This window comes from Anoplopoma fimbria, chromosome 24 (assembly GCF_027596085.1).
Source record: "Anoplopoma fimbria isolate UVic2021 breed Golden Eagle Sablefish chromosome 24, Afim_UVic_2022, whole genome shotgun sequence".
Lineage (NCBI taxonomy): Eukaryota > Metazoa > Chordata > Actinopteri > Perciformes > Anoplopomatidae > Anoplopoma > Anoplopoma fimbria.
In genome coordinates this window covers 694,401-765,944 of record NC_072472.1, presented here as the reverse complement: position 1 = coordinate 765,944, position 71,544 = coordinate 694,401, and the positions used below count along the sequence as shown (strand labels likewise).

The window sequence follows — 71,544 nt, the reverse complement described above, 5'->3', positions numbered from 1 at the left end:
CTTTTTTTCAGGTGAAATATATTTGACAAACACTTGTGTATTTCTTGGGACTGCAGCCCGTAGATAACAGGGTTGAGGCTGCCGGGAACAACGTTAAAGAGAATGGCTGAAATCTTCCTGTACTCTGTGTACTGGGGGAAGCGGTGGAGGGTGATGAGGATCAGCCCACTGACAAGCATGATCAGATACAGGCACAGATGAGTGCTGCAGGTCTTCAAGGCTTTACTGTTTAAAGACTTGCTCTTACTAGTCAGACAGGCTGCTGTGATTTTAGAATAGGTGATGATTATACTGCCGATAGAGGACGAGAGCAGGACTACAGTGAAAGTGAGGCCATAGACATTATTAATAATCACACTCTCACAGGAGAGTTTGAAAAGTGAGGCATTGTCACAGTAAGGATTTGTGATCAAAGTCCTACATCTGTTCAGTCGTACGGTCAGACCGAGCAGAATCCCCACCAAAACAAAGGCCACTCCCCAGGCAGACACTGTCAGCTTCAACACCATTTTGCTGTTCATTATCGTATTATACCGCAATGGATTACTAATGGCAACATATCTGTCATAAGCCATAATCATGAGCACAGTGTGTGCGTTGGTGCTGAACATGTGTGTGGTGAAAGCTTGCATCACACACTCGTAGTAGTGAATAAGGCGCTCAGAGGGGGGCACCAGGAGGTCCGCCAGCAAACGGGGAACCAGGAGAGAGTTTCCCATGACATCATTTATGGACAGGCTGCAGAAGAGGAGATACATCGGCTGGTGGAGGCTTCTCTCCGTCCATATCAAGATCACGATGCCCACGTTGGTAATTAAGATGAACACGTAGGCAAAGAGCAGGAATACAAAGACAGGGTACTTGCTAGTCTTTGTGACCCTCAACCCCTCGATCTGAAGAGTGAGGCTGTTGTACGTATAGTTTTCCATCTGAGCTATGCAGAAATAAAACAAGAGAGAGATGAAGACAACAATTAATGACAGACCTACTACAATGAAACTGAACATGATAGAAATGACAATTTAACAACAAAAGAAAAAGATACATGAGGACAATATTCATGAAAGATATGAAGGTGCTTTTTAACCTTTAAGTCTCAACAGTAGATGGACAAAGTACGCTTTACATAGGTGGAAGTAGTGACCCTGCAATGTAAAAAACGCTATTACATTGATGCATCGACAGAAATAATGCTTAAAGGAAAACTCAACCACATGAGCAACTCTTAAGCTCCACAACACGACAGATTTCATTTCTCTAATCATTGCAACCTTTACATTTAGCTGCACTAGAATCCAGTTGGCACCAGTTGAACACCATAACAAACAGGTTGATAAAGAGAATTCTAAGTTTGATCTCCCATCATGATTTACATTAGTTTATCACTCAAGACATTTGAGAGTGTGTGCTGTTAAAATGTTAACCTTCAAACAATATCTGAATTTACACGTCTATGTTGCCTTGCAGACATAAAATCTTGAATGTAAACTTTTCCCTGAAAACAAAGTTCCTTTCTAAACAGTCTGCCCTGTTACAATTTCTGTACTCTGTTACCAGCTACACTGAGTTGCATAAAGAAATCCATTGAGGTAAACCTTAAGTCTCGGAAGAAACAATTAGAATGTTTCCTCTCTGCACATCAGTCTTCAGGCCTTCCTTTCCAGGCCTTCTAAACAATCTACTCACATCAGTCTGTTTTATGGGCATTCATTCCTCTGGGAAAACCTTAATCATTACTGAAGAAAACATTATGTAATGTTCATGGGATTACTGGAAGCTGTCAACAAGCTTGGTGGAAACTCATCATGAACACAGTTTTTACCATCTTCTAATCATGTTGTAGCACATAGACTGATTACATTTTTGCTAACTCTGGGTGATGTCTTGCATCTTTCCCTTTTGTAAACATTCCTAAAATATCAATGACTAGTTATAGTCTATACTGTGGTTAAAAAGTAGAAGTACAAACTATACCATCCAATAACAATGGCAGGGTTTGAACTACCTCAAATATACACCCATCCAAATCATTATGAGACTGTCAAAGCTACTTCTATGGTATAAAGAGCAGAAAGTCTTTGTACGGCGGATGGGAGAGAAGGTTGGTTGGGTCAAACAAACACAGGACTTTTACCCAGGAGACGGCTGTTTGTGTTCTGTGCGAAACAAAGTCAACGTTGACTTATTTTACCAAAGTCTTGTTGCGTAACTTCCAGACTTTACTAACGCCAACTACATATCAAACGTAGTTATTTAAACCCAGACCTTGATCTTTTCCTAAGCCTTTCTTAGTAAATTTGTTGCCTTAACCTAATCTAAAAAGCATTCCACAGACATGGTTGTTATTTAGAAAACAAAATTCAAACAGTTTCAAACAACAATGAATATGCTTTGCATATAGTTCTGGACTTAACATAAGCTTATAATTGCAAATTATCATCACAAAGTTATTACATTATGGCTGCAATGAGCTGCTTTAAGAATGACTCTGAAATTCTATCATCAGTGTAAAAATTTGTAAATTTAAATGGATGGGCCTCTCATATGGCGCAAGTTACTTGTGGTGTCCCACAGGGCTCCCGTTTTGGACATCTTTTGTTCCCAACCTACATTAATGACTTGGTCGCTGCATCTTCATATTTGTTTCTGTTACTTTTGCTGATGATTCTGGCTTCTTCTTTTCACATAAAACTTTTTAATTATTTGCCATATCGTCCTTGTTCTCCAGATGTGGTGGAAATGCAAAAATACATGTGCAAACAGGACTTTTAAGTTCCTAGTTAAACTCCTCTAGTTCCATAGTTCCTGGTACTTTGGTCAAAAAGGGCTTTTGTTGCAACCCATATTGTTGTATTTTAATTGGAAAAAAGTTTATAGTCCCATCTACAAGATTTATTAATGTTTCACTTCATAAAAATTTGAGTTTGAAAAATAGTTTTGTTGGCAGTAAGAGTACAAAATATATATAGGTTATCAATAACATGTACAGTTCAGTACAGTTTACCCATACCCATACATATTGCAACTTTGTTTTGGCTGCAACTTCTTCAACCAACCTCTTCCTTTTATTAATATAAATAGTGAGATTGAACACTCAGTCCTGCTTCTCTGTGTTATCAAAATTCTCTATCTAGTCTATTTTCTTCTACATATATAACAATTATTTGTGTAGTTTGCATTTGCCTAGATTAAGAAGAACTATCTGTCAACTGTCTAGTGGGATGTCTTTATGAGCTCATTTGTAGATTCAAGATGCCGTGAATGGCAGCCTCGAAGTCAGGTGGTCCTAACTCAGATCCTATTAAAACTAATCTGCAAACCATTTTGTTCAACGCTTCTGGTGGGTGTTTACATCCTCAGGCCTGTGTTAGTGATGCATTACAGGCTGACAAGATCACCAACGTGGAGCACAAACATCCAGACACATAATTATCCAGTCCATGTACATCCATTTGTTTTGTTTGTAACATACACAACACTTGACTCATATATTATATTTTATTGTTGGCCAAGTGAGCTCCAGCCCCGTGAACCTGGAAAAGAAACACAAGTGTAGATAATGGCTGGGTGCATTATGCCTAAGAGAATTTAATTTCATCATTTTTGTAAACATATATATCAAACTTCAAACACAAAACATATTTAATATATATTTGAAATACAACAAGGGAGTTTAGTTTACATTTTATATTTTTTTCTCATTCTGTAAATGCTTTGTCTTCAAGTTTAAACACTAACTTTACAGTTCTCAACTCAGAATAATGGAATAACTGGTTTGGATCGGAATAATTTTGACAAGGATTTGCAGATTTCTGCGGACTGCACACCATAAATAATAGGGTTGAGGCTGCCAGGGATGATATGAAACAGAATGGCAGAGAGCTTCCTGTAGTCTGAGTACTGAGGGAAGCGATGCAGAATAATGACAATAAACCCAGTGATCAGCATGATCAGATACACGACCAGGTGAGTGCTGCAGGTCTTCAAGGCTTTACTGTTCAAAGACTTGCTATTACTGGTGAGACAGACTACTGTAATCTTAGTATAAGTGATAACCATGCTGCCTATGGAACCTGTGAGCAGGACTACAGTGAAAGTGAGGCCATAGACATTATTAATAATCACACTCTCACAGGAGAGTTTAAACAGTGAGGCATTGTCACAATAAGGATTTGTGATCAGAGTCCTACATCTGTTCAGTCGTATGGTCAGACCGAGTAGAATCGCGACCAAAACGAAGGCCACTCCCCAGGCAGACACTGTCAGCTTGATGATCATTTTGTTGGTCATTATGGCAGCATAGCGCAGAGGACTACAGATGGCCACATATCTGTCAAAAGCCATAATCATGAGCACAGTGTGAGCAGTGGTGCCAAACATGTGTGTGGTGAAAGCTTGGACCACACATTCATAATAACTGATGAAGAGCTCAGAGCGAGGTCTCAAGATGTCTAAAAGCAAACGGGGTAACAGGATAGAATTTCCAAGGATGTCATTTAACGGCAGGTTGCAGAAAAGGAGATACATGGGCTGGTGGAGGCTTTTGTCAATGAAAACAAGACATGCAATGCCTATGTTCATAAGCATTATAAAAATGTAGGAGAAAAAGAGGAAGAGAAAGACAGGGTAGAGAGAGTCCTTGGAGACATTCAGCCCCTCCAGCTGGAGTGTGAAGCTGTTGAATGTGTAGTTTTCCATCAACCTGCAATAACAAATATCCTGGGTCACTGAAATGCTCTATGACAGTTACACTTTAACAACAGCCAAAAGCGATATAAACTTTTTTTTCAAAGAAAATGCAGTTCAACAAAAGATTAGAAGCAACAAAAAGAAAAAAAGTAAAAGATAATTGCATATACTTTTGATCAAAAATAGTAATTGTTCATATTAGAGAAAGGCTGGCCTGTTTGTTGTTCAGTGATACCTGCTGGGAGTCTTCTGGTTCATCTGTCTTCAGTTCTTTCTCGTGTCTCTATTGGTATCACCCAGACATTCTCGTCCTCGGTTGCATTTTAATATAGTCACAGTTTGATTCTCAGGGGACCTTTTGTTATCAAGTGAGGATTCACAAGCAACGCTCTCTTGCTCATTTGAGAGAACGTGCCAGTAAATAAACATGTTTTTGACTTTTCAAGTTACTGAGAAGCACTGCAATGCAACATTAGTTTGGATATCTGAAAGGTTCACCATATCATGCGGAGAGGAGGCTCAGGTTCAGCCTGGCCTGCCTTTGTAGCAGGCGGCAACCTCCAGTTCTGAAAAATGAAGCAAATGTTGATGTTTCTTTAACCTGCATATACTTTCTATAGTCTATGTCTAAAGTCTATGAGAAAATGACTCTACTTCTCTCTTGATTTATTTCCTCAGTAAACAAGTCTTCTTCGATACAGCATGATGTTTTTTTAAGTAAATGTTGGTCCATTTACGGTAACCAAATGGTGACAACCAAATACCAAGATGGTGATGGCAAAAACCAACATGGCAACCGCAAAAAGCAAGATGGTGACAGCAAAAAACACAGATGTGACAATATTAAATTAAATACAATATAACAAGTAAAAGACGCTTTAACTGTAAGCTGCGTACATTGGCCATCACAAGCAGGTCTCTAATTTGAAATTTTTCACCACCAACCCAAACGGCGCCTAAATATAATTTAAACCGTCTAGAATGCTGGCCATATTTATTATAAAGAGACTGCTTTTGAAATCACAAACGTTTGCATTGTTTGTGGTTGTTCTTGTTCATAAGAAAATGTTCAGGTGCAGGTGAAGGGCTCAACGTCATTTTCTTTCTTCATTAAACCTACTTCTCCCACCAGTTATTTACTCCATACTGCTGACGTTGTTTTTACATTTTTTAGTAGCATGTCGTGCGCCTGAAAAACCACATGTGCAGCTCCTGTTCATGTATTTTTCAGCCTATCCATTGGGGTATCCAGAGTTACTATTTGTGAAAAGGTTAGGCATTGAATAAAGTGAAAATAAGATGTGACTGTTGCCTTTAGTGCCACAAACCAGATGCCATCCAGTTCCACATTACTGAGGTGTGAGTGATGTCTCAGCGGCAGATATCTACTAGATCTACCACTACAGTACGGGTATGTGAGGAAGTAGTTTTTATATTCTGCCATTTACACTTAAGCAGGGGTCGGCAACCTTTTTGATATGAACAATGACACCACATCAAAAGTTAAATCTCCTACAGATCTGTAATTCTATTTCATGCATATAGGCAATATCAAACTATGTAAAAAACAGGCAGCACAACTGCCAATCACTGTGAAAGTTTCATGCAGATGGGAGGGCACTTAAACATTTCCCCAAAACTCTCCTGCTCACTTATTGTTAATGCAGCAAATGGTTGAGCAACACAATTACATGGGATTTGCGTAGCTCAATAATGTTGCTGCCAAATCTATGCCTGGATAATGTTATTTTGTGTGTTATGTTAGCATAGCCTAGCATTGATTGATCAGAACTCCATTCAGAAAACAGGTAGTTATTTTACAGTGAAATATGTTTCTTTTGGGTTCATTCCGCTGTAGTAAACCAGCCCATGTTTGGCTTGCTATATACAGTGAACACAGCTCGGGGAAATTCACCAAGTACCTTTGGATGATGTTATGAATCCAGACTCAATGGCATTTTGTTTTCCGACGTATCTTGGACTTCAACAACAAGCTATTTCGGCAATGGTTGATGACATGTTGGTATCTGAAGCCCCTCCTTCTTACCGGCGCGTCTAGCACAAGTGATGCAAGTAAACTCAAAGGATTCTGCAGTCAAACTGGCCCGAGTTGTTTTGAACGCAGCATTAAAGCCAAAATTACACTTAGCAAATGCTTATTGCATCTTCGGTAAATTGTGCACTTGCAAAGACACTGCAAAGACTAGAGCCAACAGATGTGACGTTAGACGTCTGCAGCTAATGTAAGGGACACTTGTTTCATTTTACCCTTGATTAGTTATGGTTATTGTTAGTCGATGGTACTGGCACTGTATAATTATTCTTAACGTTAGGCCTGCAATGTCCAAAATTAGCAGTTAATGTTACTTATTTGTATAAAGTAGGTTAATTATACAGACAAAGTTAAATAGGTAGTTCCAAGCAAATACTGATGTTTATTTTACGATCCTCGCATTTGTTTTGTGATGGTCAAAGTTAGCAGCTAATGTTACTTACATTGTATAATATAGCTAAATGTTCGCATTGTGAAATCAAAGTTAGCAGCTAATGTTACTGACGTATAATATAACTGAATGTTAGCATTTTTATGTGAAAGTGAGCAGCTAATAATAATAATTCCATTGGATAATGTAGCTAGTGATGAGCAATGTCTTCAACTGATTTTACTTTCATTATCATTTTACTTTCATACTACAGACATAAACCTTGTGGTCACACGGTTGTCATCATGTTAGCCTTTTTATCATAACTTGTTCCTAGGAAACCCAACTGGCCCTGGGAGGACCCTGAAGCATCCGCCCGACTACTAGGCTTCATAAGAAGAAATGTATTATTCATTATAACACCCATGCCAGGCTGTTCCAGAGCCTGTCCTGTCAGCTCCTGTCCTGCTTCTTAGCCTGCTAATATCCAGCCTGCTAGCTTCTGGCAGCTGGCAGCAGCTGATAATAAATAACTTGTAACTCTGAGTCAATAAAGAGTAAAGTTTGTGTTACTCGTTCTATCCTAAAATCCACTATCACTTGTTTTTTTAATTTTTATCTTCAGTTTATTTTGTTGTTAAATAACCACAAAGTGGTATTTAGTTTCCTCTTGTCCACGCAAAACAATGCTTAAAATCAACAGCAATTCATAAGTACCCATTATGACTTATGTGAGAAAAGACATCGGGGCTTATGAAATGGTAAGCAATACATTTTTTTTTATGTATGTTACTGTTTTACAACATGACATAAAACATATTTCATGTTGATCAAATGATAGAATCTGTTTAATTACAGAGTGAAAACAGATCTCTACAAATGTATTTAAATAAATAACAATCTGGAAGGTCCAGCTTTTGTCAGTAACATGAAAAAAGCCTATAACATGAAGAAAAAGGAACACTCAGCAGTTCTGCAAAAAGGTGCTTGAAATGCACAAAAGTCACAGAACATCCCTTGTAGTCGAGATAAGTCATTGATTTAGAAGTGGGAATTTGAAAAGTATGACACAGCGATGAATCTGTCTGGAGTAGATAGGTTGTCCTCCACAACTGACCACGCATGGACATAGAGGTCACCAGGAGATTACATTACATTACATTACATTACAGTCATTTAGCAGACGCTTTTATCCAAAGCGACTTACAGGAAGTGTATTCAACATAGGTATTCAAGAGAACTACTAGTCACCAGAAGTCATAAGTGCATCTCCTTTCTTAAACAAGCATCTTAAAGCATAAGCCAGAGCAAAAGTATAGTGCAGAGGCAAATTACTACGAAAACAATAATTGCAACAGACTAATACGAATATAATAAGTGCTACAAACTACTACGAATAGGATAAGTGCAGTAAACAAATACGAATTCAATAAGTGCAGCGAACTGATACGAATACAGTAAGTGCAACAACTAATACAAATGCAATAAGTGCTACGAGAAAGGCTCAGGGTAGTACTTCTTGAAGAGGTGAGTTTTCAACCTGCGCCTAAAGATGGGCAGCGACTCTGCTGTCCTGACGTCGGTGGGGAGTTCATTCCACCACTGAGGGGTCAGGACAGAAAAAAGCTGTGACCGGGTGGATCGGCCGCAGGGACCTCTGAGCGACGGGGCAACCAAACACCCCGAGGCAGCAGAGCGAAGTGGTCGGGCGGGGGTGTAGGGCTTGACCAAGGCCTGGAGATAGGAAGGAGCTGTTCCTCTCACTGCCCTGTAGGCACCAGAGTCTTAAACTGGATGCTCCTATAGGGAGCCAGTGTAGAGAACGGAGAAGGGAAGTTGTGTGAGAGAACTTGGGACGATTGAACACCAGACGTGCTGCAGCTTTCTGGACGAGCTCCAGAGGTCTGATGGCCGACGCCGGGGCTCCGTCAAGTAGTGAGTTGCAGTAGTCCAGGCGGGAGATGACCAGAGCGTGCCTCCACTTGGGTGTCACCGGGAGGAAATGACAAGACCAGCTGGGTGTCATCGGCATAACAATGGTAAGAGAAGTCATGCCAGCGAATAACAGAACCCAGAGATGTTGTGTAGAGCGAGAAGAGAAGGGGGCCCAGAACTGAACCTTGTGGAATCCCCGTAGTCAGCATGCGTGGTTCCGACACGGCCCCCCTCCATGTCACCTGGTAGGATCGGCCTGTCAGGTAGGATGCAAACAGGGAGAGTGCAGAGCCTGAGACGCCCATCCCCTCGAGGGTGGAGAGGAGGATCTGGTGGTTCACCGTGTCAAACGCCGCTGACAGGTCCAGGAGAATCAGGACAGAGGAGAGAGAGTTCGCTCTCGCGGCGTGAAGCAACTCTGTCACCGCAAGGAGGGCCGTCTCTGACGAGTGACCCACAGCAGAGCGAAGTGGTCGGGCGGGGGTGTAGGGCTTGACCAAGGCCTGGAGATAGGAAGGAGCTGTTCCTCTCACTGCCCTGTAGGCTAGCACCAGAGTCTTAAACTGGATGCGAGCTCTTACAGGGAGCCAGTGTAGAGAACGGAGAAGGGAAGTTGTGTGAGAGAACTTAGGGCGATTGAACACCAGACGTGCTGCAGCTTTCTGGACAAGCTCCAGTGGTCTGATGGCCGACGCCGGGGCTCCAGTAGTGAGTTGCAGTAGTCCAGGCGGGAGATGACCAGAGCCTGTAGAGCACCTGCACCGTCTCCTCAGTGAGGAAGGGGCGAATCCTCCTGATGTTGTAGAGGAGGAATCTGCAGGAGCGTGTGACCGATGCAATGTTTGCTGAGAACGACAGTTGGTCGTCCAGGGTCACACCCAGATTCCTCACAGTCCGAGTTGGCGTCACCACGGCATCATCAATGGTGATGGACAGGTCTCGGTGCGGGCAGCCCTTCTCCGGGAGGAAGAGTAGCTCGGTTTGAGATCATTGGCTACCTTCAGATTGTAGGGCAAAGTTTCCCAAATCATTTTTTTTGTGCATACGTGACTCAGATCTTTTTTTTCATAAAAGTATGAATCGCACGTCTGAATATTGGCAACCTTTTTTTGTTTTAAATGAGTCCACTTTCCAGCATGAACATTTGAATAGCTCTTATTTAAATCATTAGCCCCCAAAATTTGTAAAACTAACTAATATCAGACTCCAGATTTATGTTCCTTCATCCATTCATGTTAATGAGCTTTAGACTTTTTCCCATAGATTGAAGGAAAGTCCAACTCATGAAAGTCACGTTATTTCTGTTTCATGCGCCACTGAGCAACTTTCTTAGTAATGAATGATTCACCACCTCTAACTCTGTATCCAGTTGTCTTTATCTGTCCATGGTGACATGTGAGTTGTAATTAGTACTTTTCCGGGTCAGTTCAGGGCCGTGAACACTAAGGATTGCAGTGGGAACGTAGCCTATGACAAAGCATGTAAGTGAAGAAGACATAAAGCTTACAATTTGCCACGACTGCAAGTCCAAATGAAACCCAGGAGTAACAACCATGAACACATTTGTATTAACCAACTTATTCAGACACTCATTATGTCTCAGAGTCCCCAGCACAAGGTCTCTCCCTAGCATGGTCATGATTACTAAGGTGCTAACAGCTAATGTTAATGGAGGTTGCATTGACTTGCATCATGATGCATTCAAGCTGTATTCACTTAAATTGAGTTTTTGGGCAAAGGTTAATTACAACGCTGTCATGACTTGTTCAAATGTATTCTTGTCAAATAGTATTTTTGGCTAGATGACCTGTTTCACTTTCTAACAATAACGTTAGCTCTCAGCAGCAATACATACTTGAAACAACTAATGCCAAGGTTTTTGTTTTTTATCAAAGTTAATGTTTAGAAAATAAAATAATTTATTTCCTTATCATTTGAATTGTGTGCTTTTATGCAAATAACCACTATAGATAATAATAAAATAAAAACAAACGTTTTGAATTTTTGGGTCTTCAAGGCGGTTGAATCTATTTTTTGGGACGTTTTAGAACGGTGGTGAAGAAAAGTAAATTTGGAGCCTTGCTGTCAATTAATGTTCATAGAAAGAAAATCAGAAACGGCAGGTCACACTTTTAATGATTCAGAAATTGGAATTGGTACATCTGCTTTCTATATGTTAAAAGTTAATGAGGATTTCACCTCCTATGATTTATCTGAGTTCCAAAATTGAAAATTCACTTCCTCGCTTTTCAGTGTTTGGATGCCAGTTCACATAAATTTCTCTCATAAGCCCATCTGATCTCTGATGGTTCCCATGTGTAAAGTAGAGTCAATACAGCGTCAGATTGATTTATCACAGAAAGATCAGCATTGGTGTAGTGTCGGTATGGCCCTGTCTCTGTGTGAGGTACATTAGTCTTCATGATGTGAGTTCTTCTTTCAGTGATATAATTATTTATCTTGTCTGTTTTGGTGGTCTGTAAGTCAAGGACTTTATTGTTATGTCCCTGACAGAGTCTGATATGATGCTTATTAGAATGATGTTAGTAAGTGAACGACATCAGTACATAACAGTAAATGGACCTCACAACTTAGTCTAACATATCCATCTCTGAATCCTAATAGGTGGACAAGAATTTCTGATTTGTGTTTTTACACACAAAGAATCAATGTGGGGCCCCATGTGCTTAAAAACTCCTGTGGGCTTGGTATATCGTCTTTGTTATGATGGCAAAACCTTCTTTGACTCAAACAACTTACACAAGAATTTACACATTTCTTTGGACTGCAAGCCATAAACAATAGGGTTGAGGCTGCCAGGGATGATATGATACAAAATAGCAGCGAGTTTTCTGTAGTCTGAGTACTGAGGGAAGCGATGCAGAATAATGATAGACATTCCACTCAACAACATAATGAGATACACGACCAGGTGAGTGCTGCAGGTCTTTAAGGCTTTACTGTTCAAAGACTTGCTTTTACTGGTGAGACAGACTACTGTAATCTTAGTATAAGTGATAACCATGCTGCCTATGGAACCTGTGAACAGGACTACAGTGAAAGTGAGGCCATAGACATTATTAATAAACACACTCTCACAGGAGAGTTTAAACAGTGCAGCATTGTCACAGTAAGGGCTTCTTATCAGAGTCCTACATCTGTTCAGCCGGAGGGTAAGACCAAGCAGAATTCCAACCAAAACAAGGGCCACTCCCCAGGCAGACACTGTCAGCTTCATCAGCATTTTGTTGGTCATTATGGTTGTGTAACGCAAAGGATAACAGATGGCCACATATCTGTCAAAAGCCATAATCATGAGCACAGTGTGAGTGGTGGTACCAAACATGTGTGTGGTGAAAGCTTGGACCACACATTCATAATAACTAATAAAGAGCTCAGAGGGAGGCTTCAACATGTCCATAAGCAAACGGGGCATCAAGATAGAATTTCCAAGGATGTCATTGACTGAAAGGTTCCAAAAAAGGAGATACATGGGCTGGTGAAGGTTTTTGTCCACGAAAACCAGAACAGCAATGCTTACATTTGCAAAAATTACAAACAAGTAGGAGAAAAAGAGGAAAAGAAACACCGGGTACGTAGATTCCTTTGAGACATTTAAGCCCTCCAGCTGTAATGTGAAGCTGTTGTAAGTGTAGTTTTCCATCAACCTGAAAGAACAAAACAGTTCTGTAAATGTCACAAGTAATGTCCTGGCAAGTTATATAAGGGATCATGTGGAGGCAAAGTATACAAGTAACCACAACAGACGCATGCAGCTTTTCCCAGATATTGGTATTACTCTATATATCCATGTATAAATAATTGTGTTTGGTTTTGTTTAAAATTCTGAACTTCATGACAGAAAAGTTCATGTTTGAGTTCAGGAAGTTCATCCTGAAAGTAGGCACAATCTAGAAATAAGTAGAAAAGTATGACAATTGTGAGGAAAGATCAGGGTTACCTACTTTGGGTGTTTCTGCTTCACGTATCTGAGCTTCTCTTTCTTCTTTCTCATTGCTGGTGATATCAAACAGATCTCCTCTTTTGCAATGCTTTATAGAAATGATTTTTATCCTAAGGGAGTCAATTACCATTATGTTACGTGAGATAATGTGTGATGCAAGAATAAGAACTTCACTTCACTCATGTCCAGTCTGGTGAACACCCCCTGGAGGACGACATCAAAAGGCAGAACTCCTCTGCAGGCCTTGATATGTTGTATATACATATATATTATATTTTTTATCTGCTGGCACTATAATATTGGGCTATAGCAGAGGACAGGCTGCTGGATCAGATTGAAGGAGTTCAGGACTGCTTAGGCAACTGGAGCTCAGGACTAGACTCTGGCAGCTGGAGCTCGGCCAGGAGGGGCTACACTGGCAAATCCAAACTGGAAGACAGTAATGGAGATGGGATCACACTGGAACATGGCCACAGAGACTTGAGGCTAGTGAGGGCATCCAGCAAATTATGACCTGGATGTGGGTAGGACCAGTGGAGCGAAAGAAGAAACCTCAGGAAGAGCAACTGAGGAGGGATCCCAGGATGGGCAGAAGTGCACTTGAATGGACAACATATAATAATATGACTTAGTCAATCTGTAATGCAGAAATGATCCATATAATGAGAGTAGTAATGGCATTAGTAGCACTTATAAAAGCAGAAGCAGCTTCCCCACTTGAAAGAGATTAATGCATCTACCCTTTTTTTAAAAAAGATTTTTACCTGGATTCCACTCAATGACTAATAAAATGCATATACAGCTAATACCCACTGCTGCCATAACTCTTGGCTTTAGGCCATATTTTGAGCAGATTTATTAAAATATTTAAAGATTTTTCATAACTAAATTATAAATCATAAACTTGTTGTAATTTTAATTTATTAAATAATTACGGTCTAAATTTCATTATATGACTCAAATGTATTTGTTCTATCCATCCATCCATCCATTTCGTTCCGCTTATCCGGGGCCGGGTCGCGGGGGCAGCAAGGAGGGTCCTCCAGACGTCCTTCTCCCCAGCAACACTTTCCAGCTCATCCTGGGGAACCCCATTACATTACATTACATTACATTACAGTCATTTAGCAGACGCTTTTATCCAAAGCGACTTACAGGAAGTGTATTCAACATAGGTATTCAAGAGAACTACTAGTCACCAGAAGTCATCAGTGCATCTCCTTTCTTAAACAAGCATCTTAAAGCATAAGCCAGAGCAAAAGTATAGTGCAGAGGCAAATTACTACGAAAACAATAATTGCAACAGACTAATACGAATATAATAAGTGCTACAAACTACTACGAATAGGATAAGTGCAGTAAACAAATACGAATTCAATAAGTGCAGCGAACTGATACGAATACAGTAAGTGCAACAACTAATACAAATGCAATAAGTGCTACGAGAAAGGCTCAGGGTAGTACTTCTTGAAGAGGTGAGTTTTCAACCTGCGCCTAAAGATGGGCAGCGACTCTGCTGTCCTGACGTCGGTGGGGAGTTCATTCCACCACTGAGGGGTCAGGACAGAAAAAGCTGTGACCGGGTGGATCGGCCGCAGGGACCTCTGAGCGACGGGGCAACCAAACGCCCCGAGGCAGCAGAGCGAAGTGGTCGGGCGGGGGTGTAGGGCTTGACCAAGGCCTGGAGATAGGAAGGAGCTGTTCCTCTCACTGCCCTGTAGGCACACAGAGTCTTAAACTGGATGCTCCTACAGGGAGCCAGTGTAGAGAACGGAGAAGGGAAGTTGTGTGAGAGAACTTGGGGCGATTGAACACCAGACGTGCTGCAGCTTTCTGGACGAGCTCCAGAGGTCTGATGGCCGACGCCGGGGCTCCGTCAAGTAGTGAGTTGCAGTAGTCCAGGCGGGAGATGACCAGAGCGTGCCTCCACTTGGGTGTCACCGGGAGGAAATGACAAGACCAGCTGGGTGTCATCGGCATAACAATGGTAAGAGAAGTCATGCCAGCGAATAACAGAACCCAGAGATGTTGTGTAGAGCGAGAAGAGAAGGGGGCCCAGAACTGAACCTTGTGGAACCCCGTAGTCAGCATGCGTGGTTCCGACACGGCCCCCCTCCATGTCACCTGGTAGGATCGGCCTGTCAGGTAGGATGCAAACAGGGAGAGTGCAGAGCCTGAGACGCCCATCCCCTCGAGGGTGGAGAGGAGGATCTGGTGGTTCACCGTGTCAAACGCCGCTGACAGGTCCAGGAGAATCAGGACAGAGGAGAGAGAGTTCGCTCTCGCGGCGTGAAGCAACTCTGTCACCGCAAGGAGGGCCGTCTCTGACGAGTGACCCACCTTGAACCCGGACTGGTGGGGGTCCAAGAGGTTGTTCTGGTGGAGGTAGGAAGACAGTTGTTTAGAGACAGCGCGTTCAAGTGTTTTGGATAGAAAGGGTAGAAGAGAAACCGGTCTGAAGTTCTTGACATCAGAGGGGTCAAGTGATGGTTTTTTCAGAAGGGGGGTGACTCTGGCAGTCTTCAAAGCCAAGGGAAAGCATCCCGAGACGAGAGATGTGTTGATGAGGTGGGTGAGGAAAGGAAGGAGTTCAGTGGCAATAGACTGAAGAAGAGGGGAGGGGATCGGGTCAAGGGAGCACGTGGTGGGGCGGTTAGATGTAACAAGGTCGAGGACCTCGTTAGGGGAGAGGGGAGCAAGATAGGGTAAGATGGGGTGTGGAGAGGGAAAGGGGAGCTGAGGGGGAAGAGCTGGAGAGGGTAGAGAGGGAGAGCGTGGACAGGGAGGGGGGGCTGAGAGAAGGAGGATCTGATATCGTTTACCTTCTTGTCAAAGAAGTTGGCGAAATCATCAGGGAGAAGGGAGGAAGTAGGAGGAGGGGGTGGGGGTTGCAGGAGCGAAGAGAAAGTTTCAAAGAGTTTTTTAGGATTGGAAGCAGAGGTTAGGATTTTAGAGCGGAAAAAAGCCGCTTTAGCAGTAGCTAGAGAGGAGGAAAAAGTGGAAAGGAGAGATTGGAAGTTAAGAAGGTCCTCCGGGAGTTTGCCTGTTCTCCATTTACGCTCAGGCGCTCTTAGGCTCCGTCTGTCAGTACGCACTGAGTCCGACAGCCATGGGGCAGGAGGAGTTGGGCGTGCAGGCCTGGAGGTGAAGGGACAGAGGTTGTCCAAAGAGGAGGAAAGGGTGGAGAGGAGAAGATCAGTAGCAGTATCGGGGGATAGGAGAGTGAAGGATTCAGGGTCAGGGAGGGCAGAGGTAACGGAAGAGGAAAGATCAGCGGGGGAGAGGGAGCGGAGGTGACTACGGGTAGAAACCATGTGGGTAGGTGGAGGAAGTAAGGGGGGAGAGGAGAGGGAGAGGGAGTAGGACATGAAGTAGTGGTCCGAGAGCTGGAGGGGAGTGACAGAGAGGTTAGCAGTAGAACAGTGTCTAGTGAAGATAAGATCCAGCTGGTTGCCGGCCTTGTGGGTAGGAGGAGAAGAAGAGCGATAGAGGTCAAAGGAGGAGAGGAAGGAAAGCAGTGGTTCTAACTTATCAGTCTGGATGTTGAAGTCGCCGAGCATGATGAGTGCGGAGCCATCGTCATGGAAGTGCGAGACTAGTGTGTCAAGCTCCTCCAGGAACTCACCAAGAGGGCCTGGTGGGCGGTACACAACAGCAATGGTGAGCTTGACTGGATAAGTGACAGTAACAGCATGAAATTCAAAAGAGGAAGGGGAGAACTGTGGAACAGAGACAAGAGAGTATTTCCATTTTGGGGAAATTAGCAGGCCAGTGCCACCACCTCGCCTCGCAGCTCTGGGAGTGTGAGAGAAGGAGTACACATCTGAGAGAGCTGCGGGTGTGGTGGTGTTTTCTGGTGTGATCCAGGTCTCAGTTAGAGCAAGAAAGTTGAGGGAGAGCAAGGATGCGTAGCCTGAGATGAACTCAGCTTTAGGCACTGCCGACTGGCAGTTCCAAAGCCCCCCCGACACCACTTGTTCACCATGGGCTGAGAGAGTGGGATAGATGAGATTAGTGGGGTCACGGCACCTGGGAGTGACCCACTGTCTACGTGACCACCGGACAGAGGAACAGACAGAAATAGGATGCAGACACATGGTAGTCAATATAAATAAATTACTGACCCGTACAAGTACACGCTCGAGAACTCATTGCTTGAAGAAGTCTGGCTTGAAAAAGTCGCCCTGTTGCCTTTGTTCGCCCTAGCCTTCATTTGCCAGACGCTTGAAAGCTGACGCTTCCAGCCACCAGCAGTAGTTAAGGATCTACCTACTGATTGCTCATTGTCTGACAGGAGTGTAAGCCACTCCCCCTAGCAGTTAAGAGGACAATTGACCTATTGAAACTAAAGCACACCTCTCAAAGCAGTTCCTGATTACAGGAATGGCAGAACAACATAATCAGCATCAAACACTACAGTTGGTACAGTTAAGAGCAATTTAAGAAAGCAAAATCAATATACTTAGTCTATCCTAGCAGAATCAAGTAGTTCAGTATCCCTCCAGAAGTCAAATACACTGGGGTTCAGATCGGGCAGGCCGTTCCTCCCAATCACACCCCTCCAGGTTTCTCCATCGTTACCCACGTGAGCGTTGAAGTCTCCCAGAAGAACTATGGAGTCCCCACCCAAGGACTCCAAGAAGGCCGCTTACTCTGAACTGCCGTTTGGTGCATAGGCACAAACGACAGTCAGAGACTTTCCCCCTGCGATTCCCAGTCGCGGAGAGGCGACCCTCTCGTTCTCCGGGGAGAACTCCAGAACAGCGGCGCTCAGCCGGGGGCTTGTGAGTATCCCCACACCCGCCCGGCGCCTCTCACCCTGGGCAACTCCGGAAAAGGAAAAAGTCCAGCCCCTCTCCAGGAGTTTGGTTCCAGAGCCAGTGCTATGCGTGGAGGTGAGCCCAACTATATCTAGTTGGTACCGCTCCACCTCCCGCACTAACTCCGGTTCCTTCCCCACCAGAGAGGTGACATTCCACGTCCCTAGAGCTAGTCTGTGATGCCGGGGGTCAGCACGCCCAGGTTCCCGCCCCAGCCTGCCGCCCAGCTCACATTGCACCCGACCCCGATGCCTATCCCTGCAGGTGGTGGGCCCACAGGGTGGCGGCACGATGTAGCTTTTTCGGGCTGGGCCCGGCCGGGCCCCATGTGCCAAGGCCCGGCCACCAGATGCTCGCTGGCGAGCTCCCCTACCGGGTCTGGCTCCAGGAGGGTGCCCCGGTTTCCCTATTCCGGGCGAGGTGCCACAACCTCGCATTGTCCGATTCATTGGGGTTTTGTGAATCACTCTTAGTCTGACCCCTCCCCCGAGACCACTTTGCCTTGGGAGACCCTACCAGGAGCTATTGCCCCAACAACACAGCTCTCAGGATCACTGGGGCACACAAACCCCTCCACCACGATAAGGTGGCGATTCATTGGAGGAGTATTTGTTCTAGAAACATCAAACTTATTTTTGCCCATCAGAACCGTCAGGTGAAAATAATACAATTTCCAGTTGTAAATAAGTTTTATGTTTCTATTTGTTCTAGAAACATCAAACTTATTTACAACTGGAAATTGTATTGTTTTCACCTGACGGTTCTGATGGGCAGATGGACTGTTAGGCTGTTTGGAGTGGTGGAAGTTCCTCTGTCGGTATCTCTGCATCTTGGATTTTGTTGGATGATAGTAGTTTGTTGGAATCACATTCTTCCATCTGTCCACTCTTTCATTTCAGAGACTTTTTCTTTTAAAATCTCTTTCATTCAATATTTGCTGGAATATATTCAGCACTTTGATGCATCTTAGGTTGGAGTGCAGGGCACGTAAGACAGCACAAGATGGCCGTAGTCGGCGAGGCATGAACACAAGGCCAGAACAAGACGCAGAACCAGCAGAGCAAGGAGGGAGAGGTGTGGTGTGGTGTGCAGGATTCAAAGTTTTCAATCATGGTTGTAGCATATTAGAAACCAGGTGAAGGAAGCCACTTCTTCAGGTTCTTGCTACTCAGGTCAGCTTTTCTGCAGTGGGCCTTCAAGCCTGCAGCCGGACAGAACTGATGGCTCCCCCCTCCCTTGACCTGCTGGCCAGCAGGAGGTAGGGTTGTAGAGATAACCCAGCATAGTCAAGAGTAGAAGAGAAGCAGTGTAGAAGACAATATCTTCTGACTTTTTGTTGCCTTATCTTCTTGAAAAAGGGGTTGCAGTGTATGGTAGGAGCAACAAACCACTCCTATCCTAACAGCTATCTTGATTATTCAATTTAACCCCATCACAGAATGAATACTAGGGACTTACATAGTCTTTTTCATTATTTTATATTTAAAAGCTGGGGTATCTCAGCTGCAAAACGGTGCCAAACATTTTGATATAAATCACTGAATAAAACCTGATAAATTAAATATAGAATGATTTAAACAATTGTACAACAGAGATATACTGTGTTATCATGAAACAGAACGCATGAAAACAAAACAAGACTCAATTTGTGAATGTTTACATCAATCGCAGAATCACATGGAATCTGATCTTTGTATTTCTGGTTGGGCCACTTTTGTGTAGCCATTGCTTCACAAAAAGCCATCATTTTCAGCCGCAGTTTCAGCTGGGATGTGTTCGAGCACCAGAGCAGCATAAAACGTGCTCCATTCAATCGCGACAAAAACTAAATAATCTTAAAATAAAATAAAAAAGTGTTTCTCCACTGTTCTAACAATCATTAACTCTCGTCTGGTGAAATAAAACCTTAATTCCCAGAGTTGGCTATAAAATGTGCCAAATGATCTGTTTTTCCTCGCTGCCTATCTCTGTCCGCTTACAAAAAATCTATTACCATAGACTTCAAATGGGAAAGGGACGTCTGAATATTGGCAACCTTTTTTTGTTTTAAATGAGTCCACTTTCCAGCATGAACATTTGAATAGCTCTTATTTAAATCATTAGCCCCTAAAGTTGTAAAACTAACTAATATCAGACTCCAGATTTATGTTCCTTCATCCATTCATGTTAATGAGCTTTAGACTTTTTCCCATAGATTGAAGGAAAGTCCAACTCATGAAAGTCACGTTATTTCTGTTTCATGCGCCACTGAGCAACTTTCTTAGTAATGAATGATTCACCACCTCTAACTCTGTATCCAGTTGTCTTTATCTGTCCATGGTGACATGTGAGTTGTAATTAGTACTTTTCCGGGTCAGTTCAGGGCCGTGAACACTAAGGATTGCAGTGGGAACGTAGCCTATGACAAAGCATGTAAGTGAAGAAGACATAAAGCTTACAATTTGCCACGACTGCAAGTCCAAATGAAACCCAGGAGTAACAACCATGAACACATTTGTATTAACCAACTTATTCAGACACTCATTATGTCTCAGAGTCCCCAGCACAAGGTCTCTCCCTAGCATGGTCATGATTACTAAGGTGCTAACAGCTAATGTTAATGGAGGTTGCATTGACTTGCATCATGATGCATTCAAGCTATATTCACTTAAATTGAGTTTTTGGGCAAAGGTTAATTACAACGCTGTCATGACTTGTTCAAATGTATTCTTGTCAAATAGTATTTTTGGCTAGATGACCTGTTTCACTTTCTAACAATAACGTTAGCTCTCAGCAGCAATACATACTTGAAACAACTAATGCCAAGGTTTTTTTTTTTATCAAAGTTAATGTTTAGAAAATAAAATAATTTATTTCCTTATCATTTGAATTGTGTGCTTTTATGCAAATAACCACTATAGATAATAATAAAATAAAAACAAACGTTTTGAATATTTGGGTCTTCAAGGCGGTTGAATCTATTTTTTGGGACGTTTTAGAACGGTGGTGAAGAAAAGTAAATTTGGAGCCTTGCTGTCAATTAATGTTCATAGAAAGAAAATCAGAAACGGCAGGTCACACTTTTAATGATTCAGAAATTGGAATTGGTACATCTGCTTTCTATATGTTAAAAGTTAATGAGGATTTCACCTCCTATGATTTATCTGAGTTCCAAAATTGAAAATTCACTTCCTCGCTTTTCAGTGTTTGGATGCCAGTTCACATAAATTTCTCTCATAAGCCCATCTGATCTCTGATGGTTCCCATGTGTAAAGTAGAGTCAATACAGCGTCAGATTGATTTATCACAGAAAGATCAGCATTGGTGTAGTGTCGGTATGGCCCTGTCTCTGTGTGAGGTACATTAGTCTTCATGATGTGAGTTCTTCTTTCAGTGATATAATTATTTATCTTGTCTGTTTTGGTGGTCTGTAAGTCAAGGACTTTATTGTTATGTCCCTGACAGAGTCTGATATGATGCTTATTAGAATGATGTTAGTAAGTGAACGACATCAGTACATAACAGTAAATGGACCTCACAACTTAGTCTAACATATCCATCTCTGAATCCTAATAGGTGGACAAGAATTTCTGATTTGTGTTTTTACACACAAAGAATCAATGTGGGGCCCCGTGTGCTTAAAAACTCCTGTGGGCTTGGTATATCGTCTTTGTTATGATGGCAAAACCTTCTTTGACTCAAACAACTTACACAAGAATTTACACATTTCTTTGGACTGCAAGCCATAAATAATAGGGTTGAGGCTGCCAGGGATGATATGATACAAAATAGCAGCGAGTTTTCTGTAGTCTGAGTACTGAGGGAAGCGATGCAGAATAATGATAGACATTCCACTCAACAACATAATGAGATACACGACCAGGTGAGTGCTGCAGGTCTTCAAGGCTTTACTGTTCAAAGACTTGCTTTTACTGGTGAGACAGACTACTGTAATCTTAGTATAAGTGATAACCATGCTGCCTATGGAACCTGTGAACAGGACTACAGTGAAAGTGAGGCCATAGACATTATTAATAAACACACTCTCACAGGAGAGTTTAAACAGTGCAGCATTGTCACAGTAAGGGCTTCTTATCAGAGTCCTACATCTGTTCAGCCGGAGGGTAAGACCAAGCAGAATTCCAACCAAAACAAGGGCCACTCCCCAGGCAGACACTGTCAGCTTCATCAGCATTTTGTTGGTCATTATGGTTGTGTAACGCAAAGGATAACAGATGGCCACATATCTGTCAAAAGCCATAATCATGAGCACAGTGTGAGCAGTGGTACTGAACATGTGTGTGGTGAAAGCTTGGACCACACATTCATAATAACTAATAAAGAGCTCAGAGGGAGGCTTCAACATGTCCATAAGCAAACGGGGCATCAAGATAGAATTTCCAAGGATGTCATTGACTGAAAGGTTCCAAAAAGGAGATACATGGGCTGGTGAAGGTTTTTGTCCACGAAAACCAGAACAGCAATGCTTACATTTGCAAAAATTACAAACAAGTAGGAGAAAAAGAGGAAAAGAAACACCGGGTACGTAGATTCCTTTGAGACATTTAAGCCCTCCAGCTGTAATGTGAAGCTGTTGTAAGTGTAGTTTTCCATCAACCTGAAAGAACAAAACAGTTCTGTAAATGTCACAAGTAATGTCCTGGCAAGTTATATAAGGGATCATGTGGAGGCAAAGTATACAAGTAACCACAACAGACGCATGCAGCTTTTCCCAGATATTGGTATTACTCTATATATCCATGTATAAATAATTGTGTTTGGTTTTGTTTAAAATTCTGAACTTCATGACAGAAAAGTTCATGTTTGAGTTCAGGAAGTTCATCCTGAAAGTAGGCACAAAAGTTGTAGATCAGGGTTACCTACTTTGGGTGTTTCTGCTTCACGTATCTGAGCTTCTCTTTCTTCTTTCTCATTGCTGGTGATATCAAACAGATCTCCTCTTTTGCAATGCTTTATAGAAATGATTTTTATCCTAAGGGGAGTCAATTACCATTATGTTACGTGAGATAATGTGTGATGCAAGAATAAGAACTTCACTTCACTCATGTCCAGTCTGGTGAACCCCCACTGAATAAAACCTGTTAAATTAAATAAAGAATGATTCAAACAATTGTACAACAGAGATATACTGTGTTATCATGAAACAGAACGAATGCAAACAAAGCAGTTACAAGACTCAATTTGTGAATGGTTTACAAATGAAGGGAATTTGTTAGGTTAAGGTAGATTCAAAATATATATACAAAATACAATGATTAAACATGGGAACAGAAAAGTTAATACGATAAAATATAAACTAACTTACACACAGATGTAGAGTCATTCAATTCAGTTCAGTTTATTTAGTAGAGCCCAGAATCACAAATTACAAATTTGCCTCAGAGGGCTTTACAATCTGTACACATGAGACATCCTCTGTCCCGGGACCTCACATCGGCACAGGAATGTGAGATGTGAACAGGAGGTCCAAAACCCACATGTCAAGGAGCTCCTCCTATTACTAAACAATTAAGATACATGTTGCATCAAAACTCAGTTTCTTTCAGTTGTTTAGACACAATTGGATGTGTCTCTGTATTTAACCGGTTCTTAGGAATGTAGATGCTTTTAAAACAAGAAATGTGGGGTCATAAATCCTTGTAGGCTCAGCCTTTACAAGGTCTTTTTTTTTTTTGCAAGTATTTTAGAGATTTATAATTCATTATTTCACCAGGCTTGTGACCAAAGAATTTACCAGGATGTACTCCAAATGCAATTAACAAACAATCAACACCTCATTCATCCTCACTATTTACTGTGCTTCTACTTGATAAACATAATTAGATTTGCAAATACATTTACAATTAACAGACAATCGATCAAAAAACAGGCCATCAATAATGCACAGTAAAGATTTTAAACTATAGCCGCACATAAATGATCTACCTATCCCCATGGCATAAAGCTAACATAAGCCAGAGCCAAACTGGTACCAGCAGTGATCTTTGTGAAAGGGAATAGTCTCTTAGTTGTTTTCAAAGTTCACCACCCTTACCAGCTGCCTCTCCAGACGTGTAAATGCGTCAGTCCTTCTGACTGACGCATTTATTAAAGGATGAATTATTTGTATTTCTAGCTCTGTCCTGATTTTTAAATAGATTTTCTGACCAAGATCCATAAGCTTAGAGTCAGGCGCGGTCTTACCATTAAGGCAAAGGTAGGCAACTGCCTGGGGCCCCCCAACCTGCAGGGGCCCCCCAACCAGCTGCCCCCTCCCCATTTAGCAGGGGCTTGGGGCCTCCAGACAGTAGCCCCCCACCATTGTGTTTGTAAATTATAATTGTGTATGTCTAAACTGAAAACAAAGAAAAAAACAAAGAAAAAACAGACAAAAAAAATAAAAATCCCCAAATCGTATTATCGCTCCCCCCTCCCCTTTCGTGTTATAATGGACTATTCCATGAGTGACCGCGAAAGACGAAAGACCGCGAAAGACGGAAGTGAAGTGAAGTGAAGTGCTACGTACGATTTGTGTTGACAGTAAAAATGAAGCGACAATATCCAAGTGGGGCGATTAAAAGGAGAAAGCGGGAGGAAACGCAGGAAAGAAGAAGATGAATAAAGAAGAGTATGACTAATACAGGAACAAAGGAGCAGGACAGGGACAGAAGAGATGAAGAGAAAGTAAGGGACAAAGACAAGAAAGACATGAACATAACATTCCAGGGAGAGAGAAGCATAACAGGGAAGAAGAGGCAGAGAAATAGAGGGACACAGGAGGAGAGAAAGGAGGAGAGGGACACAGGAGGAGAGAAAGGAGGAGAGGGACACAGGAGGAGAGAAAGGAGGAGAGGGACACAGGAGGAGAGAAAGGAGGAGAGGGACACAGGAGGAGAGAAAGGAGGAGAGGGACACAGGAGGAGAGAAAGGAGGAGAGGGACACAGGAGGAGAGAAAGGAGGGAGGGACACAGGAGGAGAGAAAGGAGGAGAGGGACACAGGAGGAGAGAAAAGGAGGAGAGGGACACAGGAGGAGAGAAAGGAGGAGAGGGAACAGGAGGAGAGAAAGGGACACAGGAGGAGAGAAAGGGAGAGAAAGGAGAGAGAAAAGGAGGAGGAGAGAAAGGAGGAGAGCACAAAGACAGGGACAAGAAGAGAAGGTAATCATTTTACAGTACATTTCAATATAATTCCTGTAACTACTTGAGTAACCTGCTGTTATTTTGTCACAGAGACAGAAGTCCATCATTAACATCTACCAGAAAAGTCCTGCTGGATAACCAAGGTAATTGATGCCCATTTTATCAAAAAAAGTGGACAAAAGGTATTCTTATTTTCATAAACAAGATGATATACAGTATGAACTTTTGTACATACTTTATATCATATTGTATATGAAAAAAGTTAAACTCTTAATATGTTTTGTATTTATTTTCTTTGTTGTTTATTTTAAAGGTGCAGTTCCAGATATCTACACATCACTGATGTATGAAGACCGGTGAGAAGTAACTGTAAACTGAAAAAATAAATATTTTGCATTTTGACATACACTGGTGTTATATCCGAGACTTATTTCTCACATTCTACTCTTTATTTAGTGCAAGTATTGACAGGTCCCTTTGTGTTAAAAGAACGGATTTGAAGGGCCCCCTAGCTAAGTTCGCCTTGGGCCCCCAAATTACTAAATCCGCCACTGCTTAGAGTGGTGCATATCATTTCTTGATTGTTTACATTAATTTGCATTTCGAAGTCAGGTCATTGTGTTGAAGGTCTTGTAGCAGAAAAAACAACAACTTGTGTATACACAGGTTTCTGAGAAGCACAGCAGAGCAATGTCCAAGAGCTGTTATGTCAACTCAAAAAGGTGCTTTTTTCTGAACCACAATCCAGAACCCTGTCAGGTCTCTATTACGAGCCATTGTTAAGCTTAGTTATAACATCAAAACTATTTCCTGTTAATCCATTTTATGACACTGGCCATTGGTGTTTAGTTTAAAGTAATCATAAATTACAGTCAAAGTACATTCATTTGCATTTTATAGCCTTATGATTTTTTGTTGTTGCACAAAATACCCTATTACTCCAGGCAATATGCTCAGGTTAAAGTACTACTGCATTTAATTAAGAGAACACAGGGGTACCTTTACCTTTCCTTGATACAAGTCAAGGTTATTATGTCAAAACTCTTATCTGTTTTTCAGAAATTACTCTGTTGGTGTTTGTTACATAGATTGCACAAGGTCCTTGCCATTGTATTTTCCTTATAAGACAGTTGTCAGAGATCACCACTTATTACTGAGATTCAGGGAAATATGAAAAGTAATCATACATTCAGGCACTCATTTTTTTTTAATGGAATTTTATTTGAATAGTCCAATCCCACAAATTTACCACAGAGGTCTTTACAATCTCTACAGCATATGCCATCCTCTGTCTTTCAGGGAGAGCAACTGAGGAGAGATCCTGCTCCCAGGATGAGCAGAAATGCAATAGATGTCATGTGTACAGAATGAACAATATTATACAAAAGTCAATCCATATGACAAAAAATGCTACATATATTTAGAGTAGTATTGGTAGTAGTAGCCATAATAATAGCAGAAATGGGTCCTTAAACTCTTACAAGGGACAAAAACAGAAGCACAGTATGGCACCCTTAGGTCACACTACATATTGCATTGATAAATTCACCCCCAAAAAACTTTACAATGATGGCAAAACCTTCTTTGAGTCAAATAACTTGAGGAAAAAATGTTGTATCTCTTTGGACTGCACTCCATAAATGATGGGGTTGAGGCTGCCAGGGACAATATGAAACAAAATGCTGGTGAGTTTTCTGTAGTATGAGAAGTGAGGGAAACGATGTAGAGCTATGCTTGACATTCCACTTAACACCATGATCAGATACACGACCAGGTGAGTGCTGCAGGTCTTCAAGGCTTTACTGTTCAAAGACTTGCTTTTACTGGTGAGACAGACTACTGTAATCTTAGTATAAGTGATAACCATGGTGCCTATGGAACCTGTGAACAGGACTACAGTGAAAGTGAGGCCATAGACATTATTAATAAACACACTCTCACAGGAGAGTTTAAACAGTGAGGCATTGTCACAGGAAAAATTTGTGATCAGAGTCCTACATCTGTTCAGTCGTATGGTCAGACCGAGTAGAATCGCGACCAAAACGAAGGCCACTCCCCAGGCAGACACGATCAACTTGATCACCATTTTGTTGGTCATTATCATATTATATCGTAATGGACTACAGATGGCCACATATCTGTCAAAAGCCATAATCATGAGCACAGTGTGACTAGTGGTACCAAACATGTGTGTGGTGAAAGCTTGGACCACACATTCATAATAACTAATAAAGAGCTCAGAGGGAGGCTTCAACATGTCCATAAGCAAACGGGGCATCAAGATAGAATTTCCAAGGATGTCATTTAACGGCAGGTTGCAAAAAAGGAGATACATGGGCTGGTGGAGGCTCTTGTCAATGAAGATCAGAACAGCAATGCTTACATTTGCAACAATTATAAACAAGTATGTGAACAAAAACGAGAGAAAGACAGGGTAGACAGACTCTTTGGAAAGATGCAAAGACTCCAGGTGGAGCGTGGGGCTGTTATAAGTGTAGTTTTCCATCAACCTGAAACAACAGAATTATGTTTAAGTCACAGAGAATGTCCTAATCTCAAGGTCAGAGGTTTTATCTTATTAGTAACATAAAAAGCCAATAGTATCAAGAAACAGTTGCTTGCAGAGAAGTAATGCCGCCTTCAAGTGTCTCTTGTTTCTCAATCTTTCATCTTCGCCTCCTTACTCCTCCTACTGCTGACACTCCACCTGCACATATCTTTGCTACTCTGCTGCAAAGTTAAGTACACGATTTTGCCACTGGGGAAATATCCATCATTACGTCAGATAATGTGTGATGTAACATAAAGAAATCACCTTGCAAATGTCAACAAGCTTCCTGCAACTTCTGTTTACAAGCTCAGAGTCAAGAAGTAATGCTCAATGCTCACTCAGCAAATCTTCTAAACTGAAGCATTCTTATGATTGTTTCTCAGCTTTAACTCACATAAGATAAAGAGAAAAATGTGTCTATTGGAAATAAAGTGTTTAAGAACTTATTGACATTGATATTTCAATCATGAGCACAGTAAACAGAAAACCAATATGGGCACAATAGGGGTCAGCCCATGTAAGTCCCTTTTCCCTCTTTGACCTCTGTATTGGTTTCCTATGGGCAAGCCCAACTGCTGTTTGACCAAACAAACCTTTAGCCAATATGGGGCAACAGCAGTGTTTCTCCACTGGGCCCATTTTTCAATTGAATTCAATTGTATTAGTATAGACCAAAATCACAGATAACAAATTTGCCTCAGAAGGTTTTACATCTGTACAGCATAAAAAATGATCTGTCTTTGGACCCTCGTATCGGAGCAGGAGAATGCCCCAGGAAAAAAAAATCAACAAAAAAACAACAACTTTAAAATGGAAGAAATTTGGACATCTTAGGGAGAGCAACAGAGTATGGTCCCTCTCCTAGGATGGACAGAAGTGTAGTAGAAATGTGTCAACTAAATATATATTTTTCTGATACAAGACCTAGAGCACAATGACCTGAGTATGACATGCAAATCAATTTCAATAATAGGAAATTATACACAAAACCAAATGTTTTTTTCTTTCTTTTCCACTCTACAGAAACAAGGCACGTTCTACCCAAAATAACTCTGTATTTAAGTACAAAATTTAAGGGAACATATTATGCTCTTTTTAAGGTTGTATCTTGGGTTTCTGCTGGAATATGTTTACATGCTTTAATGTTCAAAAGCACACCATTTCTTTCATAATCATATTGCTACATCTGTTTTGACATGCTGTCTGCAACGCCTTGCTGCGGTCCAGGCAAAAATGACCCAAACCCTCTTTAAAGGTGGAATCACAGCTAAGTGAACAAACGGACGTGACAGTAACAATCTGAGTTGAATATTTGTTTTCTGTGGGCAAGCCAAACTGAAGGTTGCCGTAACAAAATCTAAATGGAACCAGCTTTGTGTTTCAGTTCGGGGGCAGACACACTCACCACATTCAAGTGTAGGCTTTAAACTTTCCTCTTTGATAACTCTAACGGTCAGAAGACTTCCTATGAATCACTGAGCTCTACTCCTCTCCATCTGCATGTATTCATGTCCCATTAATCCAAGTTGCTCGCTTTGCTTCTAAAGGTTGCTGAGAAGAACAGGAGAGCAATGTCCAAGTTACTTATGTCAACTCAATAAACCACAATCCAGATCCCTGTCGGGTCTCAGCTGCCTATATATCTGTTTTTTTCCCCCCAGAAAAGACTACGTTGCATTTATGACATAGATTGTACAAGGTCCTTGCATTTGTTTGTTTTATTTGAATAATCACAATATCACAAAACACAAAGTTGCCACCGAGGGCTTTACAATCTTTACAGCATACAGCATCCTCTGTCCTTGGACCCTCCCATTGGAACAGGAAAGTCTTCCACCCCAAGGTTATGAATTAGAGTAGTAGCACTAATAAGATCAGACATTTGTGCTTAAACACTTACAAAGGACAAAAACAGGAGCACAGTAGGGCACCCTTAGGTCACATTATATGTTGCCTTGAAAAATGTGCATAAAAAAGGGGACATTGTCCTTACAATGATGGCAGAACTTTCTTGGAGTGGAACAACTTTGACAAAAATATCCTTATCTCTTTAGACTGCACTCCATAAATGATGGGGTTGAGGCTGCCAGGGACAATATGAAACAAAATCCTACTGAGTTTTCTGTAGTCTGAGTACTGAGGGAAGCGATGTAGAGTAATGTTTGACATTGCACTAAACATCATGATCAGATACATGACCAGGTGAGTGCTGCAGGTCTTTAAGGCTTTACTGTTCAAAGACTTGCTATTACTGGTGAGACAGACTACTGTAATCTTAGTATAAGTGATAACCATGCTGCCTATGGAACCTGTGAACAGGACTGCAGTGAAAGTGAGGCCATAGACATTATTAATAAACACACTCTCACAGGAGAGTTTAAACAGTGAGGCATTGTCACAGTAAGGGCTTTCAATAAGAGTCCTACATCTGTTCAGTCGTATGGTCAGACCGAGTAGAATCGTGACCAAAACGAAGGCCACTCCCCAGGCAGACACGATCAACTTGATCACCATTTTGTTGGTCATTATCATATTATATCGTAATGGATTACTGATGGCCACATATCTGTCAAAAGCCATAATCATAAGCACAGTGAGACTAGTGGTACCAAACATGTGTGTGGTGAAAGCTTGGACCACACATTCATAATAACTAATAAAGAGCTCAGAGGGAGGCTTCAACATGTCCATAAGCAAACGGGGCATCAAGATAGAATTTCCAAGGATGTCATTTAACGGCAGGTTGCAAAAAGGAGATACATGGGCTGGTGGAGGCTCTTGTCAATGAAGATAAGAAAAGCAATGGTCCCATTTGCGAGCATTAAAAACAGGTATGAGAACAAGAACGAGAGAAAGACAGGGTAGACAGACTCCTTTGAAACGTTCAGAGCCTCCAGCTGGAGCGTGGGGCTGTTATAAGTGTAGTTTTCCATCAACCTGAAAAACAACAGAATTATGTTAAAATTACAGGGAATGTCAGAGGTTTTATCTTATTAGTAACATAAAGTTCTAAAAATCATGAGGAAGCACCTCTTAGTTTCTCTTGTTTCTTAATCTTTCATCTTCCCTGCCTCAACCACTGCTGACACTATCCACCTGCACCTGTCAAGAGCTCCTCTGCTGGGAAGTTTTAAAGACACCATTTTATTGTAGGGGAGTTCTTGACCAGATAGACATCAGAGAATGTGTGATGCAACATTATGAAATCCCCGGGCAAATGTCAACAAGCTGCCTGCAACTTCTGTTTACAAGCTCAGAGTCAAGAAGTAATGTTTGATGCTCACTCGGCAAATCCTTACTTTCCAAACTAAAGCATTCTTCTGATTGTTTCTCAGCTTTAATTCTAACAAGAGATACAAATAAATATGTCTATTAAAAATAAATTGTGTAAGAAGTGATTGACATTGATATTCAAATAATGAGCACAGCAGATAAAAAAACCATATTGGTGTATTACTGGTTAGCAAACTATAGCCCCACTGTAACGGGTGGTGTGTGGACCCAAGTGCAGTAAGACCAGGAGACAGAGTAAAGTTCTGGAGCTTTATTCAAAGCGGAACAAACAGCAGACAGACAGGAGATAACTCACGGGTTATATTCCACTCGAGCGAGCGCTGATCCGTCAGCGGAGCAGGCAGACAAAAACCAAAAGGAGCGAAGGCTAATCTCGTGGTCGGGGACAGAAGGCTGAGTCGGTTAACCGAGGCAAGGTAGGAATACCGTGGTCTGGGACGGAAGGCTGAGTCAGTTACCGGGGCAGAGGCAAGGCAGAGAAGTCCAAACAAGCGGGTCGGCAACGGGAAATCAGTCCGGGGAATAACGCTGGAAGGTCTGGCATAATGTGGAGAACGATCTGGCAGTGAGTGTGTGTGAGACTGGGGTATTTATACTGAGGTGAGTAGTGCAGCAGAGTGAGCAGGTGAGAGTGATTGTGCTGATGAGGTGGGTGCGGCAGACAGGTGCACTGCATGATGCTGATTAGGTGAGTGAGGGAGAGTGTGGTGAGAGAGGGGGGGCTGGGCTGTGAGCTGAGAGAAATAGTGCAGGAAGAGTGAACAGGTGTGACTCTGGAGGAAGGGTTCCTCAGCCCCGGACGACGAAGCCTCACTGTCTGACTCGGGGGCCTCCTGGATGTTTCTGGCCGGGGTCTTTGTCCTGGAGGTCTGGTCCGGGTGCTGTCCATGGAAGTCTGCGATGAATCGATGGTCATAAATGTGACGAGCAGGGACCCATGACCTCTCCTCAGGACCGTATCCTTCCCAGTCCACCAGGTATTGAATGCCCCGACTCCAGCGGCGAGAGCGAAGCAGGCGATGGATGGTGTAGACAGGTCCTCCTTCGATGAGACGAGGAGGCGGAGGAGGAGGAGCAGCTGGCATCAAGGGGCTCTCCCGGACTGGTTTCACCTTGGAGACATGGAACGTGGGATGGATGCGCATGGACCTGGGAAGCTTGAGTCTTATTGCCGCCGGGTTGATGACCCTTTCGACCTCGAACGGACCGATGAATTTAGGACCCAGCTTCTTTGATTCTACCCGAAGGGGTAGGTCCCGGGTCGACAGCCACACCTTATCCCCTACTTGATAGACGGGGGCTGTGGTGTGCGGTGTCGGTTGGCCGCCTTTGAGTAGCGGTCGGCGGACCGAAGCAGGGCTGTTCTGGCTCTCGTCCAGGTCTGTTGGCAACGGCGGATGAAGGTCTGGACCGAAGGGCAGGAAACCTCCTTCTCCAGTGCGGGGAACAAGGGAGGTTGGAAGCCGTACGCGCACTGGAAGGGGGACAGTAACGAACTCCTTGGTGCCTTCAGGGAGTGAGGACCACCAGAAGCGTTGTCGCAGGACGTCTTGGGTTCGCTGGATGCCCAGATGGCAGGTGAGTTTGGAGGAGTGAGCCCACTGGAGAACGTCAGACCAAAGATCTTGAGGGCCAAACAGGCAATTCTGAGGGCAGGCGCTGGGGCCGGGTTGGCCTTCGGTTGCGGCCCTCACTGACCTCTCAATCTCCCAAGTCAGGACCACGACTTGGCAGGAGTCTGGAAGAATGGAGCAGGGCCCTGAGGTAGGTTCCTCCTCCTCCTGGAACTGACGGGAGAGAGCGTCAGGCTTGACGTTGTGGGACCCGGGGCGATATGAGAGGGTGAAGTTGAACCTTGTGAAGAACAGCGACCACCGGGCCTGTCGTGAATTCAGTCTCTTGGCCGTGCGGAGTTTTGGTCCCCTCCAGCCAGTGACGCCATTCCTCCAAAGACAGCTTCACGGCTAATAATTCTCGATTCGCGATGTCATAGTTCCTCTCCACAGGGGACAACCGACGAGAGAAGGCGGCGCAGGGATGCAACTTCTGGTCGGTGGCGGAGCGCTGAGACAGAACGTCTCCAACTCCCACGTAGGAAGCATCCACCTCCACTACGAACTGCCGGTCGGGGTTGGGGACTTGGAGAATGGGTGCTGAGGTGAATATGGTCTTGAGGTTTTGGAAGGCCTTTTCGGCTGCAGGGGTCCAAAGGAAGGGAACCTTGGAGGACGTTAGGGTGGTGAGCGGAGAAGCTACCAAGCTGTAGCCTCTGATGAAACGTCTATAGAAGTTGGCGAACCCCAGGAATCGTTGGAGCTGCTTGCGGGAGTCCGGAACAGACCAGGAAGTGACAGCAGAGACTTTTGCGGGATCCATCCGGATGTTGACGTTGGAGACGATGTATCCCAGGAATGCGACGGTGGATACATGGAACTCACATTTCTCTGCTTTCACATAAAGGGAATTCTCCAAGAGGCATTGTAGAACGGACTGGACGTGATGTATGTGTTCCTCTTCAGTCTTGGAGAGGATGAGAATGTCGTCGAGGTAGACGAAGACATGGAGCACGTCGTTAACTAGGGTCTGGAAGACAGCAGGAGCGTTGGTTAATCTGAAGGGCATCACCAGGTATTCGTAGTGGCCCTTTGGTGTGTTGAACGCAGTCTTCCATTCATCTCCTTCCCTGATCCGGACCAGGTGATATGCGTTTTGAAAATATGGTCGCACCTTGAAGCAGTTCAAAGGCCGTCATGATGAGGGGTAGCGGGTAACGGTTCTTAATGGTAATGTCATTCAAACCCCTGTAATCAATGCATGGTCTAAGGGTCTTGTCCTTCTTTCCCACAAAGAAGAATCCCGCTCCGGCAGGAGATGATGAGGGACGGATGAGACCAGCAACCAGGGAGTCGTCAATATATTTATCCATGGCCTCTCTTTCAGGGGCGGACAGGGAAAATAAACATCCTTTAGGAGGGAATGTGCCCAGATGTAGGTCAATGGCGCAGTCATAGGGACGGTGAGGAGGCAGCGACAGCGCCTTGGTCTTATTGAACGCCTCTTTGAAATCGTGGTAATCCACCGGGACCCCACGTGAGTTCAGGCGTAGAGATGACCGCAGAACTTTGAGGTGCGGCGGCTTGCTTCAGGCAAACAAGGTGACAGGAAGGACTCCAGCCTCGGAAAGCCCCTGTAGCCCAGTCGATATGGGGGTTGTAGCGTCGTAACCATGGATACCCCAGGATGAGGGGAATACGGGGTGATTGCAGGATGTGGAAGGTGATGGTTTCGTGGTGATTGCCGGACAGAAGCATATGGACTGGGACGGTTTGATGGGTGACAGTCCCCAGGAGATGACCATCGAGGGTGCTGGCTGGAACAGGATGAAGAAGAGGAACCTGGTCGATTCCCAGCTGCAGAGCGAGTCCCTCGTCCATGATGGACGCATCTGCGCCAGAGTCCAGGAAGGTGGAGATAGTCTCGGGCCCCCCGGGTAGGAGCAACTTGGCATGAAAAAGGGGCCTCTGGCAGAAGGAGGGTCGTGACACGGCTCGGCTCACCAGTACCTCCTTGGTTACTGGTGAGCCCTGGCTTTTACCGGGCAGTTGGGAACAACATGGCCGGCCTGACCACAGTACATACATAGGTTGTCCCTGCGGCGCCGGTCACGTTCCTCAGTCGAGAGTCTGGTGCGACCCACCTGCATAGGCTCGGTCTCCCGATGAGGTGGAATGGTCGTTGGTTGGTTCGGAGAGGTAGCGTGCGTGGAGTAGGAAAATGAGCCGTGGCTGAAACGTCCCTGGCACTTCACCAGCCGCCTGGCCTGGATGCGACGGTCCAGTCGAGTGGTCACCTCGATCAGTCCGTCCAAAGAGGTGGGCAGCTCGAAGGAGATGAGTTCATCCTTGATGTAGTCTGCCAAGCCAAGCATGTACGCATCACATTGAGCGGCCATATTCCATTCGCCTTGGTCCGAAAGTCAATGGAGTAATCAGTGACGGTTTGATTACCTTGTTGGAGCCCCAACAATCCACCGGTGGCATCTGGTCCCAAGGAAACCACTCCGAAAACGTTGCGTAATTCCTCGGAGAACGCCTGGAAGGAAGCGCAGGCGGCCGTTCGGCGGTCCCACTCTGCCGTTCCCCACAGGCGGGCTCTCCCCGTCAGGTGATTAATGGAATACGCCACTCTTGCTTCCTCGGTGGCGAATGTGTATGGCTGTAGCGCGAACAAAATGGAGCAGTTCATCAGAAAAGGGTTACAGCCCTCAGCATCCCCAGCGTAACGTTCAGGCTCGCCGACTTGGACCTCCGAGACCGGCGGTGAACGCGCTGGTAATAGCTCCGGGTGAGTCGGAGCAGATGGCGGCGGTGTAGCCGCGAGAACCTGGGTGAGGGCCGCCGTAAGTTGTTGAACCTGGTGCGTCAAAGCAGTCACAGCCTGTCCCTGGTTCACTAAGATTTGGTGAACCTCGGCGGTGGAGGCCCTATTTGGATTTTGTTATGGCAACCTGCACTTCGGCTGGCCCATAGAAAACATATACACAACTCAGATTGTTCCTGTCAAGTCTGTTTGTTCACTTAACTGTGTTTCCACCTGCAACGCCAAATTTGCCAGAGTCTCCCCCCTTCTGAAAAAAACATCACTTGACCCCTCTGATGTCAAGAACTTCAGACCGGTTTCTCTTCTACCCTTTCTATCCAAAACACTTGAAAGCGCTGTCTCTAAACAACTGTCTTCCTACCTCCACCAGAACAACCTCTTGGACCCCCACCAGTCCGGGTTCAAGGTGGGTCACTCGTCAGAGACGGCCCTCCTTGCGGTGACAGAGTCGCTTCACGCCGCGAGAGCGAACTCTCTCTCCTCTGTCCTGATTCTCCTGGACCTGTCAGCGGCGTTTGACACGGTGAACCACCAGATCCTCCTCTCCACCCTCGAGGGGATGGGCGTCTCAGGGTCTGCACTCTCCCTGTTTGCATCCTACCTGACAGGCCGATCCTACCAGGTGACATGGAGAGGGGCCGTGTCGGAACCACGCATGCTGACTACGGGGGTTCCACAAGGTTCAGTTCTGGGCCCCCTTCTCTTCTCGCTCTACACAACATCTCTGGGTTCTGTTATTCGCTCGCATGACTTCTCTTACCATTGTTATGCCGATGACACCCAGCTGGTCTTGTCATTTCCTCCCGGTGACACCCAAGTGGAGGCACGCATTGCTGCGTGCTTGGCTGACATCTCGAAGTGGATGGCGACACACCACCTGAAGCTCAACCTGGACAAAACCGAGCTACTGTTCCTCCCGGGGAAGGGTTGCCCGCACCGAGACCTGTCCATCACCATTGATGATGCCGTGGTGACGCCAACTCGGACTGCGAGGAATCTGGGTGTGACCCTGGACGACCAACTGTCGTTCTCAGCAAACATTGCATCGGTCACACGCTCCTGCAGATTCCTCCTCTACAACATCAGGAGGATTCTCCCCTTCCTCCCTGAGGAGACGGTGCAGGTGCTCTACAGGCTCTGGTCATCTCCCGCCTGGACTACTGCAACTCACTTACTGTATTCGTATCAGTTCCCTGCACTTATTGAATTCGTATTCATTTACTGCACTTATCCTATTCGTAGTAGTTTGTAGCACTTATTATATTCGTATTAGTCTGTTGCAATTATTGTTTTCATAGTAATTTGCTTCTGCACTATACTTTTGCTCTGGTTTATGCTTTAAGATGCTTGTTTAAGAAAGGAGATGCACTTATGACTTCTGGTGACTAGTAGTTCTCTTGAATACCTATGTTGAATACACTTCCTGTAAGTCGCTTTGGATAAAAGCGTCTGCTAAATGACTGTAATGTAATGTAATGTAATGTAATTTAATGGAAATAGCAACAATAATTATCTACGTATTCGTTTTGCACCTTGTACACCCTTGATAATACACAGACCTCGCTGTTAACAGGTTATAATATTTTATTTGAAAACGTCTAGAAAGATCTGTAGTTTGAGAAACATGTTACTGTTTTTATGTTATATATCGATGCTTTGAGCAACACAAACCAAATTCCCGCTTTGTTAATTCTTTTGTGAAACACTGACAACATGGAAAAGGTTGTGGATTACCAGTGATGAGTCAGAGAAATGAAAACAAAGATAATAAGCAGTATGTTATGTTTTTAATAGTTTTGATAGTAGCTACTGACAGGAGAAATGGTGAAACACTTGACATCTAGGCCACTTGTATGCCTTAAAACTAAATAATCTTTATAGTGAAATGTGCTTGGTTATAGAAAACTTAAAAAACAGGTCAAATGGGCTTAAAAAACAATTATAAGGAATTCCATGACCTTAGGAAGTTAAACTGCTCTAATCCTTTTCTGACGGGCTTGTAAATTGGTGAAATGCTTGATGATGCTAGCACGTAACTCTTTACTGACCAATCCATATATAATGGGGTTAATGGCTGGTGATACAATGAAAACCAGGATGCTGAAGAACTTCTTGATGTTTTGTGAGAGTGAGGGGAACCTGAAACTTAAAATGATGACCACTGAAGCTATTTGATAGAGTACGTAAACAACAAGGTGGGGTGTGCAGGTCTGAATGGTCTTACTGCGGACTCTGCTGTCGGATCGGCCTAGTTTTACAGTCACATGCAGGATTCTGAAGTAGGAAAAAGCAATGATGAGGAAGACGCTTGTAGTCAGAGACCAGGACATGGACAGGCCTAGAAAAACAAGCACAACAATTACAATTATTCTGTTAGTTAGGTATCATGAAAACCTTCAACCTCATTCTATCATCCATTTGCCTCACTAGGCACAAGGGACAATATTCAAAAACACACACTGTGTTTGCTCTGTTATTCTCAACAGATGCACTTACCATAGATGTCATTTATGGGGGTGGGACTGCAGGCCAGGTTCAGGATAGCACGGTTGCTGCAGTAGACATCTCGGAGTGTATTGCCACACAGCGGGGCATTCATGTGTAAGATGAAGAGCACAGCAATACACAGCCCAGCGACCGACCAAGCCAGAGCACAGCAGGATTGTAGCCGAGCCGATGTCATGATGGCGTGATACCTGAGTGGTTCACACACAGCAATGTACCTGCAGAGGGAGAGCATTGTCAAAGACATCAAAAAATACAAAGCTTTTTCCATTTACAGATAGATTTTAACAAGAAATTAGCATGTATTAGCCATTCCTGTGTGCATCATATCCTAAAGACTCTTATATAGGCTTTGCTCACATACAAACATATACACTAAGCATAAACCAATACACTTCAAGAAAGTGACCAGGCTGGTGGAGGATGTTTTCTGGCAGAAAAGCTTTTTCTATGTTTCTAAGAAAACAATATCTTGACAACACATCACCACTTGAACCACTGTTGTATGGTACACTATAATCACTCTTGTGCATTTTATTATCTATTTGGACTACTATCTATTTGTTTTACATGTTTTTTTTACTATGAGCACCATAGTAGTCAGAGCAGACTGTATCTGCTGAGGAGACTGAGGTCTTTTGGAGTGCAGGGAGCACTCCTGAAGACCTTTTTCAACTCCGTGGTGGCATCAGCCATCTTCTATGCAGTGGTCTGCTGGAGCAGCAGCATCTCAGCGGCTGACAAGAAGAGACTGAACAAACTTGTCAGGAAGGCCAGCAGTGTGCTGGGGTGTCCACTGGATACGGTGGAGGTGGTGGGAGACAGGAGGGTGATGGCCAAGCTATCATCCCTGATGAACAATACCTCCCCCCCCATGCAGGACGCCCTGGCAGCTCTGTGCAGCTCCTTCACCACCGGCTGCTTCACCCCCGGTGTGTGAAGGAGAGGTACCGCAGGTCCTTCCTTCCTGCTGCTGTCAGGCTGCACAACCAGCTCTGCTCCCAGCAGACCACATGACAATAATAACCTGTGCAATACACTACACCGTGCAATAATAGTTAAGAAAGTTAAAAATAGTTAAAATAGTTGTTGTTTTTTTCTCTGTCTGTAAATATAATATTTCAGTTATTGTTGTTTTTTTTGTTTTTTTTTCTACTGTTTTTTTATTGCTTATTTATAATACTTGTTTTATTTTATTTTTATTTTTATTTCTTTATTTTTTATTCTTAGCTTGTCTTCTTCTACTATGTCTCTTGTGTGCACTTTACTCTACGCTGTTGTAAGTCTGCAAATTTCCCCGCTGCGGGACTAATAAAGGATTATCTTATCTTATCTTATCTTATCTTATAGGACAGGGATGTCTGCTTTTTACTTTGTATAGATGAGCTTGTCATTAGAGCAGTGGGAGACAAAGCACAACCAACAACCAACAACAACATTCAGTGTCCATTGAGAAAACAACAGAACCCAAAAAAATGAAAGTGAACATTTCAATTCTATAAACTGAGACTTCTGAAACACTAAAGTAATCAGAGTCAACCTGTACTATTTATGTAGGACAGGAAAATACTCTAATCGGTGACTGATTTCTTGATGCACTGATCGTTTCGATACCTGTCATAGGCCATGATGCCCATAACAGTCTGCATTGCGGCGCCGTACATGTGCACAGAGAGGGCCTGGGCGATGGCTGGGATGTAGGCGATCTTCTTCTGGCCCATCAAGAAGTGCATCATAAGGCAAGGCACTACCGTGGTGGCCCCCAGCAGATCACAGACTATGAGGTTACAAACCAATATGTACATGGGTCTGTGCAGGTTCCTGTTCATGACAATAACACACAGCACCAAACCATTGGCCAACAGCATTACGATGTAGTAAATCAGAGCCAGGAAGAACAAGAAGGCACCATAGCCTGGTGGTACATAGAAGCCCTCCAGCTGGAACACGATAGGCTGTTTGAGAGGTGTTAGCATTGTTACGTTATCCATCCAAAACAGTGTGGTTCTGTAAAAGATGAGAGTTTGTCAAAACCCTCTGAGGACTTGTAAACACTCATTACAATAAACAAAATGTAAACGAAAGAGTTTGTGAGATTTGTCTTTCTTTGTAATTCTAAACTAAATGAAATAGATCACACAGCAGTACCTGCAACAAACCCACTGACAGACGACTCAGAGCAATTCAATATGTCATCAAACAAATGAAAAAAATAAAAAATAAAGGTAATGTCTAACTATCACAACAATTGAATAGTTTTTGTGTGGAGCCTAAAGCAACCTTTTCCCCCTCCCGTCTTCTCTTCAGAGCTGATGATGCTCTGACTTGTCGAGGAGAGTGTGCTTGCTTTTGATTTATATTGTGTTGTGTGTTTTATCAGTATCACCAATCCCTTCACAGTCAACGTTACCATTGACTAATTAACCCCACCCTCTGAAGCTGGCACTAAGACTAAACGCTTTGGGCTAAAAATATTACTTCCTTGGTCAACCTGGACAAAACCGAGCTACTGTTCCTCCCGGGGAAGGGTTGCCCGCACCGAGACCTGTCCATCACCATTGATGATGCCGTGGTGACGCCAACTCGGACTGTGAGGAATCTGGGTGTGACCCTGGACGACCAACTGTCGCTCTCAGCAAACATTGCATCGGTCACACGCTCCTGCAGATTCCTCCTCTACAACATCAGGAGGATTCGGCCATCAGACCTCTGGAGCTCGTCCAGAAAGCTGCAGCTCGTCTGGTGTTCAATGACCCAAGTTCTCCCACACAACTTCCCTTCTCCGTTCTCTACACTGGCTCCCTGTAGGAGCATCCAGTTACAGACTCTGGTGCTAGCCTACAGGGCAGTGAGAGGAACAGCTCCTTCCTATCTCCAGGTCAAGCCCTACACCCCCCCACCACTCCTCTCTGCTGCCTCGGGGCGTTTGGTTGCCCCGTCGCTCAGAGGTCCCTGCGGCCGATCCACCCGGTCACAGCTTTTTTCTGTCCTGACCCCACAGTGGTGGAATGAACTCCCCACTGACGTCAGGACAGCAGAGTCACTGCCCATCTTTAACCTCACCTCTTCAAGAAGTACTACCCTGAGCCTTCCTCGTTGCACTTATTGCATTCGTATTAGTTTACTGCACTTATCCTATTCGTAGTAGTTTGTAGCAGTTGTTATATTCGTATTAGTCTGTTGCAATTATTGTTTTTGTAGTAATTTGCCTCTGCACTATACTTTTGCTCTGGTTTCTGCTCTTAGATGCTTGTTTAAGAAAGGAGATGCACTTATGACTTCTGGTGACTAGTAGTTCTCTTGAATACCTATGTTGAACACACTTCCTGTAAGTCGCTTTGGATAAAAGTGTCTGCTAAATGATTGTAATGTAATGTAATGTAATGTAATGTATACATCATTTTATTCCCAACTATTTTTTAGAATCTTTCAATTTGAGCGATAATATGGGACAACGTGACCATCTTTATAGTTTTGACCTGGGGTCACTCAACCTAAAGCTACTTGTTGAGCTGCCTATATAGATTTATTTACAGAAATCTACTTATTCCAAATAAATATAGCATGTTTTGCCTCTATTCAATAGCTGACAGTAGAGTGATGCCAGGAAATGAGCAGAGGCATTGTGGTTCATGGTTGGCATCTTAACCTGTAGTCCACCAGGGCCCACCATGGTCTCACCTGAAGTGGATCACCTTATACTACCATACTCACAGGTTTGGTTTGACTTCAGTTATGTCAGCGTTGGGAGGTCAATCCGTTTTTGCTCCCATTTCATCAAATACCGACTTTTGGTCAGTTACCCAACTCCATCTGATAGAGACGCAGCGAGGCACCCTTTAATGTCTGTTTGAGACGCACCGGGCTTGGAAGGGACAGCTGTTTGTGTCCCGTGTAAAACCAAGTCAACGTTGACTTACTTTACCTTAGTTTTGTCACCTAACAAAATTACATATTAAAACCCAAACCTTGATATTTTCCCAAGCTTAAACAGGTACTTTTGTTGCCTTAACCTAACCTGCAGAAGTAAACGTACAAACTAAGTAAACCTAAGTTTGAATTTTATTTTTAAGAGACTGTATGCCTGTAATGCGCGGAAACTGTATAATTCCTGTGGATACAGAAGCTTCATTTTAAAAGTCACTTTGTAATGAGCTTAACCTGAAAATGCTTTCCCTGACACAGAGGGGTGCATAGATCGCCATAGTTTGAAACGTAGGGCCAATGACCATTGAAATGATACATTATGAATCTGTACAATCGATTCAGTGGAATGTTAAATAGTTTGATAGCTGTCTAAGAACTTTCCACAAGTAGTGGAATACTGTTTGTTTGTTTGTTTCCTGTTGCAGCATTGTTAACAGTCTGATCATTAGTGGTTGCAGCCAAGGGGAGTTGGGAACCCTGAGGGCCTTTCTTCTGCTGAGATCACACAATGTCAACTAATCACACAAAGAAAGTTAGCTTTGCAGAAGATGATGGCACAGTTTAAACCTGATTACTCAATAAATCTGTAGATGGTGAACATATTATCATAGACATGGATTCCATCAGTGATCATGATATGTCATCAATCTGTCCCTCCTTCAAATCAAGGCATCATAATAACTAATATGGCTTGGTTTGTGCTTTTGTTAAGTGCAATTGTCTGTTTATCCATTGGTCCATCAAACAATTTCACGAGAGGAGCTTCTCTAAATGGCTTCTGCTGTAAAACAATACAATTTGTCTTGAATATTCATGATCATTATGTTTAAATATATCTAACTAGATAGCACTGCCGTTAAGTCAAAACTTCAGTTTGTACACAAAGATGTATCATAGTTAATTAATTATCAGATTGTCATACAGTTTAGATATTGATTATGAGGATTATTATTTTTATTTTCACTACTGATAACTTTAAAGTTGCATTGGACGATTGAAAAACAACACTAACATTAAAACATTGTTTTATTTTCTGTCAAGTTAAAATATTTTCAACCAGTTTATCTCGGTTTGTGTGTCAGGATGGAACCTTGTGTGTGTCTGTAATGAGAGTCCTGGAGGCCTCTGGGCTCCCAGGCGTCTCAGTGACCAGCAGGTTAATAGAATTATAAACTGCAGTGAGGCGTTCAGGGTGCAATGGACAGGGAGAGGCTCTCTCTCTGGAGAGATGAGAGAATCCAGCCTGCAGACCACTTTCTTTGAATCTACAGAAGTATGTGTGATGTATGTTTCACAGCGTTGCTGGCTTAGCCTGCATTTGATGTTCTAGTTCATACCAAAAGTGTTGGATGGGGTTGGATTCTTTCACACTTTTTCTTAATGGACCAGATTCCTGATTATGGGGGAAATGTCAGTCAGGAGAGATTCTTCCCAAAACTGTTGACACAAAGTTAGAACAAATCCTCAGACTATAAGTACATGGATAGAAAAGTCATGTTATGAAGGCCAAAAAGTAGTGTGTTCGCAGTTTTATGGGGGATGTGTCAATTGCATCATATGTTTTATGTTTAAATGATGGGACTAGAGGACAGGGTTGTTTAAGGCCGTGAATGTCCCAATAAAAAAAACCTCGTTTAATTCCTTCATTTTCTTACTGTGGACGAAAACATAGTATATTGGAAAGTCAGCAGCCGAAGGTTAATCCTGCATTGACAATGAAGATGGTCTCTGTATATCCCAGGGGCTTACATTAGTGCCTGTACCAGTGTTATCCTCGGAGCTCTGATACACATCTATTACTAGGCCTCTCTTTCTGCTCCCAGAGGGCTAATTATCATCTAACAAGTGTTTTGTATGGAAGCCGCTCACAGTGGACCTCATTAATCACATTTAACACTGTCTGCTGTGGCAACTGGATCACACAGTGATGAAACTGGTGGACCATTAAGGGGCAATGTAGTCCCCTGAGCTCCCAACATGCAACAGTTTTATTTTTGTTCATAGTTTAACTGTTTTGGCTTACTGCTCATAACATAAAGTTTCAGAATTCAGAACTGAAGAACTGAAGAACTGCAAAACTCACCTCACATTTCACATTAGACTGGTTTAAAGTGTCATGCCAGTCCTGAACCTCGACAATAACATCTACAATGATGTTTACTGGTCAGCATTTTGACACCGGTTTTGGTGTCTGGTTGTGTAGTTGTATAGTGCTCTATACCATCTACAACGTAACTTAGTACATTTACTCAAGCGCTGTACTTAAGTAAGATTTTGAGGTACTTTACTGTATGTGCTGTAAGTATTTTTTTCTGACACCTCTACTCCACTATATCTATTAGGGTAATTTTGTCCTTTTCCCTCCAGTACATTTATTTGATAACTGAAGTTACTTTGCAGATCATTTTTAAATGCTCGTGTTTTATTAAAGATTAATATTAATAATTTTATTTTATCTCTGGGGATCAAAATAATATAATATATATTCTATTTTTCACCCCAGAGAAAAATAAAATATATATTATTCACTGGGGTATTACTACTTTTACTTAAGTAAAGATCTGAGTGCATCTTCCACCTCTGGCATACTCTAATAAGAAAGGCCCGAAGAGCCAAACCGTGTTGCTGTGAGATGCTAACCACATGATGGCTTTCCACACCGTCGGACAAAGCCCAATTTTGGGAAACTTTTGAAAACAGTAGGGCTTATGCACAGTGCCAGAAACAAGTTGTGAAAACAAAAAGGAAAGAGTTGTGGAAATCCGTAATAAATTGGTAGATATACAGGAGAACTGTGACCAAGAAAAGAATCCAGGACAGCCAACGGCTAACGGGATTCTCCTGGGAAAATCTATAAAGTGTCTATTTACTAACAGAAAGCCAGGGATCTTAGTTTGCATAGGCCTGCTGCAAATAACAGGATGCTTTATATTGTATAATTTGTATTGTGTTAGTGTTAATGCAATAGAGATTCAAAACATAGCTAATATAGCTCATGCAGCTGGGGGGGGGAGGAGCAGACTGATCACCAACTGGTGGTGCGTTGGATCATATGGCGGAGAGGACTACTAGACAGAACTGGTAAATCCAGATGTATACTGAGGGTGAACTGGGAAACTCTGACTGAAGCCCCTGTCAGCGAGGTCTTCAGTTCCCACCTTCAGAAGATTTTTTGGTGCACCCTGGGGGAGGCTGTGGACATGGAATCCAAGTGGGCCATGTTCAAAGCCTCCATTTTGGTAGCTGTCGTCAGGAGTTGTTGACAGAAGGTCATGGGTGCCTGTCGTGGCTACTAGCCCAACCCCAACCCTCACGCCCTGGGGTTCCCCAGGAATAGCTAGAAGGTTTTGCTAGCTTGCTGCCACCACAACCCGGCCCTGGATTATCAGATAGTAAATGGATGGACGAATCGATTGGATGATTCTTATTGTAATGATCTTATTGTAGCACCTTTAACATGTGCTGTATGTGTGGTTGGTAAAATGCTCTTAATGTTTTAAGTAAAGTATCAACTCCAGGGCTACAGAGTCATTGAAAGGTCACAATCTTTCCTGTTTGTGTTCCCATGATCAATACAAAGGTTTGGTGGGTTGATCAATTCCAGTTATATGTGAGCATAGCTGCCACTCTTCTGCCTGACTGTGCTGGGTGAGGCTGTGGCTGTGAATATGGATCTGACTCAGGTTATGGCTGTATATGTGGTTGTGTATATGATGCTATGGATATGGCTTTGGTAGCTGTACTGTGTCAAGTCTTGATGCTTCTACTGCAGCCTGGTCTCACCAATGGCAGATGAATAGCACAGCTATTTATTAAGGCATTTTATCACATCACATTTTCTTCTTCTTTGCGTGTCACTTCATGCTGCATGAATGTGTCTGACGAGTGGGGATTGAAACGGCTTCAGTGCTCAGCCAACACAAAGGTCAAAACCACAGCATGCAGTTACGCCCATTGTAAACCAATGTCATAATCATAAAATATACTAATCAAAAATATCATAGCAATAATCATAAAAACCAAAGCACAGCCACTAACTAAGCTACAGTCAAAGGTTAAATCTGTGTCATCCCACGGCCAAGGAAGCAGCTGTCATGACACAGTGTAAAGAACTCGGCTTTCTTTAAAAGCGAGTCAGAACTACTGAGTGGACACACACTCTCACTGTGGTCACAGCCAGAGCCAGCCTTCCTCTGTGGATCACAGGGAATGCAAAAACATATTATGAGGTAATGCAAGTTGATAAATAAATGACCATGACCATCAGGGCCTCCGTACAAGCCTTAACATCTGGTGACAGAATAAATCACATTGACAGAATCAATAAAAAATATCATACACTCTACGGATTGAGGACTGAATGAGCCTCGTATGGAAACATGTTTGAATGAATGTGATTCAGAGGTCCAGTGCAGAGACTTGATCATGTACAGTTGTGCAGCTCCATCTGCTGCATTGTTTTTGCTACTGCAGTGTAGAGTTCCTTCTAGGGCAACATCAGCTCAAACTACACAGCAAGAAAAGTAAACAGCACACCAACACAAATATACAGTGGGTACGGAAAGTATTCAGACCCCTTTAAATTTTTCACCCTTTGTTTCATTGCAGCCATTTGCTAAAATCGAAAAAGTTCATTTTATTTTTTTTGCATTAATGTACACTCAGCAACCCATCTTGACAGAAAAAAACAGAAATGTAGAAATTTTTGCAAATTTATTAAAAAAGAAAAACTGAAATATCACATGGTCATAAGTATTCAGACCCTTTGCTGTGACACTCATATTTAACTCACATGCTGTCCATTTCTTCTGATCCTCCTTGAGATGGTTCTACTCCTTCATTGGAGTCCAGCTGTGTTTAATTAAACTGATTGGACTTGATTAGGAAAGGCACACACCTGTCTATATAAGACCTTACAGCTCACAGTGCATGTCAGAACAAATGAGAATCATGAGGTTGAAGGAACTGCCCAAGGAGCTCAGAGACAGAATTGTGGCAAGGCACAGATCTGGCCAAGGTTACAAAAGAATTTCTGCAGCACTCAAGGTTCCTAAGAGCACAGTGGCCTCCATAATCCTTAAATGGAAGAAGTATGGGATGACCAGAACTCTTCCTAGACCTGGCCGTCCAGCCAAACTGAGCAATCGTGGGAGAAGAGCCTTGGTGAGAGAGGTAAAGAAGAACCCAAAGATCACTGTGGCTGAGCTCCAGAGATGCAGTAGGGAGATGGGAGAAAGTTCCACAAAGTCAACTATCACTGCAGCCCTCCACCAGTCGGGGCTTTATGGCAGAGTGGCCCGACGGAAGCCTCTCCTCAGTGCAAGACATATGAAAGCCCGCATAGAGTTTGCCAAAAAACACATGGAGGACTCCCAAACTATGAGAAATAAGATTCTCTGGTCTGATGAGACCAAGATTGAACTTTTTGGCGTTAATTCTAAGCCGGTATGTGTGGAGAAAACCAGGCACTGCTCATCACCTGCCCAATACAATCCCAACAGTGAAACATGGTGGTGGCAGCATCATGCTATGGGGGTGTTTTTCAGCTGCAGGGACAGGACGACTGGTTGCAATTGAAGGAAAGATGAATGCGGCCAAGTACAGAGATATCCTGGAAGAAAACCTCCTCCAGAGTGCTCAGGACCTCAGACTGGGCCGAAGGTTCACCTTCCAACAAGACAATGACCCGAAGCACACAGCTAAAATAACAAAGGAGTGGCTTCGGAACAAGTCTGTGACCATTCTTGACTGGCCCAGCCAGAGCCCTGACCTAAACCCAATTGAGCATCTCTGGAGAGACCTGAAAATGGCTGTCCACCAACGTTCACCATCCAACCTGACAGAACTGGAGAGGATCTGCAAGGAAGAATGGCAGAGGATCCCCAAATCCAGGTGTGAGAAACTTGTTGCATCATTCCCAAGAAGACTCATGGCTGTACTAGCTCAAAAGGGTGCTTCTACTCAATACTGAGCAAAGGGTCTGAATACTTATGACCATGTGATATTTCAGTTTTTCTTTTTTAATAAATTTGCAAAGATTTCTACATTTCTGTTTTTTTCTGTCAAGATGGGTTGCTGAGTGTACATTAATGCGAAAAAAAATGAACTTTTTCGATTTTAGCAAATGGCTGCAATGAAACAAAGGGTGAAAAATTTAAAGGGGTCTGAATACTTTCCGTACCCACTGTATGAGTGTCATGTGTCTGCATAAGTTTATAACAGTGATGAGCCGTTGCGCCACACAGGTAATTCAACTATTAACCCCTTTTACATCGACATAAATGCCAGACTGGTCAGTAGTGTGAAAAGCTGTACTTTGTTCTGGCCTATTTAATTTACCAAACTGGGACCAAGTGGCAGAACTAAGCTGAGCTTAAACTCAGTGTAAGCGTAGCACAAATAGAGTAAGCTAAATCTCACTGTAAGGGTTAAAGAAATGTAATGTATGTACTGTACTTCAATCCATCAATTGATCCATTGATCAAACTAATTTGATATCGAAAAATGAATTAATTAATCCCAGTCATTTAAAGTACAAATCAAAGTAGTTACCTGTAGTGTTATTCTGTACATTTTAAGGGGTTTTACACTTTAACATTACTTAAATTCACTTTTATATTTGAAGTGATTGTTGTACCTTAAAGTGTACCAGTGTGACAGCCTGCTGAGGATCCACTTAAAGCCTTAACAAGGCAGGTTTATTGTATAATATGTTTATTGTATCATTTATTATTGTATAATATGTATATGTAGGTGTTTCAGGTTTGTTTTATTAATTAAATAAAAACTCCTCTTTGACATTTGTGTATCAGATTTTTTTCAAAGTTAACTTTACTGAAAATAATTATTAAATATATCTGCTTCCCATTATAACCCTCAGGTTCACCTCTCCTCCCTCAAAAGTCCCCATATCCCCAACTCAAATGATAATTGTAATAATAATAATAATTATTATTATTATTATGAAAATAATAAGAATATTAAGTCTTCAATTTTCATGTCATTTAGACTTCGTGAAAAATACAAAATGACATTTGCGCCTCGTAAAAAAATAAATAAAATATCACCACAAAGCTCAACAAACCAAGTTGTTTTAATAAGAAAAGTTTAATGTATTTTATGGCATCAACAATGTGTCATGTGTAAATATGTCTTCTGGCAAATGTTCAACACCACACAAACGGAATATATAAGAAGTAGTTACAGTGAAAAGTTGAGTCAACTCTTTTTAAACAGACAACATATGAAGTTTGAAGTCCTGTGAAAACAGATAACCTGCCTGCAGTAAGAAGATCTAGCTGCACCCAATCTTCCCACATGGCAACAAAAAAGTTTCATCTTGTTTGATTTATTGAATAAATAAAACATCTCGAAAGAGGCCTGATAGGTCTGAACACATGGTCATACTTGTTAAGGTGACTTCTTGCAGTGAATAACTCTGTGCTATGATGAGATCACCATGATTATCACTCGTTCAGCATCTTAACAGAAACCGTTGGGTGCATGGCTCATTCAGTGAGTAACACTGTGGTAAACTCGTGTGGCTCAAAAACTGGTCATGTGAGAGATAAACTGCAGGATTAACTCTGAATCATCATTAAACTGGGACTACAACCTCAGAGAGATGATCCTCTGCTCCTGTGAACTTTTTAAATTACAGTGTTTTATCATTTCGTTAGAAGAAAGGATTTTTTTTAATCCTCATTCCCCAGGTATCCAGCCAACAGGACCAACTGTAAGCCAGCTCTAACCCAAATATGAGTTTCTAGATTTGAGCTGAAAATCAGCTTAAATTAGCGAAACTCGGAATCAGACGCTTCTAACCTCCTCCCCTCCTTCCTTCATTCCTCTATCCTACAACCTCTCTCCCATCCTTCCTTACAATATCCCTATATAACTGAATATTCTCCTAAGACTTTAACAAAATAAATGTATTTAACACTTGACACATTCACTTTCATTCATTGGTCTAATCTGCCTAATTTAATCTCCAAACTCCGATAGAAGCGTTGGGATGGGAACACATTCATATTTTGCCTTATTTATACTGTACTCAAAGATACATTTATGACTAGAATAAAATAATTGATAGTTGCAGTCCCACACATCACTGATTTAAATGTGATTGATAATTTAAAAACAATCCTGCATGCATTCTTAAATTGTCAAAAAAACACTCATATTTGTATAAAAGTGTTGCAATAGTGAAGGTGTGTGTGTGTGTGTGTGTGTGTGTGTGTGTGTGTGTGTGTGTGTGTGTGTGTGTGTGTGTGTGTGTGTGTGTGTGTGTTCAGTTGACTTACATCGGTCAGTCATCATGTAAACACATTTTTTTTTCAGTTTTGATCATCACAATCACATGGAAGCCTGTAGAATCATTTAATGTTGTTTTGATCTCTTAAAACATTTAACTATCATCTTCAAAAGCAAGTTTTCCTTAAAACAAGTGAAGATGCAGCTTGACGTGGCCTCATTGGAGTTTATTCAGTTTGAAATCATTTCTTTTTATCAAAGGGGATTATGATTCGAGCTGGATGAAACTTCTCCAGAGCTAGAAAGGGTGGTCTGACCAAGCCTCACATGTTGGGATGAGGATTTGTTGGTAACCACTTTTCCTAAGGTGGCAAGTTTAAATTCATTAGTTTACTTATAACTGAGTTACCAGTCAAATGTTAGACTGACTTTAAGGATAGTTTCAGAATGCAACACGGCAGTCAGCCACTAATCTAGCTAAGTAGTAAAAGGTGATACCATGGATGTAGTAGGTTATATTTAGCATGGCAATGAGCAATATAGAGGATTGAACACAAATAGTTTGTGTTTTGAACGATTTGCTTACTTGTGTCCGTAGCATCCATTGTTAGGAATAGACAGTTGGCCATAGACTGAGAGAGAATCATCTATTCTCTAATATTTATTCTCTATCAGCAACGTTTAAGGTTGAATGTTTTCTTGAACGTTACTCAAAGCTTTGGGTTGACTTCAGGAAACAATCAACACACCTTTAATGTAATTATGACAACTTTGACGATTCCATTTGTTTTTATCGGCCCTCTTGCATGACATACGCTTTAGTGATGTTTGGATCTTCAAGCGCTTAAAAAAAAATCACCCAGAATATGACTCACTTGGAGCAAAAAATTGAGGGTGTTGTTCCGGTGCTCTCTGGCAGCACTATACCTTTGTTGGTCAGAAATGGCATTACCATGGCAACTTGACAGAAACTTTGACTTGACTATGGGTATGAGGGGTTCAGACAGAAGAAGGCCTCTGGGTTCAGTAGCCGGGGATGTGCTGATCTTGGGAGCAAAGATGACAACATTTCTGTTACTCTAGAGAGTTGATGGTTGTGTATTCTGATCGGTCAACTTTTAATGATCCGTGTGTTGTAAATTAAAGAGCTGAAGATCATGCTATTTAATGAGATGCTCTCAAAGCCTTTGGAATCATCTGATTTCTTTACCCTCACAAGCTCGGATGCATCAGCCTTTCTATATCTCTATCTGTGTAAGCGTCTTTCAAACCCAAACCTGTATTTTCTGTTTGGAATCATTATTTGTAAAGATATTAGGGTATACATTTACAGCAGTTTGCTGTACACCAAAAATGGTAGATTCAATCTGAAATCATTACTATTTGAACCAACATCTTCACTTGTTTCGGTGCACCAATTCGCTACTATGACCTTCTCATGTGAATATTCAGAGCCGGATCTCCATCAGATGGCTTTTCCCAGGATGAGGATGCTCATGAAGAAGACCATAATGAAGAAGAGCCACATGAAGAAGCGATCCATGACCTTGGCGACCTTCCTCCACTCCCCGATGCGCAGCTGTGCGGCTCTCTGGTCCTGGTATGAGTTGGCAATGTACTCAACGTTCCTTCGCAGACCCTGGTGCTGACACACACACACGGTTTTCACCAAGATCTCCCTCCTGTTCTCCCTGGCTCCGCCTCCTTCTTCACCTCCTACGCCTTTCTTCTCCTCGACATGCTCTCCTCCTCCTCCTCGTCCTCCTCCACAGGCACTGTTTGACTCCTCCGGCTCCCCCTCATGTCCTCCAGTAGCTCCTTCCTCCTCAGAGTGGTCAATGGTCACAAACAGATCCTCCTTCCATTCCGTCTGGGTGGTCAAATCCCGGCCCAGCTTCTGAGACTCCCCGGCCCCGTCCTCCTCCACCCTCCCTGCCCACACCTGCCCGTTCACATCCCAGTTTGTTCCTTTGGCGTTGCGGCCATTGGCTGACGGGGCTTCTGACTCCTCCTGCGACGGAGGCTTTTTCCTGGACGAAGTCGCACCGAGGCAGTTCTCACCGACCTCGTAGACAAAACAGATGCGGGCGAGGTAGTTGAGGATGAAGCGCTCGGCCCACTGAGGGACGGGACGAGCCTCGGGACCGCAGTGGTGGATGTTCATGATGAAGATGGTGAGCGCTGTTGATGCAGTGACCATCGTCATGGTGGCAATGTAGTACTTTCCTGTTGAGATAAGGAAACTGAAGATCATTTAGAGTTCAACATCCAAGTAAAGTCTCAAAGCTTAACATCAGCTCCGTTTCTCTGACCAACGCAAACTGTTTTATACACTTATGAAAGTCTCAGTTTACAAGAAGAGTAACTATGAAGAGTAACTCAAAATGATGAATAATCACAAGGGCGGCAACTTAAAACTATTTTAATGATGGATTATTATTTTGATTTTCCCTTTGATAATGGATTATTGATAGGATAAAAGAAAAAAGCTACATTTTATTATTTCCAGAGTATTTTATTAATAAAATTAAAAAACGACATTTGCTCTTTCCATTCTAACAGTGGGTATGCAGCTGCTCAGGCGTCCATGCTCTGTGTTCTCCATGTTCATCTTTGACAGACAGTTCTAAGTTAATATGTAGTTCAACTATTTAGGATACAACAGTTGCACTCGTTGTGGCTCTTTAGTGAGATGGAAATAGCTTAAGCTGCTGAACAGAGAGTTCTGTGGGGATTTAATGAACAAACAACATTGAGACCTGAAGGTTGAACTTCTGAGAGATCATTGATTGCTGAGCGGTGAATGTTGTATTTTAAATAAGCGCTGACAGGCCTCATTGACTTGCAGGCCTCCTTCATTACAGTGCTGTTAGCCAGTAACATAAACAGGGTGTTTACTGCCAGGCTGAACACTGTACACACAAATCCTTACTGTCTATTCAGTTTATTTGTTGCCAATAGAAACTGTGTGTGCACACACAGAACCCCTGCAGATCTGTTTAGAAGGCAACCTTCTGTAAAGTGTATCTCAGCATAAATAACATTCATTTAAAATGAATTGGCCTTTCACTGACGATCTCACTGTTAAGTTCAGAAGTGAGGTTTATTCATATATTTGAGTTAATGATGAGTTATGTTTACACAGTGAAGTATTTACAGATTTAAATACGTTTCATCTCAGCTCCCTCAGTCTAAGTCCTCCTAGCTTCTGCAAAGTTAGTTTGTCTTTTTGGCCGCACACCTCTGTGGCCACACACAACAAACATTTTCTTACTCTCACCTCACATCACCTTTAACCCCCAAATGACCCTTCATTACCATGGTTACCCTAGTTCTCTTAAAGGGAACATGTCACCTTTACCCTGAGCAGTATGCATTTTATATCCCCGTATATATTATATATATTCTACATTGACATTACACCTGGTGAATTATGAGCTTGCATCCATGACAAGTCCACTGCAACATAATAATAATTCCTTTGGCTGAGTTGTAAGAAGAAAAAAAATAGGAGTGTGTTTACACTTTCTAGGAATTAGTTATTGCAAGAAAAAAAGCAAATACCAAACTTCTGATCTAAAAGGATCAATGATGTACAAAATGTCCACTATCATTGCATGTGTACATCTATGACAATAAGTAACACCAGATCTTTTTTTAATACATAAAATCATATGGTCACTGCCCCACATTGTAGGTTCTTTTCAATCCACCTGTTTCTATGTACATCTCCAATTTGTGCATAAAAAACCCTTAGTGAAAACGAATGATCCAAAATATTGGCTGTTTTTACTTTGCAGTATTAATCATATATCAAGAAAATATATGAAAAGATGCAGAAAACATTGATGAAAACAGCTTGTTTTAATGCACTTAAAGTCCAGATGAGGGCCCTTGTTGCATGTGTCCCCCAACCTCTATCGCCATAGCAACTGATTAAAACACGATGTGATCAAAGGAGATAAGTAGCAGCAATGAAAAGTTGTGATGTCTCAGAGTTACAGGTTGTTGATTCATTATGTAGTTTTGTCAATTAAGTGCATTTTCTTGTGTATTTTTCTCTTCATGAGTATATTTGCCTCAAATGGACCTTGATGTTATGGGGAGGAGCGATGATCAGTGGGGCAGTGTTGTTACCACCATCATTATTACATGGATTAAATAATGGGTAGAGTTTCTCAGTGAAGGAGCAGCCAGTAAAGGAGTAGATAAGAGCTGCAGCATCAACATCATAGAAGGAGACCAGACCCTCTTCATAATCCACCAACACCCCCACCTTCTCAGGCTTTGACCTCAGAGAGAGATGGACATGAGGGTCAGCAAGAGCTTTGTACTCCTTTTCATTCCTCAGAGACATCACCCAGTGACCGCTGTGAGGATTCATTGTTAATTGTTCCTTCCTGTTGATTGGTTTTCTGGCCACTCCTAAATCCCACTCGGTCTTCCCTTTAACATGAACCTCATAGTAAAATCTCCCTGAAGTGAAACTCTGCTTACCTAAGACACTAGCATAATATGAAAACCTCTCTGGACTGTCTGGGAGATTCTTATGTACCTCGCCACAGTTCACTTGTTTGCCATCATCAGACAGGATGAGCCAGGGATTGGCTGTATCAGGATCGAGTGTCACATCCACTGCAGACTGCTGGACCCTCTTCAGCTCTGCCTCAAAGACCTTCTTGGTCTCTTCACTGAGCATCTTCTCCAGCTGATCCACAACTTTCACCACAGTCCTCTCATATGAAGGAGGACAGACACTGAGCTCTGTCCAGTCCTTGGTGGGTGGAGCAGCATTCAGGGCCGGGAAGGTTTCGATGAGGTGGAAGTGGTCTTCAGAGCGTGAGAGCTGCTCCAGCTCAGCACTTCTCTTCATCAGCTCATGGATTTCCTGTTCCAGCTCTATGATGAAGCCTTCGGCCAGCTTCTCTGTCGGTCTCTGCTTTGCCTCGATTGTCTCAATGAGCTCAGCCCGGCTTCTCTCAACACACTCCTTGAGAGCAGAGAGGACCTGAACACCGTCTGCTGTCTAGCTGATGGTTTTTATGAGGCTCCAAGTGAGTCTCACAGTAGGAGGCCAAACACACCAGGCAGGATTTCAGGGCCTTCAGTTTGGTTCCAGTGCAGACATCACAGGAAATCTCTTCTGATCTGGCTCATGGTAGCCCTGAGCTGCTGCCGCTTACTTTCTGTAGAGCCAACTGCCTGAACTGAGCTGCCATCTGAGAGATCCAGGTATTGACCCGCAGCTCAGATCTTATGTAGAAAACCCCTTCACAAATAGGACACTTGGAAGGGACATTCACATTCACATTCCAGTGTTCAGTGATGCAGTTCTTGCAGAAGTTGTGTCCACATGGTGTGGCAACTGGATCAGTGAACACATCCAGACAGATGGGGCACAGAAACTGATCTTCAGTCAGTCGATAGCTGGCAGCAGACATACCTACACATTAACAAAAGTCAAATTGTAAAAAAACTAAACTGGAATTATTATTATATCAATAAAATCTTTTCAAAATGCCAGTCCTGTAATATATAAAAAGACATTTTAAAGTATGTTGTTATTCTGCACTTAAATGGAAGCTACATTTGGTGATGCCAACCATGAAATACAGTTTCTGTCTTAGTTGTAGTAATAGGTGTGAATGTTGAGTAAGTGTCTGTACTCACCAGTGTTTGGTTGAGTCTTTGCTGTGTTGTTGAGAAAGTTCCAGATGAAACTTTCACTTTCATCTGTAAAATGGGTGTTGAACCTTCTTTCTTTCCGGTGTGGCTTGGCTGATTGAAGCTCTCAGAATGAAGTTTCGCTGCATTTCTGGTTTGGGCATTATACTGACAAACCTTTGGCATAAAATGAATCCAGTGTGGCCAAGGTGTGTATGATCACCCCAGTGTTACTTGACATGATACTTCTTTCTTTTTGCAAACTTAACCTTTAGCAGCTCATAGAATATAACATTTTAAGTCAGTTTAAAATATACAAGAATGTAGTTTATGTTTGGGTCTATTGGCCAGACACTCCCTAATCAAGCCGAGAACAATCTAATACTATCAGTCTTTGGTGAAGCTAAGTGTTCAAACTGTTTGAAACACTTAAGTTTTTCTATTGCAGCATAACATTTGCTACAATGCTAACATTAGATTTTAGATCATAAACAGAAGCGGTTGTACCAGTTTGACAGGATGCAGCACACTGTCACGAACGCAGTGCTCCTGTGATGAAATCACATGTACTGCCAACTATTGTTTTTTCATAGTGGCTTTGCCTCTCAGGATGAAATCAGTACTTTGGAAACACTGACCATTGCCTACATTTGCTGAAAGGATAAGGAAAAGACATGTCGATCTATAGTCAGCTTTTCCTGTTTGCCAAGAGCCAAGTGCCACATGAAAACCCAGAGAGACCGAGTCCTGGTATCGTGTCTTTTGCAGTGTGCATTCATCTATGAGTCAGAGGAACAAATTGGCTGTGTCAAAACTTAATAGTTCTAAATGAGGAAGGGGCTCCGTTCTCAGGTTCCCAGAGAACTTGGTTCAGCTCTTTGATACAATCTAATAACTTAAGAGTGTGTCTTACATGTATTACAAGCACGATGACCGCCCACGGCTTGGCTATGAAACCCCTTGAAAATATCTTTCTTGATATTTTATTAACAGCAGCTTTACAGGACCCTGATATTGAGCTATTCTGGTCTTTGAGAGTTGAAACGCTGCCCTCGTCACTGTCACTTTTTACCCAGTCGTCCAATCACAGCGGAGAAAAAGGCAGGACAAATACCACAAAGACCAATTATTACATTCTAAGTGCTGAACAACAACAACAACACAAGAGGAGAATTAAGGAATTAAATCCAAACCCATGAGACCACATCCTGAGAAAGTACTCTGCCTTGTGCCGCCATTTTTTACATTATTGCAACCAGACGCAACCAAAGCGTGTCAGCTAAATAATGTAGCACCCGCAAAGCGCTCTTAAGTGGTCCCAGCTTAGAAACTTAGATATCAGGAAGTCCTGAGTTTTCTCACCTATCAGTGGTACGCTCTCGGAGGGCGGCATGCTCTCAGCCACCAACAACTGAAACACGGTGAGGGCCAGGAGCACTGTGACACCAAGAGAAACTTTTTCACCAGAGTCAGCCGGCAGGTAGAAGCCCAGCGGAGCCAGAAAGGAGATCATCATGCAGGGGATGAGGAGGTTGAAGATGTAGAAGGAGGCACGCCTCTTTAGATGGAGGCTGAAGGTGATGTCTGGGTATGGATCTGAACAGCAACCATACAGGATGACGTTCTTCTTAGCCGGCATGCCCAGAACCTGGATAGAAAAAGAATTTGATTCACATTCAGGAATGTAGTCATGCTTTGAGCACATGAACTAGGTTACCACTCACCTCCCACTCTACATTGGGGACAAAGTCGGCCAGGTCGGCGCTGTCCAAGGCGTTGAACAAATCCATCTGGTTGCCGTTGTGAGTCCAGGATCCAAACGTTAGGTGACACTGCTGCAAATCAAAGGGAAAGAAGGCAACATCCACGGAGCAGGAGCTTTTGGTGATGGCTGGCTGGTCCCACATGACCTGGCCATCGTTACGGAGAACCACGTTGGTCTCCATGGAGCTGGAGAACTCGTCGTCTGCACTGTGGGGGAGAAAGCGGCGGAGGTCATGTGGAGGCAGAGAGAAGGACATCAGAGCAGAATGTGTCAGTCATAACTCAGTAACTCTGCCAATTAGTCAGTCGGCTTTCTGCCAATTTCCTGCAGCTGGCAGGTAACCACACCTACCTGTTATACAGAACAATGTCAGGTTTCCATACGTAGCTGCTGGGTATGCGGATGGTGTCAAGGCCGTCATAGTCCTCCTTCTTCCAGGTGAGGTAGGCATCCATCCACACCTGGCGGATCCACAGGTAGGTAGTCAGGATCTGGTTCCGCTCATCCTGGCCAAAGAACACATCCACATCAGCTCGGGCATGAATACACATCACATGAACATCTGGACCGGCAGTCAGCGTCTGCTTACCATGTCAATGATCTGGGAGAGAGTGATCTGCAGTGTGACGTTGATGATGTGGTCGGTGTCCTCCACCGGCCGCAAAGCGTTGGTGTAGTTGGTGAACAAGTCAGTCAGCAGCTTCTGAGCGTAGCGGCCATGAGCGGCGAGGCAACCTGGGGCATGAAGGAAGGAGAGACATCTTTATTAGGAGGTGTTTCAATTAACAATTGATTTTCAAGCCAAGCGGCTGGAAATGAAGAAGACAGTGTTGGTCACCTCTTTGGGCCAGAACTGATATGTCAACAATTATTCAAATTTCTACTAGATGTCCTTCTCCCCAGAGGATTAACGATTTTAATGACCCCATGACGTTCCCTCTAGAGCGGCCCTCAGGAGAGACTTTATTTTTAGCTCCACCGCTGGTGAGACTCTTATAAAACTACATACTACATACAAAACGGTAGCCAAGTGTTCAGGTTGTGTTCCACTTGGGAACAAATGTTCCGAGCCGCGAGTCCCTGGTTCGATTTCTGGCTTCCTCACGTTTTCTGTCTCTCTCCACTCGTCACTGTCAAAAAAAGGCATACATTGCCTTGGCTGGATTTGAAGTCATACCACTTTTGTATTTATGACTATAAACTAAATTTAACCTACTACCTTTTTTTGTTACTGTTGCTAAATCGTGTACTGTTTAAATTCATAATTATTATTTAAAATTCAATCTTTATGGGAATACATTTCTCTTTTTTCAATTCACTTTAGTCATCTTATTTACTTAAACTGCTACACAAATGATATAATGCCCTATTTTGACTATCCAAACTTTGATGTAAGTCTTCACATTTCAAATGGTAACCTGATTCTTTAGCATATTACTTTGAATATTATGGGATTGTAAGTGAGTATAAAGTCCTTTTCTCTTCTCAGTGATTCACTTTTAATCCTGAAATGTCTCATATCCCCAGCAGCACTCTGGACACACACATACCATAACACATACACATGGAACCACATTTCCCATTTCAATTAACCTGGTAATCACCTAAGGTTTTACACATTAATCGTTAACGTCTGCAGAACAGCAGCAGACTGATGATGCCTTTGAATCCTGTGACGACTGATAGTGGAGGAGAAGAAGACAGAAACGATGCTGGTGTTCGTTGCCAATATCTTTTGGCAAAATTTCTGTTTTGTGTCAATAAAAGCCTTAACTATAACCAAATGAAGTAAAGTAAAAATCTATACCTAATAAGACCAGGTGCCGAAATTAAATTGATAAATCCTACAACATCCACATCTGGCCACCTCCACGGTTATGGGCTGGTTTAAGGAAAAGAACGTGGTCATAGATTAATAACATAAAGATTTTCCTGCCTTTTCACAACCTGCAGTGACATAATGCTTGCATATTGTAGACAATAGAAACATCTAAAAACATTCATTCATACACAGGAGGCACAGCCTACGGGATCAATTTGGGGTTAAGTGTCCTTCCCAAGGAGACATCGGCATGGTCGGAAGGAGCTGGGAAATCGAAACGCCAATTTCCAGATTAAAGGATGACCAGCTCCACCATAAGCGCTCGAGTAATAAAGACCAAAAGACAACAAATGAAGACAAAATGTAGCAAAACTCATGAGAGCAACGTGTGCCGCAGTCGCCATGGCAAATATGTTCAATTATTATCTATTTTCAAAGCTAAATTGGTGTGAATGAATGGCTAAACTACAGCATTTCATTACACAATAGATTAAAAAGATTCAGAAAAAAATCTAAATAGTAAATTAAATAAAAATCAATAATCTAAATGAATCAAATAAATTGAAATGAATACTTTAAAGTAAAAGAAAAGGTTCATGAACCAATGAGAGTTTGAAAAAGCTTTCACCCTCCTAACACATTTAGTGTTCATCAGTTTATGGATTTGGCAAACGATCAAAACTGTGAGGATAAAAGCTGCTGGCGACTCCAGCATCCATTAAAAGTCGGATCAGATCAGAGGAACGCTGGAAACAGATTAACAAAAACCTTTTGATAAAGAGTGATATAATAAATATATTTAGTGTACTCCATTGTTAATATCAGATACAGCTGGAGACTCATCTAAACCATCAGGCCGACGATGCTCCATCTGTAGTCCTGTAACCATATAAGTAAAGAGTGGAACCCCTTGACCAGCCAACACTTCAGCTGTGTAAACTGTTTATGGAAATCTGTTAACGACTCAGACTTCACTATCAGCTGCAGTCAGTCTCCTTCAGACATCGTGGAATGAAGTTGAGTCGCCAAAGACACTTCCTGGAAGGTCAAGGAGAAATATTTTTGTTGGCTGTTGCCTTTAAGACACAACCTGCTGTTTGTTTCAGTGTATTGTTTGGTCAGAGGATGCTGCAGTGCACTCTGGGAAGTCCTGGTTTAATGCAGAGTAATTAATGTACTTTATTTCAGTCATACAGTTCATAAAAGAAAAAAAGAGATAAAAGACTGAAGATAGAAATAAAACTTAGTTTTTAGATAAATGCTTTTGTTTATCACGTATTACCCTGAATGTAAGACCATATTCTTTTTCCGGAAAATGTATTTGGAAAAAGTAGGGTTGTAATATATTCCAGGACTAGACAATTATCTTATCACAAAATCTAAAGGAACAAAAGCATTGCATGATGGTTGTTTGTAGCCTCAGTGCTGCCCAGTAAGCCAGTTACTTCAGGAGATAGTTAGCCTTAAACCTTAAAGTTGTGTTTGTGTTTTGCTGCTATGGAGGAAATAACTTTATGAACAGTGGAAACCACTAAAAAGCGTCTCCCAACTACTTTCATTCGGGATAAAGTCATCTGTCAATAGCCGGGGATTATATCCGTCACTGTCATGATAAGTAGCGTTTATGTTCAGTACTGCTCGTCGCATTGTTCTCGTCAACGCCAGAGGAAGGGAAAAAAGAAATATATAATGTCAAAGAAACAAGACAAGTATAACCAACAAAACACCAGAAGCCAACCTCCACAATGCAGAGGAGGGATTGTAATTCATATTTCATATTCACAGACTACTTTTTGTCTTTTTACAAGCCCTATTAAGAAAGTAATCAAGTATTAAATGTATTATAAAGACACAAACGTATAATATCCTGTAAACTATTTGATTTGGCAGCAGAATATTTACTCAGATGTAGATATTTTAGACCTCCTGTTTCTAAAGCATATACAATCCTTAGACATGTAAGAAGTGTTTTTATCAGTACATATTTATGACTGAAGAGCTCTTCAAAATGAGTATAAATGAACTAAAGCACAACATTCTCAGCTTTATGTGAAATGTTATCACGCCTCTGCTTTTCATCATCAATGTTTGGGTTTCTGTGCTCATTAACGCTGCTGCTCTGAACACTCAACAACAAGCCCAGAGATTCAGAACTGCAAGAGGAGACATTAGAGATAAAAATAAAGACTCACACGGAGGTTTAGCAACAGGCCTTGCACTTAAAAGGAAGCACACAAGACCACTGTCAGTTCAGTGGCCTTCAGATAACAAGACAATCATATATTACTAAACTATGACTGTGGAGAGGGAGACTGTTAACATCCTGTGGACAAAAATGGAAATGTGGAAGTGAAGCTCTGAATCTGTCAGACAGATAAACAAGATATCCCATAATGAGAACAGATTGTCCTCGGCTCCGTTGGCCTGTTTAAGGCTGAATATACGCACACATATGTGACAGGTCTATCCATCAGTCATGTCTTTAAACGATGGTTACGTTGTAAGTCTCTATTCTTTATTGTCAACAAATCTCATTTAACGAGCAAAAGCAACAACATGACAGTGACTTCCTGTCTGTGTCTCTCAGTTCAAAGCCCATTGGTCCAACTAAGTCAATCTTTAAAAACACAAACAATTTCATCATTAATATCCTAAAACAGATGTCTAAATCAGACGTTTATGTAACATGTGGATGGTGTTTCTGCTGTACATTTGCTCAGCTAGCAGAAGGACTGGATGCTTCAATGACATCAGTCTTCCTGCTTCTGTGTCCAACACCTTTATCTCAGGAAAGATATCCTAACCACTCAAGGCCAGAGTTCCATTTCATTTGACATTGTATATATAGACCGGTGACAAATGAGAGAAAAACCCAACAGTAAGAGTCTTAGTAATCTGTTGGGAACGGCTTCAGAGTTCATTGTCACAGATGTGCTATGAGACTACATGTGGATCTCTGATGGAGAGATGAACACCATTCTTCCAAAAGATGTTCCCTTATTTGGTATTTGATTGTGGTGGTGGGGAGCGCTGTTCCGTCCAGAAATCTCCCACAGGTGTTCAACATACTCAAGAATCCCTTAAACATCTTTAAAGCCCTCTAGAACCATCTAAAGGACCCCCAGAACTTCCGTAAAACCATTTGAACCTCCAAAACAACCACTATGACCTCCTAAAAAGCTCTAGAGCTTCCTCTGTGGCCACAAGAACCTCTTGTAAGACCACTAGAACATACTTAAGGAACCTGATGGTGGATAGGAGTGCTGTCTAACATGTTACTCCAAATTCTTCCATAGGTGATCAATTTACTAAATAACCACTAAAATATATTTAAGGCCCATTAGAACCACTTACTAGACCCCTAAAACCGCCTCAATAGCTACAAGAACCAGGACTTCAATCTCTTGATCCTGCCAAACACATAAAACCACCTAAGGGACCTCTAGAACCACCTAAAGAACCCATAGAACCACCTAAAAGACCCATAAAACCACCTAAAGGACCTCTAGAACCACCTAAAGAACCCATAGAACCACCTAAAAGACCCATAAAACCACCCAAAGGACCTCTAGAACCACCTTAAGAAACTATAGAACCACCCAAAAGACCTCTAAACCACCTAAAGGACCATAAAACACCTGAATTGACCTCTGAAATCACCTAATGGACCCAGTGAACCACTTAAAGGACAGAGAGAACCACCCAAAGGACCTCAAGGACCACCTCAAGGACCAAGTCAAAACACATAATTGACCTCTGGAACCACCTGGGGGACACAGAGAACCACCTAAAGGACCTCTATAACCCCATAAAGGACTTATAGAACCCCATAAAGGACTTATAGAACCCACCTTAAGGACCTCTAAACCCCCCTCAATGATAACTTGAACATCCCAAACACCTACTAGAACCACTTAAGGAGCTCTAGGAAGACCGGGAGGATCCATAGAACCCCCTGAGTGATGACTTTAGTCTCATATGATCAGGCTAAAATCAACCTGAAGCTCCGCCTCTTTTTGTCTCTGTTCACTGTTCAGACGTCTTCACGGTCAGGAGAGCTCCCGAGTCAGCAGTTTGTGAGAGCTAACAGCTCTGAAAGCACGCCAGCTGGCACACACACACACACACACACACACACACACACACACACACACACACACACACACACACACACACACACACACACACACACACACACACACACACACAATGCAGCACATATTCATCATGATCTTCACCGCGATCATTATTATCATCATCTTCATCTCTTTCACCATCACCACTGCTGCCGTCATGGTAACAGCGAGTCCATACATTCTAAGTGCACAGATGGCCAGAATGGTGAGCATCACGGCTAAGTGCAAAAAATACCAGATGATGGCATGTTAAGTCAATATGACCTGAGCTGTGAGTCACAACCATCACTGGACATCATCCCATTCACACAGCTGCTTTCCTCTTTTCATCACTGGCTCACATGGTGAACGCTGGCAGGGAGGAAGCTTTAAAACAGAGAGAAGGAGAGCTTTTACAGTACCCTCAATTAGGCAAAATCTAATCCATTGTGTATTAAACCATATATATATATATACATATATATATATATATATATATATATATATATATATATATATATATATATATATATATATATATATATATATATATATATATCACAGTACAAAAGATGAACAACTCTGCTGGAATATATCTTGTTTTTTGATATAATGTCATGTTACGTTGCTAAAGAAAACTGAGAACAATCTGCAGTTCATATTAATTATGGATGAATCGTTTTGAGTTTAGTTCTATTTTACACCTCTAACTGGTTTCTTCTCCAAGGCAACATGGCAGCTCATGGCCGAGGCTCATGGGTATTGTAGTATTGAGAGCTGTTTGCCAAACTAATGGACAAAGCATGATTTCTGAGAGATAAAGTTTAAAATAAGATGAACCTGTATGACGGTGTCACTTCTCTAACTCCTCACATTGTGAAGCTAAATGTTGTTAATTAAAATAAAAAAATCAGAGGAGTCGCCCCCTGATGGACAATAGAGAGAATGCAGCTTTAACACATGAAGCTTTGGATTCACTTTTCAGAACCGCCGGTTGGTTAAATGTACCAGAATCACCGTGGACATCAATGATGATCCTCGCAGGAAGAAGTGTTTGTCACTTCTGCCACCAACAGATTAAAATGTTTTATTTGCTCATAATAAATGTTTGATTTTGGACACCGTAATAACAGCATTATCACGGAGAGCAAACGAGTGACAGTGAAGATGAGCCTGTGTCGGGATTATCTCTGCGGTTTGACCCCGGAGGTCACGCCTCCTCTTATCTGGATGGACAGAGTGATTGACAGCTCTGATCCTCACAACCATCAGCGCTCATCACTGCTCAGCTCGCCTCTGCTCTCATTGTCCCGACGTCAACCACACACACACACACACACACACACACACACACACACACACACACACACACACACACACACACACACACACACACACACACACACACACACACACACACACACACACACACACACACACACACACACACACACACACACACACACACACACACACACACACACACACACACACACACACACACACACACACACACACACACACACACACACACACACACACACACACACACACACACACACACACACACACACACACACACACACACACACACACACACACACACACACACACACACACACACACACACACACACACACACACACACACACACACACACACACACACACACACACACACACACACACACACACACACACACACACACACACACACACACACACACACACACACACACACACACACACACACACACACACACACACACACACACACACACACACACACACACACACACACACACACACACACACACACACACACACACACACACACACACACACACACACACACACACACACACACACACACACACACACACACACACACACACACACACACACACACACACACACACACACACACACACACACACACACACACACACACACACACACACACCTCCCTCTCAGACTGTATTTAAAACATCCTCTCTTTTTAAAGTTGCTACCTGAGAAGGTGAGGTCTGGTTGTCACAGCAACGAGTCTCTAAACCAGGTTCTCCATTTACAGTCGCATACCGGGACCCCCATTCGTCTCCTGCAATAACTGAACACGTCTCTGGTCTTAATTATTGAAAGATCAACACAAGAGACGTTTATCAGAAAGATATTATACGCATGTTAAACATATTTGTAGATTCTCAGTTATAGATGTGTTAGATTATATTGTAATCTACTATCTAATATAGATATAAAATGTAAACATTATTATTATTTTAATATCATGATCATTTAAATAAATGAAAGTGAAACCTCTTCTCAGACCCCCTTGAAGACTGGACCCTTACTTTGAGAATCACTGCTCTAAACTTATATTTTATTACCTTATTTAAGCTGCTTCTAATAACATTTTGTTCTACCCATCAGATTTCTCTTTATATATATCTGAATATTGTAGGACTGCAAAAACTAATCGATTATAATCAATTCTAAAAATAGTTGGCAACAAATTTAATCAACAATTAGTTGAGTCTATGTTATGATGCCCGGCACGTCTCAGCCAATGATCATTCATATTGGTGCATTTCTAAATATGAAAAGTGACAGAAAGAGTGGCGTAACAAAATGTAAAAGAAACATTAGAGAGAAGTTCAAAGCCTGCTTAAAGCTTGGTTTTTACATGTAGGTAGCAACGAGTGTAACCGGCAAAACGCCATAAACAAACCTCCACAATGCAGAGGAGGGACTGTAATTATGAATTAACTCATATCTCATATTCATTGACTATTGTATTGCCTTCATACAAGCCCTGTAAAGAAAGAAGTCAGGTATTAGATTAATATATAAACCCTAAACCCTAAATGTAGATTCAAGACCTCCTGTTTCTAAAGCATCTAAAAACAAATCGGTCTTCTGTGTAAGAAATCCTCAGAAATGTTAATCGTGTTTTTATCAGTGAATATATCTGACCGTGCAGTGGTTTATACTTCACTACAAGTATTAACCACGCTTACTTTCTCAGCTTCACACAGCTGATCAATAACAGTGTGAATGTCCGATTGTCAGTTTGAGAAAGTTACAACATTCTGACCAGAAGTCCGGTTGAAGCAAAGAGATGCCTTTAGTTGGAATCACAGACTGAATATAAGAAGTGGACGTAGTCAACGTGATGTCACCCATTGGTTTCTGAACTACTGTTTGGAAGCCTCGAACTCTGCATTGTGGCCGTCGCCATCTTGGTTTATACGCCCTCGCCATCTTGGTTTTTGGCCGTCCCCATCTTGGCTTTTTGCTTTAGCCATCTTGTTTTTGTCGACCAAAATGTTCCAATTATTTTAGTCAAAGTGAAAACACACTGTGAAAGGGTTTAAATTGTAACAAGAAAACACGAACAACTCACAGACCGGACAACACCGTGGTGTGGACCTGTCAATCAGTGTGTAGCCCCGCCCTAAAGCATCCCCTGCTTTATGGTCTGTTTGACTCTAAATGGAGCATCATTTACTAAATGAACATCATGCTGTATTGAAGAAGACTTGAAACTAGAGCTTGAGACCATAAACTCATGTTTACAATGAACCACATTTCACCACATCCATCCCGTAGTTGTTGAGATATTTCTCTCTAAAGACTTGTCGGCCTGTTTCCTTCTCCAGACGTTTGGCTGGTAACTCAGGGAGTTTTGTGTCTTGGTAACATTCGACATCTCACAAAAGTATCGAAATTCCCAAGTCAAAGACACAATCAGCTTTTAATTTCAGATCACTTAGGAGTCTTAATATGAATAAAGATGTTAGAATGTATAGTGGTCCATAGAGCACCTAATTTAAATATCACTAATTCATTCCATCTCAATAGAAACCTGCAGTTAGCATCTGTCTCTCTGTCCTCATCACTCAGAGACACAATGCAGTGTTGAACAGAAAGCCTGAAGGTGTGAAGGTTACTGGTAAACACTGACAGCTGAGATCTACAGCGTTACTGAGGACAGAAAAACAACAACAACCATGATTGGAAATTAATAGTTGAAATCATTTTTTCAAGCAAAAATCAGTGAATATGAATACAAACTAAATACCTTTGGTTGTTCAGACTACACAAGTCATTTAAAGGCATCAGCCTGCTTTAAACCCAACGATTAGTCAAAGTATAATACAATTAATAATTGACAGATTCATTGATTATTAAAATAGCTGCAGCCCTATTTAAAATAAATTACATATGAAACTTCTGTTTAATTTGTGGCAGAACAATTATTATTGGTTTATTAGCAAATATTGTTATATAATAATAATAATAATAATAATGTATTGTTATTATTATTATTATTGTGACTAGATGACTTTAATCCTTCATAACTGCCAGCCTTCAATCATGTTTCAATTTAAACCTGAGCTTTCTATGAGTCAACATCTGGACGAACAACATATAACAACAAGCATATTTCTGAGAAAGTGTACATGAATAAGTTCCTTAAAATGAGCTCCTCTCATGAGATAAAGTCTCCAGCACTCTTCTGAAGATGAAAACCTTCTCACCTGGAAGACAGAAGAGAACCAGGAGATACTCCATCCATCCGCTGCCGAGAAGCTTCATCCCGGTTCAGTTATTGATCCGGTAAATAACGAACCGATGACAATACAGTGATCACAGATCAGCCAGCGACCGACCACCGAGCAGAGAGAGAGACACTGAGAGAGAGGGAGAGAGAGAGAGAGAGGGGGGGGGAGCAGGACAGTGTGTTGCTGTAGTGCGGTGGTCACTGCTGTATGAGGGCTCGTTAGTGCCGCTCAGGCTTAAGACCATAAACCATGTGAAGGGAGAAACCAGCCTGTTCTCATTCACTGTCAGTACTCATGATTACAATAATGAGTCACAATAATGAAAGAAAGAAGATGAAGTATAAAGAGACAAAGTGAGGACGTATGACATGTTCTCTACCTGTTCAGGTTCTCTGTTCTCTACCTGTTCAGGTACTCTGTTCTCTACCTGTTCAGGTTCTCTGTTCTCTACCTGTTCAGGTACTCTGTTCTCTACCTGTTCAGGTTCTCTGTTCTCTACCTGTTCAGGTACTCTGTTCACTACCTGTTCAGGTACTCTGTTCTCTACCTGTTCAGGTACTCTGTTCTCTACCTGTTCAGGTACTCTGTTCTCTACCTGTTCAGGTACTCTGTTCTCTACCTGTTCAGGTACTCTGTTCTCTACCTGTTCAGGTAGTTCTCTACCTGTTCACTCTGTTCTCTACCTGTTCAGGTACTCTGTTCTGTTCTACCTGTTCCTGTTCAGGTACTCTGTTCACTACCTGTTCAACCTGTTCAGGTACTCTGTTCTCTACCTGTTCAGGTACTCTGTTCTCTACCTGTTCAGGTACTCTGTTCACTACCTGTTCAGGTTTTTTCTTCTCATAAATTATCATCAGGTACGTTTAACTGACGTAGACAGGTTTTTTCTTCTCATAAATTATCATCAGGTACGTTTAACTGACGTAGACAATCCCCAAACCCAAAAACAACACTGACAAGAAGCTCTTTTGACATTTGAAATAAAGAATCAATTCTAAAATATGAACAATGCAAAATAAAATAGAAGGTTTGAGTCACGGACATTATAAGCATAACTTCAAGTTGTATCGATGAGACATCTTTTAAAGTTCTTTGTCCAATATACAACAATTGAATTACCATACAGGCACCGTACTGTGGCGTAGTGGAGAGCAGGGTAGTTCTCCAATCAGAAGGTCGGTGGTTCGATACCCGGCTTCAGCAGTCGATGTGTTCTTGTGCAAGACACTTAACCCCAAGTTGCTCCTGAAGGCCATCGGTGTGGACTGGATGATGAATGTTAGTTAGAGTCTGATGGTGGCACCTTGATGGTAGCCTGTCATCAGTGTGTGAATGGGTGAATGATATGTAACATACTACTGACTGTAAGTCGCTTTGGAGAAAAGCCTCTGCTACATGACTCTAATGTATCATTGTTATACACAATTAAAACAGTTGGTGGGAAAAAAAGTCTTGTTTACTGAAATTCCTTTTGTTTTTGTCTTTTAACGTGGGTTAAACTGCTAAACTTCAATCCCCCCCCAAAAAAAGTTGTCTCAAGATAATTAACAATTAATACATTGTCTTGTGACACTTAAAATAATCAGACCTTCAATCTTGAAACAAGATTAAAATGCTTGATACTGTAATTAATAACGGCTTAATAAACCTCTCTATAATTTACATCTCTCCCTACAAGGCGTTTAAAAATACATCAGCAGACTCGTTGAGTGAGTTAATAATTAAAGGGCCGGCGTTGTAACAGGAACCAAGAGCTGCTTGTTCCTTGAACACATCAGGTGACAACAACTTAACTGAAGCTTCATGGAGCGTTGAAGCTTTGCAGATAATGGATTCACTGAAGGGTCGGTTCCTGAGGCTTCCTGTGCTCACACAACCACCTGTTGGCCAAACTGTAAACATATAACAGGTGATCCCAACCATGTGATATAATCCAGTGGTTCCAAACCTTTTCTCCTTGAAGCCCTCCCTACTTCTATCTAAGACAAGCTGAGCCCCCCCCACATATTTTCTGACCACATCACTCTGAAAACATTGTCAATTTAAATAAAGTATTCAACGTGGTAAACAACAGTCTTTTTTATTAAAACAACATTCTTTATTGAATATAACTCATCTGCTTTGTCAAAATAAAATAAGTGATCTGCCAAGCGAATACAGATACATAAAATGATCTTTTTTTAGGTGAACTACTATAATAGAGCCAACATAGTTGTTTTCTGTTTTTGAAGTTTAATGAATGTAATCTATGGTGCTGTTAGATTGCTGCCAGACCGCCTGGTTAACACAGCTGCATGCTCACTTTGTGTGCAGCAAAGGGGAGAGCAAACAGGATTTTGCCTGCTGAGAAAATGTAGTTTTTGAAAGGCTGAACGCCAACAAATACGGATGGAAACAGAATATCTTTTTCAATAAATGTTGACTTTTAGAATTCACAACGTTTGTTAGCGGAAACATTCGTATGTATTAGTATTTTGATTAATGCATCACATTTGTGTAAATCAATCCTTTTGTTGATATTTATATCATATATGATAATGACATGAAGGCGATATTTTTCTAAACCTGTAAAGTAGTGATGTAGATTGGAGGCTTTATAAGGAACAACGATTCTCAACGTGATTTCGTCTTCGGGCGTCATCGGGGACCTCATTGGTCTAAACTTCTTGGAGTACTCAAAGCCTCCACACCGCTCGTCACATGACTTCTCCTCACCCTCCAACTAACGTGTCCATGGATTTTAAAGACAGTCCTGTTGGCATCGTGGGTCTATAGATGGAAATGTTGGTCCAGACTGAAACATCTCAACGACTATGGATGTACTGTGATGAAATGTAATAACTTTATTGATAGTCTGACCTTTCAACATGCATGCTAACATGATAAACTAAGATGTTGAACATTATATCTGCTAAACATCAACATGTTAGCATTATTACTGTGTTGTTAGCATTTAGCTCAGAGCACCACTGTGCATCAGTTCAGCTCCACAGTGCTGCTAGCATGGCTGCAGACTCTTGGTCTTGTTTCTTCTTTCTATTCTTAATAAATCATCTGTTTCGTCTTTATTAAACTACAAAACTCAACATGTGAGTTTTGTGAGCTCTGCTGCTCTAAAACATTTCAGCCGTTTGTTCAAAATCTATTAACAACAACAACAACTTAAAGCTACAACAACGCCCCAAAAGGTCGTTATGTCACATTTAACTGAGGACGACATCGTGATGCAGAGAACTTTGCACATAAACCTCCCGTTATTCTCCACCAGTCGGAGGTCACAGGAGGACGTTTACTCCACTAAATGTAACCTCCGTCCTATGAAGCAGAAACGTGTGAGTGAAATGAGACTCTCACATTGAACAGCTGCCGACCAGAGAGACGGACAAATTAATAATAAATAACAAAGTTTGAAAAGTGAAGTGAGGACGTAAAGAGGAGATTAACGGATTAGCAGGAAATGAATTAGCTGACAGGCACAGTGGTGATGAAGTCAAAGAGTCAAAACCTCCCTCTTTTCTTCATTATGGAGTTTAATTTCCTAAAAATAAAATGTGTCAGATCTCAGAGATTACTACGGGAGGTCAAACTTAATGTTCAGTTTTAATCATAAGCACTCAAACATATCAGATGATATCTTTTGACCTGAGTTTGTCTTTTAAATCTGATTAATCTACTTTTTTCAAAATATAACAAAAAAAAACTGTTACAGCGCAGTGAGAGATGTAAATAATGTATATATGTATTGTACTGTAT

General features: G+C 42.2%; 8 protein-coding genes and 1 pseudogene across 8 annotated transcripts in view; all 9 read right to left on the bottom strand.

Moving 5' to 3' along the window:
• The window catches only part of LOC129113800 (putative olfactory receptor 52L2), a 3,528-nt gene extending 2,599 nt beyond the window's left edge, over positions 1 to 929 (bottom strand). The window contains exons 1-2 of the mRNA XM_054626277.1: positions 578 to 929; positions 32 to 448 (exon numbers count right to left, since the gene is read on the bottom strand). Of these exons, the coding sequence (XP_054482252.1) occupies positions 32 to 448; positions 578 to 929 (769 nt within the window). The remainder of the gene's footprint in view (positions 1 to 31; positions 449 to 577) is intronic.
• A 2,824-nt stretch (positions 930 to 3,753) lies between these two features.
• On the bottom strand, positions 3,754 to 4,698 carry LOC129113288 (olfactory receptor 52N5-like). The gene has a single exon (XM_054625501.1). It carries the CDS (start codon positions 4,696 to 4,698, stop codon positions 3,754 to 3,756), a length of 945 nt encoding a protein of 314 aa, XP_054481476.1.
• A 7,071-nt stretch (positions 4,699 to 11,769) lies between these two features.
• LOC129113287 (olfactory receptor 146-like) lies at positions 11,770 to 12,714 on the bottom strand. The gene has a single exon (XM_054625500.1). It carries the CDS (start codon positions 12,709 to 12,711, stop codon positions 11,770 to 11,772), a length of 942 nt encoding a protein of 313 aa, XP_054481475.1. The 5' UTR covers positions 12,712 to 12,714.
• An 8,769-nt stretch (positions 12,715 to 21,483) lies between these two features.
• On the bottom strand, positions 21,484 to 22,427 carry LOC129113286 (olfactory receptor 146-like; annotated as a pseudogene).
• A 4,085-nt stretch (positions 22,428 to 26,512) lies between these two features.
• Positions 26,513 to 27,460, bottom strand: LOC129113284 (olfactory receptor 146-like). The gene has a single exon (XM_054625499.1). It carries the CDS (start codon positions 27,455 to 27,457, stop codon positions 26,513 to 26,515), a length of 945 nt encoding a protein of 314 aa, XP_054481474.1. The 5' UTR covers positions 27,458 to 27,460.
• A 1,835-nt stretch (positions 27,461 to 29,295) lies between these two features.
• Positions 29,296 to 31,341, bottom strand: LOC129113282 (olfactory receptor 52K1-like). Its single transcript, XM_054625497.1, is given in 3 exon segments — positions 29,296 to 30,249; positions 30,252 to 30,439; positions 31,092 to 31,341. Coding segments are annotated over 2 exon segments (942 nt in total). The 5' UTR covers positions 30,436 to 30,439; positions 31,092 to 31,341; the 3' UTR covers positions 29,296 to 29,491.
• Positions 31,342 to 37,071: 5,730 nt separating this feature from the next.
• Positions 37,072 to 37,816, bottom strand: LOC129113283 (olfactory receptor 52E4-like). The gene is made up of 2 exons (XM_054625498.1): positions 37,673 to 37,816; positions 37,072 to 37,514 (listed from the first exon to the last, which is right to left on the bottom strand). The coding sequence occupies exons 1-2, from the start codon at positions 37,773 to 37,775 to the stop codon at positions 37,144 to 37,146; spliced, it is 474 nt and encodes a 157-aa protein (XP_054481473.1). The 5' UTR covers positions 37,776 to 37,816; the 3' UTR covers positions 37,072 to 37,143.
• A 28-nt stretch (positions 37,817 to 37,844) lies between these two features.
• LOC129113799 (olfactory receptor 10G6-like) lies at positions 37,845 to 39,657 on the bottom strand (the record flags this gene model as incomplete). Its single annotated transcript, XM_054626276.1, has 2 exons — positions 39,296 to 39,657; positions 37,845 to 37,899 (listed from the first exon to the last, which is right to left on the bottom strand). Coding segments are annotated over exons 1-2 (417 nt in total), but the record flags the coding sequence as incomplete, so codon positions are not given.
• A 9,076-nt stretch (positions 39,658 to 48,733) lies between these two features.
• On the bottom strand, positions 48,734 to 67,898 carry LOC129113281 (neuronal acetylcholine receptor subunit alpha-9-like). The gene is made up of 6 exons (XM_054625496.1): positions 67,768 to 67,898; positions 57,880 to 58,025; positions 57,642 to 57,796; positions 57,250 to 57,496; positions 56,888 to 57,173; positions 48,734 to 52,087 (listed from the first exon to the last, which is right to left on the bottom strand). Exons 1-6 carry the CDS (start codon positions 67,823 to 67,825, stop codon positions 51,327 to 51,329), a joined length of 1,653 nt encoding a protein of 550 aa, XP_054481471.1. The 5' UTR covers positions 67,826 to 67,898; the 3' UTR covers positions 48,734 to 51,326.
• Between the last annotated feature and the right edge of the window lie 3,646 nt (positions 67,899 to 71,544).

Bases quoted from the DNA above. Each gene is read 5' to 3' on its own strand.
- LOC129113288 (XM_054625501.1), bottom strand. From the start codon at position 4,698: ATGGAAAACTACACATTCAACAGCTTCACACTCCAGCTGGAGGGGCTG.
- LOC129113287 (XM_054625500.1), bottom strand. From the start codon at position 12,711: ATGGAAAACTACACTTACAACAGCTTCACATTACAGCTGGAGGGCTTA.
- LOC129113284 (XM_054625499.1), bottom strand. From the start codon at position 27,457: ATGGAAAACTACACTTATAACAGCCCCACGCTCCACCTGGAGTCTTTG.
- LOC129113283 (XM_054625498.1), bottom strand. From the start codon at position 37,775: ATGAATGCCCCGCTGTGTGGCAATACACTCCGAGATGTCTACTGCAGC. The intron at 37,515-37,672 runs GTAAGTGCATCT...TTGTTTTTCTAG, and splicing joins CCCCATAAATGACATCTATG to GCCTGTCCATGTCCTGGTCT.
- LOC129113281 (XM_054625496.1), bottom strand. From the start codon at position 67,825: ATGAAGCTTCTCGGCAGCGGATGGATGGAGTATCTCCTGGTTCTCTTC. The intron at 58,026-67,767 runs GTGAGAAGGTTT...TTCATGCCCCAG, and splicing joins GGTTCTCTTCTGTCTTCCAG to GTTGCCTCGCCGCTCATGGC. The intron at 57,797-57,879 runs GTAAGCAGACGC...TTCTTTGGCCAG, and splicing joins TCTCCCAGATCATTGACATG to GATGAGCGGAACCAGATCCT.